A 72,089-nucleotide genomic window follows, 5' to 3' on the forward strand; every position below is an offset into this window, starting at 1 on the left:
TCACATACATGCATTTTGAATGGAATTATAAGAGGATACTTTCGTAACGATTATTATACAGTAGAACCACAAGCTGATGAATCGACAGCGTAAAATGTCTCAAGACCTCAACTGCTTGGTTGGATTATGGTAGTGAAACTACAGGGAAACCCATTTTTCAGATTTTCACCACCCTGAAACCCACAGACAAAAATCTTCACGCGCGCACCCATTTTTTGGGATAAAATTTCTATGAAACCCATATTTTATAAAATTCCGATTTCGCTTTTTTTTCCTTCATAAATACTCTCAGTTCTTCGTTCTGTCTCAGAGAGGCGATAATATCGTCTTCCTCGTAAGTTTTTTTCTCTTTCTCTAGGGTTCGATATGAAATCAAGACAGAGGAGACGCGTATACAGCCTTTTAGTGGATATTATTGTAGAGTATGAAAACATCAGTCAGCTGGGAAGCAGTCAGCGAAGATTTTGGGTTGTTTTTGATCTGAAAGTTGTTGCGGTGAAACTAGCAGGAAGAAGGGCAATTGCCGTTGAAGTTTTTGTATGTATAGCTTGTATTGGAGTGTGTTTAGTCTCTTTGATTTGCTGGGACACTTGGGTTCTGGCTGGTGTTGAAATTGCAGGTGCAATATAACTATGGAAGGAAGCCATAAATCAGCGAGGATACATCTCCTCATACAAGGAAAACTTCCTGCAACCTGCTTGTAAGAAGGCCGAGATTAAGAATTGGTGTTGTTTACGGTGGCTGTAGGAATGGCTTGTATAGATTGTCTGCAGTGAGTTGGTCAAAGAAGTTGCAGTCGCTGGTGTTGGCTGAAGTGATGGTATTTTCATTACCTCGAAGTGGTTTTGATGTGGATGGTGATCCAATTGACTTGGAGAAATTACATGGGGCGGTGGTTGTGAGCTAATGGATGAAATGCAATCTGAAATTGGAGTTAAATCTAAATTCTCAATGATGTTCAACAGCGAAGAAGAAATGTGTTGGTTTGGTTTTAAATGGTGTTGTTGCCATTGCATGGCTGCCGTAATTAGTGACTACTATTGCGTGTGAAATGAAGAAGAACATGAGTGACGTTGGTGCCAACCTGAGAAAGGGACAAAAAATGATGTTGGTGTTGGTGTGGGCATAATGGTTTGTTAGATAACTTTTTATGCAGTTAGGAAAATGGTAGCGTAACCTATAATGTGTCTGTAAGAGAGATTATGAAGAGTTTCCATGCTCCTCAATAATATCTGTATAACCTGTCATCCAGTCGAGAAAATGTGCATTACTTGTTATGCAGTCGTGCAAATGAATGCATAACCTATTATGCATGTACAAAATTTGTTGCATAACTTGTTATGCAGTCCACAAAACGGTTGCTTAGCATGTTATGCATCAACTTTTTTGTCACTATCGAAACCAACAAAAACAAAGACTGCATAATTGTAGATGATGGTATAAATACATGAAAGAAGATGATGGTGTAAATACATGATTTTGACCAAGAGCCCCCGAATAACTGAAAGATAATGGTTTGCGTGGGAGTTAATGAAACATGAAAGAAGATGATGATGTGGTTATGACTGCATAACATGTCATTCAGTCGAGAAACTGTCTGCATAACATGTTGTGCATTCGTGAAAATGGATGCATAACCTATTATGCATCTACAAAATTTGTTGCATAACTTGTTATGCAGTCCAGAAAACCTGCATAACCTGTTATGCGTCCGAAAATATGGTTACATAATGCATTATGCATCGAGAAAATAGATACATAACCTGATATGCATCCGTAAATATGGATGCATACACTGCATTATGCATCAATTTTTTATATGTAGGGCTAAAATCAACCAAAACAATGGTTACATAACTTGTTATAGATGCATAATTTTGTTATGCAGATACATAACTTGTTATTCAGTCGAAAAAATGGTTGCATAATTCGTTATGCGTCTGCAGAATGTGTTATGCATCGTTTTTGGTGACTGCATAATGGTTAAGTATCAAGTTTTCAAAAAAATTCCCTAAAATGAGGATCACCTCCGATTTTTTCGTTAAAAACAAAAATTTGATATTCTTGTTTGTACTCGTTGCGTAGCTCTTTTAAAAACATTTCCGACGATATAAAATTTGTAAAATTCTAAGGCGCGGATTTTTAGATATGTTATGTCCAAGTTGCGCTGTCAATTATACTCCTGAAAAAGATAGTATGCATAACGAGTTATGCCTGAAAAGATAGTATGCATAACCAATTATGTATTGATTCATATAATAATTTCATATAATTATGGGTGTCATGGTATACAAAATTAATTGTGGGCCTGGGAACGAGAATATTTTTTTTTGGTCTCCCCCTAATTTCCTCATTATGGTATGGGACCATTTCTAGTCTAGCTACAACACTGGGCTGTCTCCCAAACCTGATAATTTAATAAAATTGGGCTCCAAATTAAGCCCATTTATACTCACTCTAGATATTTCTTTTGCCTCGAGGGTCGAGGCAATATTTGTTTTCTCTGTGATCGGTAAAACATTATATGTTTCGAATTTCCTACTCAGGTCGATGGTATAATCACCCAATAACTTTATCAATGTATTATAGTGACATGGGCTTTCACTTCTCATAATAAGTTTCTTGTTCCGATCTTAGTGAAAGAGTTTGTTTATACAATCCATAAAATAGACGAAAGCCCGTTAATTAGGCCCGTCTAGCCAGTGAAAGTTTCCAGAAATCTTGTTGTCCAAGTAGCTTGCACATGTAGTTTATATCAAAATTAGGGTATACATAAACTGTATAAATACATGTATCCTAAACCCTATTATGACATGGAATTTTAGGTTAGCTAACTCGAAGAAATACCATTGTACTATGATCATCAATAAAATCTCTCCCTATTAGATTCCATTTGTGGATGTAAGCATCACTCTCCGAACCACGTTAAATTCGTGTCTTGTATATTTATCTTTAATCCGCTTTCTAATCCTAATTTTGCATCATAATCATTAAATTAATCGTGTTTTCTGGTACAAACAGGGTTACTCGTATCGGCATTTTTCTAGTTGACGTCGCTACCTCCTTCCTTCTATATAATTTTAAATTGTAGATTTTATCCCAAAGTTTGATAGAAAATATGCCACTTAATAGTGACTCTGGTTTAGTGATATGCTTTTATTTGCATACCTATTCACATTCAATTAAAATAAATAAATTGTGCTCACTCTTATACAGTGATAAAGTCTTTGGATGATAAAATAAATAAATTATGCTCACTCTTATACAGTGATAAATAAATTATGCTCACTCTTATACTTAAGTTGGAACCCAACACCAAATTTTTTATCGATCAATTTCTTTTTCAAATTAATGTACACATTGAGTATGTTATGACATCTCCTCAAGAAGGAATAAGACTCGACAAATTTGTTTTATGCTATACAATACCGATAGGATATCTAATGGTCATTGATCATGACTATTAGTGAAGGTGTTATTGTATACGTAATTGCCCATCTATTTTTTTTCCTTCCCAGATCCCAAAATAAGATTTCTGACTCCACCCTTCAGTTATTGGTGAGGAGCAATGTGCAATTTTAGCTTGGATATCCAGTGTTGGTCTTTTTCTAGTTATTGTCAATCCAATTACAAATTGAAGGATTTACTCCATAAACAATATCCCAACATCACTTTTCCTGGGATGATAATAGTACAAGACACCCAACTTATCAACATATCACGTTTTTAATAATTTTGTGACTGCACAAGAATATTAATATATAATAGTTCTATTATATACCTAATTGCGCACCTTAGGCTTTTTCTATTTATTGTCAATACCTTTCCTTTTTGTCCATCCAATTTAAATTGAATGTTCTCCTCTATAAAAGATAGAAAATAGGTCACCTAATACTCACTTGTACTTAATTAGATGACATGCTTCGAACTATTTATTTGCCTATTTCATTTTTAATCAAAAAACTATACCTTATTAGGGTTCATCGATAAAATTTTGGTTGATAACACCAATGACTTAAGTTGGATTTCAACATCAAATTCGTTATAAACCAATTTTTCTTTTATCAAAACGTACATATACATAGAGGAGAGTATAGTATCACATCTCCTCAAAGTGGAGTCAGACTCAATAAGTTTGTTTTAACATCAATTTTATATAGATATCATTGTGAGAAATATCAAGGGAATCCAATGGCTTCGGGCCAGGCCTTTTAGCATTGCGAATTTGGGATATGTGCCTGGCAGAGTGGGTTCCCATTCTCTCCCTTGGTATTTTTGTTGGATTAATCTTCACAGAACTAATATTCATGTTGTCATAATGTGAAAACATCAAATGAAGGCGATAGGAAAGGAGTACAATCTCGAGGTCCAAGGAAGATTCAATCTGGGATACCATCAAATGAAGGATCGAAGTATTAAAATAATTTCTTTTATCTTGGGAAAGATGATCAAAATCACTAAGGATAAAAACACTACGATCAACTTAGCTAGCTTACATTATTGCACTAGGCACTTTCAATTGGAAATGCCCAACTTAACAACACTATTACATTATATTAGCTCCATCTCAATCGAAGACTGATGCATGATGTTGGAGACAACTCTGCAGGTTATGTTCGTAACGCTTGAGGTTCTACTACCTCTCCGATAGAATGCTCGAAATTCATTGGTATGACCAATGTAGTCAATATCGCCCATATCGGCCGGTATATCGACGAAATTACCGGTATCAGTGGTAGAGCGAAATGGAAAGAGCAGTATCGCGATACCATATTTTGCCGATAATATCGGCCGGTACGGGCGAAAAAGATACAACCGATTTTCCCGATATTGGATATTTTCGTTGTGAACATCAGGGTACTAAGATTCAATAACAACAGTAAAGCCGATTCTTGTAATCTCGAATCTCCATAACCAACAAAATTCAATACCGTTGAAACAGCACCAGACTCTGTTAGTCTTTGGCGGAAAAAAGTGTTGATTTACATAGACGATTAAGTTGATCAAGTGAGTAAATTTTCGAGTGAAGAGAAGGAGTTAGAAGAACGAAAAGTGAGATTAGATATAAGGGTTTGTGGATCTGGTTCTTGAGGTGATGATTTTGATTGTGAAGATGAACAAGTAAAATAGGAATTAGAAATGAGACTTCTTAAAGCATGATTAGGTAAAAGAGATGGATTTTGAGGCAGAAGTTGTTTAGTTATTGGACAAGTTCTATTTCCAGAATCTAACCATCTCTGTATTGAAGATCAATCAAAAGTATATCCAGATGAAAGGATTACCGGTTCTGTCATTATTTCTAATGAAATTGGACATTTGAAATCTTCTGGAAATTGGAGTCGCCAGTTTCCCAGCTCCTATTTTCTAAGAGAGAAAGAAGATTTTGTGTTTGTATTTCTTTTCTTTTTTTTTTTATACTGAGAGCGTGATAATAGGAGGCTGGGGAACTTGGCGTGTTAGATTAGGAAAATATTTTCTAAAATTATATATATGAATTTAGATATGAATTTATAACTGATATTGCACCGATATTTGAATTATATAATGTTGTACCAGTGTACCGATCCTGGCCGAGACAAACCGGTATCCAATATTAACTACATTCGGTATGACCGTTTCCGGTCAGTGAATAAAACGTTACAAAGCGTTATTTTCGATGCCACCCGATTTCGTGAAAAGGAAACCCTAGAAAACAATAAAGCGGCGTCTCTCAATTTCACTATTACAATTCTCTTCCATGGGGGGATGAAGAAAAATTACAGCTAACTACCATTTTGTTCCCATAGTCACCAATTTCAGTAATTGAGATTTCAGAGTAAAGGTCTCTCCTTTTTTGCTTGATGGAGGAAGGGGCAGCATCATTAGAATCACCAAATGAGCACCTTGGCTTGTTTTCCCATATGGTGAAGGTAAGAAAAATCATGTTCTTTATAATATTTGGGAACCTCATAATACAACTAGTAGAAAATCCATACCTGAGTTGAGTGGAAAAACTTTTTGGCAGAAACCCTCTCATCAAGGTTGGTTAATTGTCTTATGTGATGTTAAAGATGACAATTCAATGTCAAATTTCAAATATGGAGATTGTTTTTTGTGGAACCCTTTAACTTTAGAGACAATTCAATTACCAAGTCTACTGAAATGGATTACTTTTGAGCCTCATGGTGAGGAGTATTTGATTGATTGTGTGTTATCATCACCTCCTAGAACCACTGCTACTAGTGCAAATGTTAATGTGGGTGTTGATTGTAATGATAATGATCCATTAGTGTTAGTTCTTTATCAATCCATGTCAGACTTTAGCGCATACACTTTCTTATTTTGTCACCCTGGAGAAAAACAGTGGAGAACCCAACTTTTTTCCGAAGAAATTGATGGAGAAAAGTGCGAGGTTTCAGACCTCCATTGTCTTAGAAATAAGTTATATGCAGTTGGTGTCAATGGGGATTTCCTAGAGATTGAAAAACAACATCAAGGACCTATTGAGGATAACGTGTCTCTGTCTATTAAGTCGTTCCATGTAGATAATCACACTTCTCTTCAATTGAGTGGAGCAAGTGGCACTTTCCGGGGCTGGACGTATTTTGCGGAAGGCCGTGATGACCTATTCATGATTTATATAGGTTTCAATGATAGAGGATCTGAGAGGGTAATAGTCTCAGTATGTATAACCAGGTTGGATTTCATGTTAAAGGAGTGGAAGTCGGTGAACAGTCTAGGTGATGATGTTTTGTTTGTTGGCAGGAAAAATAGTGTGTGCTGCTCAGCTGCTAAGTTGGGACTTGAAAAGGGTTGTTTGTATTACACTCATCCTTCTCGAAAACTTGAGCAGTTCTGCCTTCCAATGGGATCCCGAATCTCTCCTGCAGATCTGGGTTGGGGTTGTACAAATTTGAAGTTGAAAGTGCTGGGGACTATGACATTTCGCCGTGTTTAAGGCTGCCGGAACCAGTGTTCGCACGTGATTGGATCATGATACCTGACGGACAGATAAGAAAGGGAGGTAAGTTGAGTATTAATGATGAAGACCAATATTACATCTCAAAGGCAGGGGAAGACAGAATAAGTATATCTAGTTATAATGATTCTGAGAATGGGAGTGCCAAGCAGTTTCTAGGATTCAACACACTAGATTTAGAAGAAGAAAGACCTTGGGGTGTTCTTAACCAAGACATGGTGGTGTTGATTGCAAGCTATCTGCACCCATTGGATTATGTGCATTTTCGTTCAGTTTGTAAAGCCAATCGACAGATAATGCCTGTAGTACGGTCTACATTTACTTCTAACCAGGTCTTAGAAACCACATATTTATCCCCATGGCTATTGTTTTGTGCAGATAACAGCTCCACTGTCTACAATTTTGTGAACCCGATGCATAATAACGAGGAATACCTTATGAATTTCTCGGAATTGCTATTAGGTGCCACAATACGTTTTCAAAAAGGGGGTTGGCTACTATTGTCAAGAGAGGATGAATTATTCTTCTACAATCCCTTCACAAAAGAGATCATCATACTTCCAGATTATCCAGGGTGTTATGACACATCTGACATTTCTTTCTCCTCTATTCCGACTTCTTCAAGCTGTATTGTTTTCGCCATCGATGAAAGTGGGTTATATGAAGATGAAGATGATGACAATAAGATCTCCATACACTTGCATTAGAAGGGGGGAACAGGATTGGGATTCTTTTGACTTAAATGAGGAATTGTACTCGCCATTACGTGATACTCCAACTTCGTTTGGTGGGGACTTCTATTCTGTAGGTTACAATGGAGCTGTAGGAAATTTTAATTTAGAGAATGGTAATTTGAGTTGTGAGGTTCTTGAGAAACCCTATCAACAATTTAAGGACTCATATCCAAGTTTTTTGGTGGAGTGGGGAGATGATCTTTTGTCAGTGAAACTAGGATGTTTTGAAATGCCAGTTAGAATCTTCAGAATGGATTTTGCTGAAAAGGAATGGGTTAAAGTTGAGAGTTTGGGGAAGCATATGTTGTTCATCAGCGGCATGCATCACTTGTTTCTCCGAATAGTGGGATGGAGAACAAAGTGTTTTTCCCTAGATTATGTTTGAATGGTGAAGGGGTTTTATTCTACTCGCTTGAATCAGGTAGGTATCACCCTTTTGGCGGGACTCAGCATTTTGCTAAGAACTTTTGTGGCACAAAAGGCTGGCTTAGAAACTGCACTTGGATTGAACCCAATTGGTCAAAGTCTATTCCTCAAGAGCTTGTCTGGTTCAAGCCTTCATCACTAACGTGAAGTTAAGTTTCTTTAACATTTCTGTTATCTTCTTTAAAGGTTTAATTTCTGAAAAATATTTGCTCAAGTTGAGATAATGTGTTGATCCCTGAATGTTTCATGGTAGGTTTCACGTTTGATAATGCTAAACCTTGTTTTGAGATGCATTCCTTGCCATAATGCATGTTCCTACTTGAACTGCCAGTATCATCATTCCTCTATTGCGTGCACCTTCTCAGTGAATTTAATTTCGTGAGACCTATGTCCAACATAAAAATGTTCTATCTTTTAGCAATTGGATTGGTATGTGAATATTAATCTAACTAAGAGTTGCTCAACAGCCGAGTTACTCGACTACAGAGTTTGGAGCTGCAGAGCTCAGATTAGCTTCATCAGATCCAAATTCTGATACATTTTACAATTGGATCATACTTGCCCACTACAATTCAAATTCTGTTTTATGGCCAAAATTCATCTGATCACAGCAAATTCCAAAATACAAAAACTTGATAATTGGATGGTTTGACCACTATGCCAACAAAAACTCGTAGCGGAAATTTGCTATCATGACCTGAAATCTTTCTCATGATTCAAAATTTACACATTTTCTTAAAATCTGGAACCATGGCCCGAAACAAGCGAAAATGTTGCCCAAGTTTTGGAACCCTTTGTAATCATTTATCGTTTGTATCTTTGATCCAGTTCCGAAAAAATCTGGCGTCCTAACTTGAAAATATTTCTAAATTTTTCCAATATACACCCATTTGATAACCTGTTTACAAATCTACACCCTTTTTTTTTTTTTTTTTTTTTTTTTTGGATATTTCTAAAATATATCCATCATTCATAAAAATGTTTGGTACACAGTATACATATATCTAGCCACACGTCTACCATATGAAAGGGACGGTGCAAATTCAATTGACTTAGAAAATTATGAATTTAACTGTTACGAAGAAATTTCTTCTCTTTCTTTTTTCTGCTGTTCCCGTCTCAATAGAAAATTAGGAATTGATTTGGGGTTTTGGTTACGGATGTATTATCAAAGGCTTATAAAACCAAATTTCGACCAAATTTCCTCGGAGTGAATCGTTGGCGTATGAATATACACTAAGAGTTAATCAGTTCAAGTAGTTTTTTCTAGATTCTTTCTCCGTCTCTTCTGTTTAACTTTAAACCCTTTCAAGTAGCTTGGTTGCTTAGTGGTTACTCGTTTGAGTTGGAACAAGACGAAGAGATTGAATTGGCTTACAAACTATCAAGTTGTTACCATTGATGTTTGTGTTTAAGTCGTGGAAATTATGAATGTTTAAAGGAATAGGGAACGATGGGTGGTGAATGAATTTGTAATTGCAGGAAGCAGCTAATCCCCGACTAATACTAGAATAAAAAGGAGTTATCTCTTCATTATCCGTACAAAGTATTTGACAAAAATCCTGACCGACTAAGGTATGCCCTGATTTTCTGTAGTTACTAACTGTGATGTACACCAAGCAAGGCTAAGAAGTGATTTTGGAGCTCAGGATAAGCAAGGAGCTGGTGATCAAAGTTTGAACCGGAAAACAACGTATTTTACCCGTTGATGAGGTGAAACTGGGGAAGGAAGTGGAAACTAGAAGATGATACCACAAAGGGTATTTCTGACCGTTTACAATATAGTCAACTGAGTCAAGTTGACCCGTTTCAATGATTATCCGTTATATTCAAAAAAAAAACAGAGGAAATTATTGTATCGGGTGTATTTTAGAAATATCGTAAAAAAACGGGTGTATATTAGAAAACACATTATTATTAGATGGGTGTATATCAGACAAAGCCCCAAAATATTTTCTCCAACTTGATATCATTATCCAACAAAACTGTTAGGATTCGTATGAATCGTATCAATGATAATTATCTCTCTGTGTTTAAGTTTCCCCACTGCTCCTATGCTGGTTTAGTTGTTTGATGTGTATATTCTTTCATCCCAAGGCAGAGAAAAAAAAGATGAGCAAAGTCGATGGGCGTATTATACTGGTGGTGGTGCTGCTGTTGACCTTTTGCACCATTTCCCTCTGCAATCCTGATGATGCAGAAGATATCATCCTTCAGCAAAGATTTGAGTCAGAAAATGTTGACAATCCTACTCGAGCAATCGACTCCGAAGGTCTAACTTCTGATGCTACAAAGGATGCCGAAGGAGTAATAAAATTATTTGAAAGCCAGCCTGCTGCGCAACGTTCTAACTCAGAAGCGCTTGTTGATTATGTGAAAGCCTTGGTTAAAGTTGAATTGCTCAAGACACTGCAAACAGGTAACTTCTTACTACTTGTTAATTATATTAGTGGTTCACCAGTAACAGTAATTCATGTCTTATAATAGATTTGATCCATTGTTTTAACAAAGGGTTGGTTTCAGGTATGTCCAACGCATCGATGGAGAATGTTGAGAAGTCCACGAAAGATGGTTCCCTTGGAACTGCTAGCGCTCCTATTCACATTGTGACAGAAGAAAAACAAGGGCAATACATCAGAAACGCGTTATTATGGGCTTCTCTGGGAGCTATTGTAGCCTTTGCTGGCTGCAAGGGTCTTGGAGCTGTAGTATCGGGCAATGGTAATTCAGCTCTGAGACATGGTGATCCGGTGGTTAAACCTATTCCTAGGACGATGGCAGGTACAAAATTTAGAGATGTTAGGGGTGTTGATGAGGCCAAAGCGGAGTTGGAAGAAATTGTCCACTATCTTCACAATCCTAAGGTAAATGCAGTATAACATATTAGAGCAAATTGTCATTATATAACTTAGCATCAACAATCATGATCAGTGAATATGAGTCCTGTTTCTCATTTCTGCATGTATGCTGAAACTTGAGTAAGTAGCATATGTACACAGTATACGCCATAATTTCGCCACTATATATTGAAGCATTTCCCCATTGAATCAATGTTTTCTTATAATTAGAAGACATTAGGTTGAGTTTTCTTAGCAATATGCCTTCTTATCATTTCAGCGATTTACGAGTCTAGGAGCTAAGCTTCCTAAGGGGGTTTTGCTTGTCGGTCCACCTGGGACAGGTAAAACCATGTTAGCAAGAGCCATTGCGGGGGAAGCAGGAGTACCATTCTTCTTTAAAAGTGGGAGTGAGTTTGATGAACAGTGGGCTGGTGTGGAAGCAAGGCGAGTGAGGGATCTATTTGCTGCAGCAAAGAAGTGCTCTCCGTGTATAATTTTCATTGATGAGATAGATTCATTTTGAGGGCAGCGTAACCCCGGAGATTTTAAATATGCCAACGCGACCTTGAATCAGTTTCTTGTCGAGCTTGATGGCTTTCAACAAAATGATGGAATTATTGTGATTGCTGCAACCAACTTCCCCGAGTGTTTGGATAAAGCACTTACAAGACCTGGACGTTTCGATCGTAATGTTGTTGTGCCCAACCCAGATGTTGAAGGACGGAGACAGATATTGAAATCTCACATGTCAAAGGTATGTACTATGTAGACTATGAGTTCGATCTCGTATATATTTTCAGTAAAACAAGGTTAACGAAAGACTATCTTGGCGTACAGCTTTCCTAACTTATGGATTCCGAGGGAATCTTTCATATAGTTTCAAATATTCAGCTCTGTTGCAATGTCTAATTGCAGAACAAGTGTGTCCCTAACTCGTCGGTTTTTCTCACCGAATATACCACTTGACAGGTTCTCATAGGCAGAGATGTGGACCTAAGTGTCATTGCTATAGGAACACCTGGGTTCTCAGGTGCAGATCTCGCAAACATGGTGAACGTGGCAGCTCTCAAAGCCGCAAAGGATGGAGCACATGCAGTGAGCATGGGTGACTTGGAATATGCAAAGGATAAGATTATGATGGGGAGTGAACGCAAATCAGCTGTCATTTCTTACGAATCTCGTAAGTTAACAGCTTTCCGTGAAGGCGGTCATGCTTTAGTAGCCATCCACACAGACGGAGCTCATCCAGTTCACAAAGCAACAATAGTTCCCCGAGGAACGTCTCTTGGAATGGTAGCTCAATTACCCGACAAAGATGAGACTAGGGAATCTTGCAAGCAAATGCTAGCTAGGTTAGATGTTTTCATGGGTAGACGAGTAGCGGAGGAACTTATATTTGGAGAAAATGAAGTTACTTCTGGTGCATCTTCAGATCTCCAACAAGCAACATCTTTAGCAAGAGAGATGGTCACAAAATATGGAATGAGCAAACAAGTTGGGCTCGTCACTCACATTTACGAGGATGATGGGAAGAGTATTAGCCCTGAAACTAGACTGCTTATCGAGAATGAGGTGAAATGGTTCTTGGATAGGGCTTATAATAACGCGAAAACAATCCTAACTACCCACAGCAACGAACTCTACGCACTAGCTAATGCTCTACTTGTGAAAGAAACACTGACAGGAGCTCAAATCAATTCGTTACTTGCCCAAGTCGGTAAAAAGCAAATGATGTTTTCTTCCATGACTCAGTTTCAGCCTGTTTTGAATAATTCAACGAAGACAAATGATAACTCAAAAGTGGGGGTTTTCATGAGAGCTCCTACACCGGGTTATTCGTTTTAAACACCTTGATTATTGTTATTTTCCTTAGTTGGTGTTTATTTTCCTGGAGGTTAAGGTTTTATGTATCCTCATTGTTCAGTTTTTCTATATAAATTCATAAGCGAACACACGGATGGCAGAAATATTTAATTTAGTGTAGAATTAAGATTATTCGATAGTATTTAGCAAATTCATCTGATATTTCTCTCTAATGTGCAATGTATCATGCTTTCTCTTTAAGTTATTTCTTTACATATTGAACAAAACATTCTTTGTGTCTTCTAAATTAGAAGATGGTACGTTCGGGATGATTATTATGGAGTAGACCTTAAAGCTGATTGAGATAGTCTATCGTAGAATGTCTCAACTTAGTTGAATTGTTTGCCAGAATATGAAAGATGTCTCAATTTGGCTGACCGCAAATATGCTAAGGAAATTGTTCTCGAGCCTTATGGGTTCTCCGGGTGTTATTTATAGAGATCCTGGGAGATAGTTCATGCTGATCTTGTTGAGGCAATTCCTCATTGTTGGAGACACAAATTTTTCCCCAATCGGCTAAGGGTGCAAAAAAAATAATAATCTGTCATGTCATGTTAAGTTGTTTAATGCACTTGTTTCTAGTCAGCGGGGAGCTTTAATCAAGGGTAGGCGTATCAGTGAAAATATCCTAATGGCCTCTGAACTGATTAGATGACCATCAAACGAAGAGGAACTAATGTTGGGTTAAAGCATTGATGTTACTCAAGCTTATGAGTTATGACACTCTTAGATGGGATTTAAATTTTATAGCTTATCATCTAGAAAAACTATCATGAAAAATTTGAGTCACAAACAGTTTTCCTGTGACTAAATAGGAAGAGATAAAACAAATCAAAATTTGAGTTACAAACAGTTTTCCTGTGACTAAATAGGTAGAGATAAAACAAATCTACACGTAATAAATATCTTTCTTAACTAAAAAAATACATAATCATATATAAAATACAAAACTAGTGACAAAACCCCTAGGTGACCAACTTAAAGGAACAAAAAAACCACCCATATTAATTTTAACAAATTAAATCAGTTTCATTAAATAGTGACACAAAATCCCCAGCTCAAATAATAATTAACAAATTTAATTTTTTTTTACTTTGAAAAAACCCAAACGTACCCTTCTTCATCTTCGTCTTCTCTCCTTTCTTTTTTCTTCTTTCTTTCTCTCCTTCTCCCCACCACCATCACCACCAGCAGCGATACCAGATCTCACCAGCAGAAACTTTATGCTTCCCCGACCACACTAGCACCTTTGTATCTCACCACCACCACCACCTTCGTCCTCCTCCTTCAATTCCATCACCACCTTCGTTCCATTAACCCTTAATTGTTGAAATTAGGGTTGCAATTTTAACTTCAGTTGAAGAACAAAGATGGGTTGGTGACAAATTGATGATTGAGATCGATTTTTCAAGGAAGGGATGATGGAGTGGTGACGTTTCTAACAAGGTCTAGGAATTAGATCTAGGAATTGATTCCATGGTGGAAATGAACTACCGATGACGATATGCTCGTGTTGGGAGAAACGGTGGATTTAGAATGATAATTTGAAGTTTTGAAGTATTAAAAAATCTTATCATTTCACTAATTTTTCAATTGAATTGGATACCAGATTTCGTTTAGTTTGACATTTCGTTGGTTTTTATTCTTGAGAATTTGATTTTGATTGTTACTGTAAGGATTTTTTGACTTGGTAAAAATCTTATTTCCTTCTACTTTTGATTGTTACTGTAAGGATTTATTGACTTGGTAAATTTAATTCCATTTACATGTTTGATGATGAATTAGATTTATTCTTGAAAATGTTATACCAAATAGTAGTGAGATTAACTTGCCGGGTGCAAGATTTTGTCCCTTGTTTGCTCTGTGTTGGTGGAAATGGGATATGAATATCACAGTTAGTCTTATGTTACTTGTTGGTGGATTGATTTTTCTAATAGTAGATGAATTTTGAACTGAAGTTTGTCTAAGTACTTTAGTCTAAAATGTTGAGATCAATGAAGTGTGCATTATTGTATCTTAGTGAGGTCCATTTTATGGGCTAACTTTTTAATTGAAGTCCATGCCAGTTAAAAAACTGGTTAAGGAAAGTGTACAAGTTGTTTGGTTGTGCAATTATTGAAAACTTAAGTTGCGTTTCCACAGTTAACTTAGCAGTTGACATTATGTGGTTTGTTAATGTTGAGCTGCCATGCATACATTTCAAAGTCATATTTTGCAGTTCAATCTGATAGTTATCATCTATGGATAGAGTGGTTAGACTAGGTGTCCCTGTTGAACTTGAAAACTCGTATAAGTACCACAGTGTGGCCCTCTTTTGACTCCTGCACCGACACTTGTGTGCAACGTAAGTGAAGGAGGCATCTCCCTAAAACATGCTCTTTTTAATTTCCGAGTACCTACTTGAAATAATTTGAGCATATGGAAAGAGAAAAGTAACTATTCTATTCTTGTTGGCCAATATTCTTATATCTTATTACTGATATGTTGGAACTGCTTGTGTTTGATTCAGGGTGTCAGGTACTCAGTCAGACCCATCAAATTGATGCTAGAAAGGAGAGAAAGATGGAGACATTAAGGACTGCTCTTGGGATGAATAAAGTTGATGAAACTTCTTTACTACAGGAAGAAGGGAAACAGGAAACTGTTCTGGAAACAGTGGAATCTGATTCTGAAATTAGGTGAAGGAGAGGGTCCAAAAGAAGGTTTAATAGAGAAAAATGATGGATAGAATTGAAATGGGAAGCAATTGCAGGTGGTGAATTGGATTGTGGAGCTAAGTAGAGTCAGCTAGGAGATGTTGCTGCCGCTGCTTTCAGATTGGCAGTGTGCAAGTGTAGCTGCTGGTATTGTTGATATGGTTATTGCAGTGACAGGGTCTTGTGACGAGTTTCATTTGATGCTGCTAGTAAGCTCCGGTTGCAGCTGAAGATAATATTGTAGAGAAGGTGGTACTGGTGTTGGCTTTGAGTTGGTTCTCTATGAAGAATGGTTTGAGATGATGCTTGAGAATGGTTTTTAAGTACAGTTGCAGGTTGAGAGTGTAGAGAAGAACTGAGATGCCTATGTTGGTGGTGATTATGAACTGCAGCTGGTGATAATCAGAATCCATGGAGGAACTGGTGTTGCTCTGGTTGAATTAATATGGATATTGCAGGTCCAGTTGAAGATCAAACTGAGCCTGAGATGGAGCATTTGTGGTGTTCAATGAAGTGAATTTGAAGTGAATTTGTAGTTGCAGGTGCAATGAAGTGCTGCAATAAAATGAGGAATTTCCTGTAAACCTAGATGGAAAGATATACCAGGTGAAGCTGAGTAATGGGTCTTGAGACATAACTGGTGGTATTGCTGTTGAAGCGCGGAAACCAATTATGGTTTCATCTTATTTATGATGAAACCAAAATCGGTTTCATCGTATTTCAACAATGTATTTCTATCCATGAAGATGTATAATACCTCTTAAAAAATTTCTTGCAGGTGATTTCTCACGACACCAAGATGAAACCAAAATCGGTTTCATCGTATTTATGATGAAACCAAAATTGGTTTCATCGTATTTTTGGGAGGTGGTGGTGGTGGGAGGTCGTGGTGCTGGTTTTGGTCTGCGGTGGTCGACAGTGGTGGTGCTGGATGGTAGGGTGGATGGTATTGGTGGTGCAATTACGTAGTATCGGTGGTGGTGGTGGTGGTCGGAGGTGGTGGCGGTGGTGGTCGACAATGGTGATGCTGGATGGTAGGGTGGATGGCAGTGGTGGTGCAATTGCGCAGTATCGGTGGTGGCGGCGGGAGGCGACGAAGCGACGGAGCGGTGGTGGTCGGTGGCGGAGGGTGGTGGTGGTCGGTGGCGGCGATGGTGGTCGGTGCTGGCGGTGGTGGTGGTCGGTGGTGGCGGCGGTGGTCAGTGGCGGGGTGGTGGTCAGTGGCGGCGACGGGCGGCGGTGGTGGTCGGTGGTGGCGGCGGTGGTGGTCGGTGGTGGCGGCAGCGGGCGGCGGCAGCGGAGCAGTGGTGGTCGGTGGCGGCGGCGGCGGTGGTGGTCAGTTGCGGTGACGGAGGTGGTGGTCGGAGGTGGCGACGGTGGACGGTGGCGATGGTCGGTGGCGGCGGTGGCGGAAGGTGGCGTTGGCGGTGGTCGGAGGTGGTAGCGGTGGTTATCGGTGGCGGCGGTGCTTATTGGTGGTTGTTTATTTCTTGTTGGGGGTGACAATATAATAAGAATTAAAGTGTGGTTGATTTTTGTTTTTGTTGGGGTGATTTAAATTAGAAGGGTAATATAGACAGTTTATATTAAATGGGGTTTTTGTGAACAATTTCTTTTGTTGGAGTTTTTGTATATGGATAGTGACACCTTTGGGGTTATAACTCGCGGACCGAATACAATATGCATAATAAATACATATCTACGAATAAATGCATGTACTATATACAAGGCCTCGTATTTTTTATAACCAATTTAAATTTTAGCTTAGCTTGTTAGGCTTCCAACTAGTTTCATGTAATAATATCCATCCAATAATTCAGATTTTTATTCTTTTTGATATCTTGAGATAATTAATAGAGTTAATTAGTGCTTGGGTCCAAGATATTGGTATGGTAGAGGATTTGGGTCCTAAATTTGTCCAATTTTGAGTTTGGGTCCTTAAAAACGTTTTGTGCAACCTCTGCAACCTTAAAATCGCACCTCCAAAATTGAAAACTCATATGTTGTTAAATCAACACACAAACAAGTAATCGATTTCATCAAATCACTAAACAGAAACTCAAAATTCCAAAATCATTAAACAACACTATTATATATTAGGGGTTATACTAGGGGAAAATAAAATATAAAACCTATCATGATTTTGGAGGGATCTAGAAACTTAGAAGAACTAGTAACCCGTTTTTTAATGACCCAAACTCAAAATTAGACAAATTTAGGACCCAAATCCTCTATCATACCAAAATACAGGACCCAAACACTAATTAACTCTAATTAATATGCTGATAAATCTTTGATTATATTACGCCATTGATGAGCAGTGGCGTGAATGATAATTTTGAAATGAACTAGGGTCACAAGAATTAATGACATAAGCATGCAGCGAAAAGTTTCTTGTGGTACTAATTTTACACACAAAGTTCTGTTGGGTGCTTTGACTTGACTGATCTTGGATCAGTACCGAAGACAGGAAGGAAAATAAACGAAGGGGTGTTGGCCAAAACTCTCGTCTAAACCTAGATAAAAGAGAGACGGATCATCACAATTATGCTTCAGTTCTGAACACAGTAATATTACATTTATTCCTTTGAGAAGATGAATTCTAATGATACGTAACCTTCAAAACTTATTGTCGAAAAAAAAAAAAAAAACCATTCAAAGAGTTTCTTAGGAAAGATAGTTAGATTTGGAAATAGGTAATTATCTCTGTGTTTTTAGGTTTAGCAGGTGTAAAAATAATGAACATAGTCAATAAGCATATTATGTTGGTGGTGCTGCTGCTGATCACCTTTTACACCACTGCCCTTTGCATTCCTGATGATGCAGCAGAAAATATAATCCATCAAAATCTTGAGCAAAGGTTTGAGTCGGATAATATTGGCGACTCTACCCGAGTAAGTAATTCAGAATGTCTAACTGATGTTACAAATGATGCTGAAGGAGTCATAAGATTATTTGAAAGTCATCCTGCACTACATTCCAACATATTAGCCCTGGTTGATTATGTGAAAGCCTTGGTCAAAGTTGATAGGCTTGAGGAAAGTGAATTGCTCAAGACACTGCAAAGAGGTAATTGTTAGTTGTTGCGTATTAGTGGTTTACCGGTAACAGTAATTTCAGTGTTCTTAATTATGTACGAAGTACAATATGTTTGATTCATTGTGTTAACAAAAGGATGTTTTCAGGTATGTCCAATGCTTCGATGGAGAATGTTGGGAAGTCCACGAAAGGAACTGATAGTGCTCCCATTGTCGAAGAAGAACGAGGGCAATCGATCAAAAACAAGTTAAAATGGGCTTCTGTGGGTTTTATTATAGGATTCGTTGGCGTCCTGTGTCTGGGAGCTGGTAATTTCTTTTTGATATATTCTAACAGTTTACAAAGAATACAACTGAACGAAAACAAGTACTTTTTAAGATGTTCATAAAAAATCTGAAGCTTTCTTTTGATTTGTTGTTCTTTCAGCTGTGGGATCAAGTAATCGACCTACTCCTAGCACGAAGTCCGGTAAAAAAAAATAGTGATCAAGTGGTGAAACCTGCTCCTAGCACAAAGTCCGGTACCAGAGTCAGTGATCAAGTGGTGAAACCTGCTCCTAACACGAAGTTCGGTACCATAGTTAGTGATCAAGTGGTGAAACCTGCTCCTAGCACGAATTCCGGTACAATAGTTAGTGATCAAGTGCTAAAACCTGCTTCTAGCACGAATTCCGGTACCATAGTTAGTGATCAAGTGGTGAAACCTGCTCCTAGCACGAATTCCGGGACCATAGTTAGTGATCAAGTGGTGAAAACTAATCCTAGCACGAATTACAGTACAATATTTATAGGTAATGACCAAGAAGTGGTTGAACCGATTCCTAGCACGGAGTCAAGTACAAAATTTAGTGATGTTCAGGGTGTTGATGAGGCCAAAGCCGAGCTGGAAGAAATTGCACAATATCTTCGCAATCCTGAGGTAAATTCATATTTGTCATTTAGATCCCAGTATTCACAATTGCGCTCCAATTATGATTTGTGAACATGCATCCAGTATTGAAGCTTTTCGCAGTAAATCAAAAGTGTTTATCCAGACATTGTGTTGATTTTTCTTAGCATTGTCTTCTTATTGTTTCAGCGGTTCACAAGTCTAGGAGCTAAGCTCCCCAAGGGGGTTTTGCTTGTTGGTCCACCTGGGACAGGTAAAACCATGTTAGCAAGAGCCATTGCGGGAGAAGCTGGAGTACCATTCTTCTTCAAAAGCGGAAGTGAATTTGATGAACAGTGGGTCGGTGTAGGAGCAAGGAGAGTTAGGGATCTATTTGCTGCAGCAAAGAAGTGCTCTCCTTGTATAATTTTCATTGATGAAATAGATTCATTTGGAGGGTGCCGTAACCCCAGAGATAATAAATCCGCCAACATGACCTTGAATCAGTTTCTTGTCGAGCTTGATGGCTTTAAGCAAAATAATGGAATTATTGTGATTGCTGCAACCAACTTCCTCGAGTTTCTGGATAAAGCACTTGTAAGACCTGGACGTTTCGATCGGAATGTTGTTTTACCCAATCCAGATGTTGAAGGACGGAGACATATTATGGAATCTCACATGTCAAAGGTTAATAATCTTGTCTTTAAAAATCTTCTACTGCTTTGGAAACTTATAAATTTCAAGGATACAGTGATAATCAAACCCCTTCAGTTTGTTTTGCTGTTTAGTGTTTAAATGCATGACACATTAGTACACCAACTAATACCATGACATTTGTTAAGTTCCCAAAGGAGAAGATGTTGATCTAAGTATCATTGCCAGAGGTACACCAGGGTTCTCAGGTGCAGATCTTGCAAATATGGTGAACGTTGCAGCCCTCAAAGCCGCAAAGGATGGTGCTAATGCAGTGAGCATGACTGACTTGAAATATGCAAAGGATAAGATTATAATGGGAAGTGAACGAAGATCAGCTGTACTTTCTGACGAAACTCGAAAATTAACAGCTTTTCGTGAAGGTGGTCATGCTCTAGTAGCCATCCGCACAGACGGAGCTCATCCAGTTCACAAAGTGACAATAGTTCCACGAGGAATGTCTCTAGGAATGGTAGCACAATTGCCCGACAAAGATGAGGCTAGTGTTTCTCGCAAGCAAATGCTTGCTAAGTTAGATGTTTGCATGGGTAGACGAGCAGCGGAGGAACTTATATTTGGAGAAAATGAAGTTACATCCTGCGCATCTTCAGATCTCCAAGAAGCAACATCTTTAGCTAGAGCAATGGTCACAAAATATGGAATGAGCAAAGTAGTTGGGCTCGTAGCTGATGAACACGATGATAGTGGGAGGTTTATGAGCAATGAAACTAAAAAAGAGGTGAGATAAATCTTGGACAGGTCTTATAATAACGCGAAGACAATTCTAACTACACACAGCAACGAACTCCACGCATTAGCTAATGCTCTACTTGAGAAAGAAACACTCACAGGAAGTTAAATCAATGCTTTACTTGCCCAAGTTGAGAAAAATTACCTGACCTAAATGTAATCACCTATTCCTGGCTGTTATCCTGGTGAAGACAAGCTATAACAACCATTTGATGAATTATTGAGTTCAGGGTTCAGGGTTAGACTGTGAAGATGTTTATTCTTTCAAATTTACGTTTCCATTATAAAACCCGTCAACAGGTTCAAATCTTAACATTGACATTTCTACGATTCTCAAACTTTTAGAGTTTTGTCATTCTACAATTGATTAAATTACACGCAGTTTCAGTTGCTGCTATTGTTTTGTCATTCTATAATCTGATAATGGTAGCCTGCTGCTATTGTTTAAGTTGGTTTCTTGTAGGCTGTTGCCTTTGTATTCTGTTTTCATTTTGAGGTGTGGTTTTGTTTGCATGGGGTCAGCAAAAAGTCCGGAACAGCGGATTTCAACCGTATCCGTCCGCAAAATTACAGGTGAAATCCAGTCCGCAATATCTATGGACCGGACACGGATGGAATTTTCAAATCCGCACTTTTAACGGTTTGGTTGCGGTTTGATTTTGAAATTCGCGGATTCACCCGCAATTTAGGGCAGTAAGGAAAATTAATACTTTAGGAAGAATAGGTACATCAAAACTTCTTATTGCGATGCTCGGGACAAGAGGAGCTTCGAAACTGAACTGGATTGCATCTCTTGTTAGCATTGCTTCGAAACTGAACTGCAATGGGCAGCTGGTGCTCTAAAAGGAATGACTACTGGATTAATTGTAGGTGGGTTAGGGAAAGCACGTTATACCACAGAGATTGCTCGATCTCATATGATCCCATTTTGCTTTGCGTTAGTGCATCCAAAACGACGAACACCCATATATGCAGTCTTATTAGTAGTAGTAACCATACGTTCCGCATGTGTGGCTTTGTTTTCAAGTTTGGATATACTATCTACTAGTGTTTCACCTCAACCGTAGGGCTTGTTATTGCAACGGCGTAACCATACGTTCCGTAATAGCGTGAGAAATCCGTTAGAGTGGTAACGGCGTGAGCATATTCTGTTATGGTTGTAATGACGTCAACATATTCCGCAACGTCGTCTGCATATTCCGTTACAGTTGCAATGGCGTCAGCATATTCTGTAACAATGTCATCGTTTGTTACGCCGTCAGCATATGTCATCCCCTGCATCGGCATGTCGTCGGCAACAACAACACTGCAAGATATTTCCACCCCGATGTGTTCTATTGCAAGATGTTTACGCTCAAGCCGATCCGAACCGAGCCAAGCAATGCCGGTTCAAGCCGAGCCGAGTCTAACTTATGGGTTTTTTCTGCCCCAAACGTTAAGGCTTGAGGATATTTCTGCTCTATCTATTTACACCCACTTTCTTTACTCTATGGGTTATCTACACCCCATAGTTTGGGATTGGTCATTACGCATTTGGCTTAGTCTTTTGCATCCATTGGGCTTAGTCTTTTGCACCCATTTGTTTGTGTTTAATAATTGGGGAAATTAGGCTCAGGACCAATCCATGGATAACCCATAATATGAGGCCCTTAATTAAAAAAAGTTTAAATCTAGGCCCCGAGTTTTTAAAAGACCTTGATATCCTTATGCATATTGTCAAGCCCATAATTAAATAAAATTTAAATCTAGGCCCAAAATTATTAAACCTAGGCCCGAAATTATTAAAATACAGTGCGAAGGTGTAAACAGAAGTTACACATGCATATGGCATGTGTAACCAGAAGTTACACATCCTTATGATATGTGTAATGCAAAGTTACACTTGTATATATATGCAAATAAATAGACATCAAAAAAAAAACACAAAAAAAAAAGTTATTACTTTAATATTCATTTACAATAATTTCTTAGCATGTGTAACTAGAAGTTACACACGCATCTGTTTAGTGTAATTGAGAGTTACATATGTGTCTATCTAGTGTAACTGAGAGTTACACATGCATCTGACTTGTGTATTCAGCGTCAACTCCAGTTCCAGCGAGACCATTACCACGTTTAAGCAATTAGCTTTTATGAAGTTATCTAAAACCTGAAATATAACAACAAGCAATCAGTATTTATACGATTAAAATGAATAGTACATAAAACAATGTATATTTCAGTTTCACAAGCATCTGACTAGTGTAGCTAGCGGTTACACATGCATCTGAATTGTGTAACTGAGAGTTACACATGCATATAACATGTGTAACTAGGAGATACACATTCATATGGATAGTGTAGCTAGCAGTTACACATGCATATGACTAGTGTAACTAGGAGTTACACATACATATTGATATGTGTACCCAAAATCAGTATGTGTAAGTAAAAGTTACACATCTAAGTAGAAACTACACATCTAATTTGCATGTGTAACTGGTATCTACACATCTAATTAGCATGTGTAACTATTAGTTACACATGCATCTCACTTGTGTAACTAAGAGTTACACATGTATCTAATCAGTCTAATAATCAGTATTATCCTACCATTCTGTAATCTGGAGATAATGCATCATTATTATACATTGTTTGAGGCATGTAATTGAGATCTAAAATGTGGTTTTCAAGAATTATCATCTCATATGAAGGACAAATGATTAAGTCAACAGGGTTGAGCTTTTACCTCTGAGGTGGCAACGACACACTATTCCCAGATATATGAATCCCATGCTTCTTATGAAACAATTCATCACCCTGAAAATTGCAGCACAGTAGTCAGTACCAGACAATACAAGATCCCTAAAATTTTCAAAGTGAAAACCAAAACCAAAGTGACAATACAGGGTTTATCAGTTGACTTCTACTTCTCAGCACTGCTTTCTTTCATATATGTCAACACATATGAGCCTGGTGATAAGGATGAATCATAGCTTTCTAATTTCTCAGAAAAGTACAACAATTGAGCAATCAAACTCTTTTGTGATTCAAGAGTGTTTTCTGTTGTTTCATCTATAGCCACTTGGATAAACAAACTAACCAATGAAGCAGTTCTCATTCAATTTATCAATTCTGATATCACCAGTGTAATTTATCGACAATTACACGCATCTGTTTAGTGTAATTGAGAGTTACATGTGTCTATCTAGTGTAACTGAGAGTTACACATGCATCTGACTTGTGTATTCAGCGTCAACTCCAGTTCCAGCGAGACCATTACCACGTTTAAGCAATTATATTTTATGAAGTTATCTGAAACCTGAAATATAACAACAAGCAATCAATATTTATACGATTAAAATGAACAGTACATACAACAATGTATATTTCAGTTTCACAAGCATCTGACTAGTGTAGCTAGCAGTTACACATGCATCTGAATTGTGTAACTGAGAGTTACACATGCATATAACATGTGTAACTAGGAGATACACATGCATCTGGCTTGTGTAACTTTCAGTTACACATGCATATAACTAGTGTAACTAAGAGTTACACTTGCATATGGAATATGCCATTTAAAGTGGAACGTTATTCCTACTAACCTTGTTTTTCAGATTGACCAAGACTCGCAGATGGTTCTCAGTACCACTGGAAACAAGGTCATATCCCAATGCGTTCAAGGTCTTCAAGAGTTAACATGTCATAACATAAGAAAATAAACGTTAAGAGAGAGCATGGTACGATTTAGTTTTTAATTTTAAAGGAATATAACCATGTAAAAGCCTTACTTCCACAAACCGTGAGCAATTTTTGAGAACATGTTCTTGATATTAGTTCAACCTAATCGACCATCAATTGATCTAAAAAAAGGCTAGTGTCTTGTCAGTGCGCACAAAAAACGTCGAGACCTGCATAGACATCAATTGATCCAAAAAAGGCTACAACTATTCAGAAATTATTGTCATAAAAATATTAAGATGCCATAGTCTAAACATTCCAAAAAAAAAAACATGTGTATTCAGCATTAGAGCATTACGAAATTTCACTTTTATTACCTGGTGAGGCTTGAAACCAGTGTTTGCAGTTGTTGGTTTTGAGTACGTACTTCCTAAGTTATGAGGCTTACTCGAAATATAAGATCCCTGTACAAAATTCGAACATACCTAAGATAATGTGCAAAATTTCCTTAACATATATAAGAACGTAAACAATTCGCCACAAAAGCTCACCTCTGGGGCGCCATGAGTGATAAATGGACAGGGTTCCATCCCAAGACCACTGGACCCCTGTGTTATGAACAGGATCAATTCCTAGAGTTAGAAAGCCTAATCTCACAGTGCCTTGAAATAAACAACATAAGAGCTCATTAACTCGTACCTGTGTGTACGGACTTGAGATATACTGTAAATTAGGACGTATAATTGGATAGATAAATTGTGTCGATTCTGAGAAGCTAACTGGAGTATACGGAAGGTGAGCGGAATTTGGTGTGGAAACTATCTGCAGACTTGGATGAATAGGTGGGTCATTTCTCTTCAGTCCATCTGGTAGCCTATGATTTTGTCCTTCGATCAACAAAAAACAATGTACATCAGACAACAGTGTTCGAAAAAATAAAGGCTAAGACAGTAATATTATTTATTTTTACCTTGTTGATGGTGCAGATTATCCATGCTGAGCTCATGGCTTAAATCAACAAAACTATTTCGTGTTTTTCTCCTTTTTTGTCCAATATCTAGATCACCAATAATTTGCCTAGCGGTGAACATTATACTTTTGTCACCTCCTTCTCCCACAAAAACTCTCTCTCCAGAGTGGGACTGAGTTGCTAGAGATGTGTGGAAATCATCGCTGCTGCCTCCTTGAGTTGCTTTTGTAGCAGATTCAACTTCTAATAGGGCATTGTCCAGTGCACGACTGGCCACTAAATGAGACTCTTCATTAAGTGAACCCTTAGTCGCAATATTAATAGCCTTCTGAAGATGCTCATTGTAACGTAAAGATATTAGTGAGCTAGAATCAGCTTGCATTTGGTTTCCCTCTCGATCCCTCACGGTTCCACTCTTGGCATCTTTTGACCACCTCTTTAGAATGTACTGTGGAGGAAGATCATGGATATTTCTGTGATACAGTATCTTAATGGCATGGCGGCATAAGATTCCTACAAACTCAAATTTCTTACAGCTGCACAAAACTTGACATGTTGAAGGGTCAAGTTTAAATTTCGATCAAATATATTAAATCTTGAAATCGTAATACATCATGATGTTTAAATTTGAACAACCAAATCATATAGATTGAACTAAAAATAATCTTTTAAGAATATGTAACATTGGAGATGAGCAAAACTCATTTCGAAAATCAAAGTATATAAAATTCGTATCAAATAGATGGGTAAAAGAGATAATGATTCACTGATTTCAAATCTTAAAACCGATTTTTGATCGAGATAAAAAATTAAAAGATCTATCGAATTTTGTTCAAGAACCCTAGAATTTTTTTTGAATTTTATTTTCAAAATTTTCTTCTCAATAGTAAGATTAAGGTGAGATGATGACAGATCTGACTCCAATTATAAGTTCAATAAGATATTTATGATGAAATCAAGCTTTTAAAAGTTCTCAAAATCATAAAACGATCTTGCAGAAATAAAAATTTGAAAATCGAAGAATTAAATCTAGCTATAGAACTGAAATGTTAATGAAACTTACATGTTCGATTTCATTTTGTATGTGAATCTTCTGATTCATTTGCTGTTGATGATTATCATTTCTTTTCCATTGATTTTCACTGTATCTCCCAGGAACAAGTGATGTTGATGTTGAATTTAGGTGTAATCACTATCTTTGTTTGTAAATCTTAGATCTAAATTTTGAAAAAACATTTTACTGAAAATCTCGATTAGAAGTTGTTTCTCTTCTTCCTATTTTCTAGCCGAGAGAGAGTAAAAGCAAATGAGAGAGAGAATGAAAAAAAATGAACTGAAAAACGGAATCTATAGCTAATTTTATTAGTATAAATACAAAAGGGCAGGTTTGGTATTATTAGAAAAATTATTTATTAACAAGCCCTGAATTCTAAAGTTTTGGGCCTAGAAATATCAAAATGTGAAAGAATGGAGTTGATAGATAAGGATCCATTTTATGGGGCTTCTCTATATTCAACCCATATAGTAGGGGGTTATAGTATTTTTCACTTAACAATTTACTCTCTTTTGGTTAGCTAATTCCATAACCCGAGAGAAATGTTTCAGAAATGGCTGGCGTACTTGTCAGGCAAGTCGCGCATGATATATTATGGAATGTTGTGAATGGTTTACAGAGAAAGATAACATAAGAGATGCTTATTTCGAAATTATGGTTACTGCTCTAATTTGAAACATATAAATGCAGAGGTTCACAACCCTAAAATCTATACAATATACTCTACACATCTCTGTGAAAAAATCCAGCTAACTTAAGCATCCGAGGATTTTTTGTAGGTAACATTTGTTCACGTGGAAAGGAAGGTTGTAGTTCGATCGAAAATCACACAGTGATTGAAAAAGATGAGGTTCCGTCAGCACCCTTTGTGCCTACGGGAAACAGAGGGAGTCGAGATCGTTTAATAGAACCCAAGATTCAAAAAATCGGAGAAGCGGAAAATGGCCAATGAACGAGAACGAAGAAATGATCGGTGATTCCATACCTGATGGAGAGAACCCGCGAGTTCGAGTAAACATAAAACTTGTATTTGTCATTCCTGGGGAGTTTTGAGACGACGGTGGTTCTGGTCGTAATCTGTTGACCTGCAGCTAGCCACGCTCGGGCGCATGCTCCTGAGGACTTTTGTTCCTTCACCTTGTATTCGTCATGCGAGATCGGTACGATGAGATAGAATTTTCGCATGATTTCTACGCTTGTTCGCAGCGAAGAAAAATCAAAAGTGAGTCTACTGATCCTCGAGAAAAAAAAAGATCTGAAATTGATATTCATGAGTACCAGGACTATGAGTAGGAAGACAGTTCCTTTAATGGAGACATAAATGCAATAACTGACGCTCGTCTCCGCAAGATGATCGATAGAGTAACATCAAAGAATCACTTGCGATAGGACAAGCTAGACATGCTTCATCGAGCCGCGGGAGCTCCCTTCAAGGAAAATAAATGTCGGAGTTCGATGAGAAAACAGATGTTCCAGATCAGCACGTTTTGCATTATGAAACTTCCTCGACCCTATGGAAGTACATCGATGAATTATTGTGCCAGATATTCCCACAATTATTGAGCGGCGGAGCAATTAGGTGGTTCAATCATCTACATGCATAGTCGATCGGGACATACAGCAATCTGATTGATAAGTTCTACTAACACTAGAAATATAACATACGAAATCGCAAGGGATTTCATTCGTTATTCCTTATCCAAGAGTTGGTTGCTGAAGTGGATGGTACCAACGATCAAGTCATTATCAAGGCTTACAAATAGGCATGCCAGTATGATCAGAGGGGTGTATACAATTCCTTATCCAAGAGATCACCAAAGACTCTGGAAGAGTTGTATGATAGAGCAGGAGAGTACGCTCAGGACGAGGATGATTCTAGAGATCGAGAAACTAGAGAAGTTAACAGATTATCCAGTCATCTGAACGTTGATAATAAAGACAAGTCAATGATCGTGGTGAAGTACGAGAGAAAGTTCATGGAGGACGAATGGAAACTGGATATCAGAAGCATCATGATATGAAACTGACACCATTTAACATGCGACTAACAGAGTTGTATGGAAAAGTTATCAAGGACTTGATCCCTCCTCGTCCTTCACCAGCAGAGACACGTGATAAACGCGACAAGAACAAATACTGTGATTTTCATAAAGACATGGTCACAAGACCGAGAATTGTCGATCTTTACAGATCAAACTCCAGCGATTCATAGACGCTGGAAAGCTGCAACAATATTTGAAGAGAGATTTTGGGAAAGGATCAGGACAACAAGGAACAACACATGTGATTAACGCCAGTCACGTACGGATCCATTATATGTCCAGGAGAGCATCTGAAGATGAGACCAGGAGAAAGCTCAGGAAATTAAAGGAGTGGTATATTTTTGTTTTTATAGTGGTAAATAGTGTTGTCGTTCACTCGGACTTGTGAACATTATAGTTTAGAATAAAAAATAGAAAACTAAAAACAAAGATGATATATACAAAAAATTGTCACAATATCAAGATATACTGCGACTCAGGATTCCACCAATTCTCATAATCATGTGGTTCAACTAATAATACTAGATATTTATATCTCAAATAATAAAAATTTATTGACTCTAATTTATTGCCGAAAGTAGATTTTGAAAGTAATGACTGTAAATCTAAAGCATGAGACATCAATACACTTAAGAAACCATGACCCATCAATTGAAATCACAATCATTCAATAAAAAACATACGTCGATTAAAAATCAATGCAATAAGTCATAAAAGAATTAATAGAATTACCACGATGATGAGAAAATGACTTCCTCAATTGTCCCAGTGACGGGGTGTAGCTCATCATTCTCAAAACATGGTCAAAAATATAACTTGTGGCTCAAATGGTGTTTTTATTAAAGAAATATGAGGGAAAAATATGAAAGAAGATCAATTGCAAGTTTATAATTGTTGCAGCTAAGCTGTCACAAAAGAGTAATCGCAGACAGATAAATTTCAGTCACTGATAGTCTTTAGCAACCAATTCTGGAATGGACGGTTTCTGCGACTCTTCTGCAACTACTTTTTCTCCTTCACCAGTAGGGAAATTCTCTGCAAATCCACCTGTAGCCTCCTATCACCTCTGTCAGATGCCCAAACTCTCGATAACTCTCTCTCTCTCTCTCAGTTTTAGGTATTCTCGACTCTTATTTATACACAACAACCAACTCTATATTTCCAAAAAAAAAATTGTTTTGAAGCTTTCCGCTGGGTTAAGGAGACCCAAACCTCACAAACAAAAACGAAAAGAGACTAAAACAAAAAGGAACGAAAGGCAACAAAAAACAAACAAAAGTAAAATCTAATGTCTATAGTAAATCTTGTTGCTTCTATCCTCCTCAATAATCCGACAAAGATCGGGGATGAAATTCTTAACGTCAATCTCTGAAAAAACGGGGGTCTAACAACACCACCCAATATTTCGATTAGCAATCGGTATGGACTAATTCTGAAATACTTTGCTAGATAATCAACTAGACAGTCAAACTCAATCTAGATAAAAAGTATCTCAAGGAGTTATTATCCCAATCTCTCGATTTGATCTTTACTCAAACAAATAGAAATATGCGAGTCTTTATCAAAGAGAGATAACTTGGACGGTACCAAAGACCAATGTACAAGGATCAATCAACTACAATCAACAACCAAAGGTTGGATTAGAGAAGTCCATGATGTTAACACACAACCTGTATTATTTCAATTATATAAAATATAATGCGGAAAAGAAATAATACAGACACCAGAAATTTTGTTAACGAGGAAACCGCAAATGCAGAAAAACCTCGGGACCTAGTCCAGATTGAATACACACTGTATTAAGCCGCTACAGACACTAGCCTACTGCAAACTAACTTCGGACTGGACTATAGTTATACCCCAATCAGTCTCCCACCGATCCAAGGTATAGTTATACTCCTACGCCTCTGATACCAACAAGATACTGCGCACTTGATTCCCTTAGCTGATCTCACCCACAACCAAGAGTTGTTGTAACCCAAAATCACAGACTTGATAATAAACATATATGTCTCACATAGAAAAGTCTATAAAAGGATAAATCTGTCTCCCACAGATAAACCCTAGGTTTTGTTCCGTTTTAAGATATAAAATCAAGGTGAACAAGAACCAATTGATAATCCGGTCTTATATTCCCGAAGAAAAACCTAGATTAATCAATCACCTATATACAATCCTACCTGTCTACACAAGCGGATTGTCGAGGAATCACAAATAGTGAGACGAAGATGTTTGTGAATTCTTTATCTTGTATATCGGAGAACTCTCACGATCTCAAGCCAATCAATCGATTGTAGTCGTACGATAGAATATGCAAGATCAGATCACACAACTACGATAAAGTACTATCGGTCTGACTTCACAATCCCAATGAAGTCTTTAAGTCGTTAACCTGATTTTAGAGAAGAAAATCAAAGGTTAATGAAGATCGACTCTAGCGGGCGCACTAGTAGCACACAGACGTGTGGGGATTAGTTTTGCATAATGCTAGATGTCTCCTGTATATAGCCTTCAAATCAGGGTTTTGCCTTAGTTACAAAGAAATCCTTATTCACCTTTAGATGAAAACCTGATTTAGATTCAAGCTAATATTTCTCAACCGTTAGATCTAAAACTTAGCTTGTCACACACACTTGGGTAGACGTTTACTGGGTTCGTGAAAACCATGCCCAAACGTGTACGTGTATGTTGGTTCAACATAGTAACCCAAAAGCTTAACCATATCAACATTTCATATTAACCTTGTCCTTCTTCACCATAACTAGTTCAATTGACTCAAATGAACTAGCTAAAGAGTTCTTCAATTGCTATGAGATCTTATGGAACTACACAAGACACAATTGAAACAAAGATGATTCGATTCGATTGAATCGGCTCATGAACATTATATCCACGGTTTGCATAAAGCATTCCTTAGTAATTTAATGTTTCATGTTCAGAGCACATCTTTAGAACATAACCTCTTAAGTTCACAAATAAGTTCGCGGACTTAAGTTAATCAATCAAGTTTTCCAAACTCAGCAGAAATTCTCGGAAAGAGAACTTCCGCCAGTTCGCGGACTGGGTTTGCGGACTAAGCACACAAACGAGTTTCGGAAAATCCCAGCAGAAATTCTCGGTCGAGAACTTCCGAAAGTTCGCGGACTTGGAAAGAAAATTCCACAATCCTCCCGATTTCTCTTGATTAACAAAGTTCGAAAATTTTGGTTCAAGGAATACATGGTTATGTAATCTAAACTCTTATTTCAATCATTGAGACATTCTCAGAGGACGCTATGTCGCCGTTATTCACAGACCGATTCACGTCAGAGCAATTCTCAAAGTGATTGAAACTTTTCATGACTTTCGTCACTAGGTGAAGATAAACTTGACCAAAGCGAAACGATTTACCAACACACGATTTCGAGATAAAAGATAAGCAATGAATGCTCAGCTCGAAATATCAAATGTGTATGATCTAGTCTATATAGCATACGGCTTTTGTCTCATAAGAAGTAGGATATAGAAGAGATAGACTTTTCAGTGATAGATAAGTTCAAGTCTCCACATAACTTTGTTTTGATGAAGTTCCACGGTTCCTTGTATAGATCTTCGTCGTTGTATGATGAATCGCCATGAAGTCCTTGAGCTCAACTACACTTTTCTATCCTAGTCCGAGACTTAGCTATGTAGGCTAGAAATCAAGACTTATAGTTTTGATCACTAACATTGACAAACATGCTTGAGATAGCAACGCATGCGAGGTTGACCGAGCTATGCTCTAACAATCTCCATAAACTCAGCCGAAGGGTGAATAACGTCTAACGAATCAGCTTCTCGATTGGTTTCTCTATAGCCATTCCCAATTATGAACCTTCTAAACTTCTGTCTCAGCTGACACACTTTCCTCCAAATTCTCAGAATCTCCCAGGAGTAGGAGTTTTACTAGTTAACAGTTTATAAACTGTCGTGGAATTGGTGCAGAGATGAATCATCAATTGATTTTTCTGGATGGCTAACTTCATAGCAATTTCAGCACCTTTTAATTCTAAAGAAAAACAGAATCTGGACTAGACCCACCAATTGCAGCAACTAGAGGATTACCAGTGCAATCACGCATGATAGCAGCAAAACCACCAGAGTTATCCCTTCTGGATCTATCAAAGTTAACCATAACTTCATCAGGAGAAGGAAATTTCCAAGAGCAAGAAACCCTCTTCTTCTGTATTAAAGTACAAGAAACACCCCATCTACTTAAAAAACCTTTTGTGGAAGGAGAGTCAACATCATAAAACTTACCATCTGAGACTTTCAATCTGACATCAGCAACTATAAGGAAACTAATAGTGGGAGTGGAACTAATAGAATCACAATGAAACCGTTTATCCCTCTCCTTCCAAATGTGGTAGATAAAGCTATTTAGAGCAAGCTTTTAAATAGAAGCGACAACACCCTCTCCAATAAAGTTCTCAGCATACCATTTAAGCTCAATCTCCCAATTCATCGAGCAAAACCTGGTATACCCTATTTTGTAAATAATAACTTGCCATATAACAGAGGAAAAAGAACAACTAGCAAAAATGTGATTTTCATCCTCCGGCACTTCTTTACAAAGCAAACATAAAGAATTAGAATTCACTCCCCATTGAACAAGTTTGCTTCTGGTCTTGAGTTTTTTATGCATTACCAGCCATCCCATAAAAGAGTCCTTAGGAATGAGACCCTTAAACCATATCAACTTGTGCCATTCCATATCAGGCCTAGTAAGAGTGATAGAAGCGTAAGTATGCTTCATGGAGAACTCACCGAAACTAATAGCTTTCCAAATATTTTTATCTTCTTCAAGCAAATCAAATTCCATAAAATTGATTTGGGAACAGACAGTAGAGTCAAAACCATCCCTCGTAGGAAAATGCCATCCATCTTTTGTTAAAAAATCTGAAACACTATACAACCCAAATTGATGAACAACATTTATAACAGAGATAGGGATCCAATCACAAAGCCTACCATTAGGGTGCTAGAAATCAAATAAGAAACTAGTTGCTTTGCCATTACCAAAAATAGTACCCATAAAAGGCCTTGCAATGTCTCTACAATCTAAGATTCTTCTCCAACTCCAGGAACAACCCTGTGGAACATTCATACTCCAAAAATCTTTGTTTTTAACTAGATTGGCCTTAACCCAACTTGTCCAACATTATCTTTGCCTAAAGTAAGGTCCCAAATGTGTCTCAAATTAACAACAATATTGGTACTCTCAAGATTCTTCACTCCTAAACCCCCTTCATAAACTGGCAAAAAAATTTGAAACCAGCTAATAGGATTGTCTCTCTTGTCTACATCAAGGCCAGTCCACAATAATCTTTTGGAAACGGTGTTGAGCTCTTTTATTGGGAAGGACAAAGAAAGAGAACCATAAGTAAACCATGCTACATAAAACAACTTTAATAAGTAAAAGCCTACCAGCATACGTCAAAAACCTAGCCTTCAATGACTTAACTCTTTTGGTGACCTTAGCTAACAAAGGAAAGCAATTAGAATATGAAAGCCTAGTTGAAATTAAGGGAACCCCTAAATATCTAACAAGAAGGGTTCCTTCAGCACATCCAAAGCAATGAAGAATATCAATGAGAGTATCAGCTGAAATACCAGAATGAAATAAAGAGGATTTCTGAATACTAACCTCAAGGCCAGAAAAAGAACCGAACTTTTGTAGAGCAAGTTGGACAACAGAGGCAACTTCCAATGAACCGTTGAAAAAAACATAACATCGTCTGCAAAGCAGAGATGAGTGAGGCTAGTAACTTTAAGCTTGGGATGAAAACCAAACTTATTGATCTGAACCTGTTGCTGAAGAATGAGACTAAAAACCTCCATAACAATAACAAAAAGATAAGAGGAAAAGGGAAGCCTTGCCTCAATCCTCTGCTTGCGCCAAAAAACCCATAAGTAGAGCCATTGATCATGATGGAGAACTTAGAAGAATAAATACATAAATAAATCCAATTCACAAGCTTATCGGGAAATCCAAGTTTCTTCATAGCAAGAGTGACAGCCTCCCAACTGACAGAGTCATACGCATTCTTGAGAGAAATCTTTAAGGCACATCTAGCTGGACTATTATTTCTATGACAGTTTCTCACAAGCTCATGAGCTAACATAACATTATCTTGGATAGCTCTACCGGATATGAAGGCAGACTGATTGGAACTAATTAAATGACACATAATTCTCTTCATTCTAGAATCTAAAATTTTAGCAATGCATTTATAGATGACGTTGCAATAAGAAATAGGCCTAAAGTCAGTGATTCCTGAAGGGTTATTACAATTGGCGACTAAAGTGATGAAAGTACTGTTAACCTCTTTTAATAACTTACTTTTTTCAAAAAAATTGATGATAGTTGCCACGTAATTGTCACCAATAATATCCCAAGCAGCTTTGAAAAACTGACTGGTGAATCCGTCTGGTCCCGGGGATTTGCAAGAGTCAATAGAAACAAGAGCAAGGATAACTTCATCTCTAGTAATGGGAGACACTAACTCCGTAGCGTCGGAATCAAAAAGCACTTTATCAAAATGAATATCATCTAACAAATTAGGAGAATCAAAAGCAACTGAAGTGTTATTAAATAAAGTTTCATAAAACTGAACACATTCGGCTGCAATAGTTCTATCATCGTCTAACTTCACGCCAGAACTAGATAAGAGAGTAATAATATTATTTCTATCTTATTCATATACTAACCTCCTTGTGAGCTATATGACTCACCAAAGTTCCCTCCACACCCAACACGTCCAGCTTGAGAAAAGAAGAAGATAACTTCTTCAATATTTTACATTTAAGGGAATTATACAAACTATAACATGAATTATATATATATATATAAACCAATCACGAAATCTCCTCAACATACTAGTATCAGTTATGAATACTTAAACTACTTTTACACCCGTACTAAAACCAACTTGACCTAATTATTAAGGGATAGTCATTTACTAAAAAAAGGTCCACATATGTCAAACTCAATGGTCAAGGTCCGGTCAAGGTTTACTAATTTTAACTTTAATTTTCAAAATGCGATATCTTCTTCGTCCGGTATCCGATTTGCGTGTTCTTATTGTCCATTTCTCCTAACTTTTCGAGATTTATCCAATGGTGATAATTTCGTATCTAGATCGTTGTTATATTAATCTCTATTAATTAACGTTCGTGTTAAACTAATCGAATCACTAGCGGCAAATTCATCTCTTGACCGGTCTAATAGCGTTGACGAGCTTCAGGGTCCTTACATTCTCCCCACCTTGTATCATTTTCGTCCTCGAAAATCGAACCATCCTTCTGATCTTCAAAACTCCGAACCTTGAAGAAAATTATTATCTCTCGTATAACTGCAATTACTTATACTAACAAACGCACGAGAGCTAACTCATTTCAGATGAACTCAAAACAACATGAAATGTAGCACAAACCGATATGGTTTTTCTACAACTAAATTCTATAATTTGTAGCTTTACTATGTTCAATAGGCTAATTTCTATTTCAAAAAGATAATTGTTACTAATTTCAAGGAAGAATCCTACAAATATTTCTAAATGAAATTATATCTATCGGTTCTAAAAGAATTTATTTTCCTTCTATGAATGATCATCTCTGAATGCAGTTGAACTTTCAAGGTTGTCCAGGACCAACAATTTGTTCATACGAACCGAGAAAACACAACCTCATTATTCCCCAGTGCCGGATTTACTAACATTAACTTATCAAGGATAATTATCTCCTTCATAATTGGTTTAACCTACAATTTTTACTTGATAAAAATATAAACACGGAACAAGCAATCAACATGTTATGCAAGACAATCAATCAATTCATTCATAAATATTTTAGTTATCGATTATTTTAATGATTAAGATTTATCTCACAACCCAATCCAGTTCCAAATTAACTAACTGGCATTGGCTATTGCTATTTTTGCCCATGTAAGATCATATAGTGAGCTCTGATACCAACTTGTGATGCCCCTAAATCCATCTACTTACAAATGTAATTTAACATTCTACAATCTGAGGCATAATGAATCTAAAACATCTACTTAAGCAATAATTAACAAACTCTAACAAAAGATTTACCCATAATCTATACCCTCTATGAAAAATGAAGTCTGCCTCTCCAATGATACATATATAATAATGTGTTGGTTTTCAAAACAATGTACATATACAAAAGTAATATAGCAGAATCATCAAAACTTGATCATCTTCGCAAGCGGCACCGAAACTGTGATCTGAAACTGGAGTGGAAAACGAATGAGCACATCATCCCCAAAGGGGTGCTCATAGGAAATATATAACAAACTTTAAACTATTCATCAAAAACTATAATGCATGTCGGGTGAAAACACGGAAAACGCATTCATCTCGCATGTTAAAGGTTCCTCTAGATAATAAAAGTAATAAATACTACCAGGAAAACCCGGGCCTCGGCACCATTCCATACCGGCAAACATGGGGAAGTCCCCAAAGCATATAGGGCATATATATCGGGTTGACATACCCGTAATATGATGAACCATCAACATAAAAGCTAATGACCATGAAAAAACAGTAATGAACACAAGAGAGTTCGTTATCGATTCCCACCTCATTTGATGAGCCTCGCCTACCTCGAGATCTACAATCCACTGGTTCATCCTTTAGATCGATCGTTGTTAATAAAGATTAAATGTTAATCACGCAATCACTCTAAGCGATTAGCCAAAAGGATCACACAAGGCTCATAAAATAATCTCATACAAGTCTCTAGTTATAGGCTAAGTGGAATAACTAATGGTTCTAGTTTTATTCATGGTTTTATCACTTAGTAATAAGTAATTTTGGGATAACATAATATCTGCTTATCCAAATATGGTCAAATTGGGTATCATCGGAAATCTCACGAAAAAACCTAAAACTTTTCAGAAGGAACCGAAAACTAATTCGGAGCAGAACTGATCCAAAAACTCAATATACTAATTTTGGATCTAAACCTAGCCCATGGGCCAGATCCGGCACGACCCACTACCCATTTCCTGACCCATCGGGTCGACCCACGACCCGACCTAATTACCCAGTCCATGACCTGATTGGTCTGACTCACTATCTTGCTCTGACACGGATCGAGTCAGCTATCTGACTCGGTCATCTTCTTCCACAAAACCTCACCAATATTTCAAAGTGTTGGAACACAATAATAAGTTCAAGTAGTCATCTTCCAAGGTCTCTATGTGAGTCACTATACATCCAAAAGTATCAAACTTAGGCTTTTTAGGATCATAGGATAACCCTCTACAAGTTTAGCGTACTGAATATTTTCTAGTTCTTGCTACAACCTATCTAATAAAGCTCATACTTATCGACCATTGTGACTGTTTGCCCTGGTTTCAACTGCGTCAGCTCGATTTCTAACACTTATAACTAATTCTATACTCAACCGATTTGGACAGTCTATATATTTACATAAACTACATCCGACATACTACAAATCATGTTTATAGAGCTACGGCCAGTTATTATTCTAAGGTACCTAGAAAAGTCTCTAAATATTGTCCAGCAAACATAATACCATACATAAAATCATAAAATATGAAACATGTGATTCATTGATTAAAATCTATTTTAAGTATCTAAAAGCTACCCAAAATATAAATAACTCATACAAATAAATACATAACGTTACCTTGATCAATTGAATATGTTCTTTTATCACCATCAACTTTCCATCACGATTACTATCCTTTGCAAACTTTATCATCAAAACTCCTTATAGTCTCAATACATATCCCCTAAATACTCTTCCTCTGATAAATCGTACCACTACTACTGTTTTATTTTCAAATCTTCATCTCATAATCACTCTTTCATGAACACCATCTAATGTCTTTTTCTCTAATTATCGAAATATCTTTCAAAACGAACACCAAAACTTATTATTCTATCTTATTCATATACTAACCTCCTTGTGAGCTATATGACTCACCAAAGTTCCATCCACACCCAACACGTCCAACTTGAGAAAGAAGAAGATAACTTCTATCCTAGTCCGAGACTTATCTATAGTAGACTAGAAATCAAGACTTATAGTTTTGATCACTAACATTGACAAACATGCTTGAGATAGCAACGCATGCGAGTTCAACCGAGCAATGCTCTAACACAAATGAAACTAGTTAAAGAGCTTTTCAATTGCTATATTCTCACAAAAGTAAACAAGAACACAAATGAAGCAAAATCGGTTTGGTTTACTCGAACCAATTCATGAACATTATAGCCACAGTTTGCAAAGATTGCATTCCTTATTATATAAATGTTTAAGTTCATGTACATAACCGATTTTAGAACTTTAACCTTCAAGTATGCAAACGGGTACGCATAATTGAAATACCCGGACCAAAATTTTATTTCGCCAGTACGCAAACTGGTATGCGTACTTCCAATCCCTGCAGAAATATTCGGACATGAACCTTACGCCAGTACTCGAATGGGTACACATACTTAGGTTCCCGGATTTCTAAGCCAACAGGTACGCGTACGGGTACGCATATTATGGTTCCCGGACATGGATTACATATGTGCAATAATACACAACATGTGATATACAATAATGGTTAAGTGTTCTAAAATCTTATTTCAACCATTGAAACTTTCTTAGAGGATGACAATAGACGTTTTCACACACCATTAGCATCAAGGAATTTTCAAGTTATTGAAATAATCATAAGGAAACATTACAAGTCTATACCAAATGATTGTATCACACAAACCATGTAAGATGTTACTCGGCAATTTTCACATGATCATCTTTTGACTTGCTCAAGAATATAAGATGAACTTGGTCGAAGCGAAATCTTGCCAACACATGTTCCGAGAAATATGTAACCGAGTTAAACTCAGCTCGAAATCTCAAATGTGTATAATAGAAAACTATATCGTAATATGACTTATGTCTCAGTTAGGATATATAGTAGAAATAGACTTTCCAAGTGATAGATGAGTTTCAGTCTCCACATACCTTTTGTTGATGAAGTTCCACAAGATCCCCTTAGTAGTTCTTCGTCTTCAAATGATGAACGCCGTGAAGTATAAGGATCAACTACACAATCTATGTCCTAGTCCGAGACATCTATAAGTAGACTAGAAATCAAGACTTATAGTTTTGATCACTAATATTGACAAACATGCTTGAGATAGCAATGCATGCGAGTTCAACCGAGCAGTGCTCTAAAAATCTCCCCCTTTGTCAATTTTAGTGACAAAACTATCAATACACATGGATTACAAAATAAATAAAACTTTGTAGCTTCTCATCTAAATGCTTGATCTCCTTGCATAAGAATTTCTGAGGTGAAGCAATGAATACTGCTGTGTACTTGATCAATCGATCTCTTTCAAGACAGCTATATGGCGAAGTAGCGGAGAAGGTATGGAGAGACAATGATCCTACTTATGATCACTTGAGAATGTTTGGTTGTAGGGCATTTGTTCACATCCCAAAAGATCAGAGGTCAAAGCTTGATGACAAAGCTAAGCAGTGTGTGTTCCTAGGCTATGGAACAAATAAGTTTGGTTACAGATTTTGGGATCCAGTTGACAAGAAGGTTATCAGAAATAGGGATGCAGTATTCCTTGAAGACAAAACTATTGAAGACTTTGAGAAGATCGAAATGCCAAATCTTCAAGAATACATGTTCTTGAATCCAAATCCAGTTGTTCCCTATCCCGAACAACATGATGATAATGTTGATGGTAATGGTAACGAATAAAAAGAACACAATCATGAGGATAAATCTCATGAAGACGTTTTGGTGGGTGGTGTTGAGCAAGAAGTGCAACAACAATCATAAGCTGAATTGAGAAGATCCAAAAGGCCTAGATTATCTTCAACGAAGTATACACCACATGAGTATGTGATGCTCACAGATGCAGGTGAAACAAAGTCTTATGTAGAAGCTCTTCGTGTTCCTGAAATCCAAAAGTGGTTAAAATACATGAAATAATAGGTGATCTCTTTAGACGAGAATGACACTTTTGAGTTGGTTGACAAGCCAAAGAACCAGAAGATTCTGAAGATCAAGTGGGTGTATATAATCAAGACTGAATATCGTAACTCACAACCAAGGTATAAAACACGCTTAGTTGTGAAGGGTTATGAGCAGAGAGAGGGTGTTGAATTTGACGAGATCTTTTCACCAGTGGTAAGATTTCCTTCTATTCGGGTTGTCTTGGCATTAGCAGCTAGTTTGGATCTTGAGATAAAACAACTAGATGTCAAGACAACATTTCTTCACGGTGAGTTGGAGGAAGATTTATATATGGCACAACCCGAGGGTTTTGAAGTCAAAGGAAAATAACACATGGTGTGCAAGCTAAAAAAGAGTTTATATGGTTTGAAGCAATCTCCTAGAAGATGGTACACGAAGTATGAATCGTTCATGAAAGAACATGGGTACAAGAGGAAAGCTTCGGATCGTTGTGTATTCATTCAAAAATTTGCTGATGGTGATTTTCTTATTCTTTTGCTATATGTCGATGACATGCTGACTGTTGGCAAAGACAAGAAAAAGATTGACAGGTTGAAGCCAGATTTGAGCAAGTCTTTTGCTATTAAAGACTTGGGTGAAGCAAAGCGTATTCTTGGCATGCAAATCTCTCGTGATAGGAAAGCAAGGAAGTTGTGGCTATCAAAAGAAATCTATATTGAGAAGGTGTTGAAAAGATTCAACTTGGACAAGGCTGAGCCGGTAAGTTTTCCACTTCCAAACCATTTCAAGTTAACTCATGGTCAATGTCCCGTGAATGATGTTGAGAAACGGAAGATAGAGAAAGTTCCTTATGCATCCGCAATTGGTAGTTTGATGTATGAAATGGTGTGTACAAGGTCGGATATAGCTTATGCAGTTGGAGTGGTAAGCAGATTTCTAGCAAATCCTGGTATGGAGCATTGGGAAGTGGTGAAATAGATAATACGATATCTAAGGGGGTACTTCTAATATGTGTTTGTGCTATGGTGGTGATAAGCTAGAGTTAGTGGGTTACAAAAATTCAGATTAGGCAGGTGCTCAAGACAGTCTCAAGTCTACATCAGGTTACTTATTCACCTATGCAAAGGGAGCTCTGTCTTGGCAGTCCAAGTTACAAAGATATGTGGCATTGTCTGCTACAGAGGCAGAGTACATTGCAGCTACAGAGAGTTGCAAGGAGATGATATGGATGAATAGGATTGTTAGATAACTCGGTGTGAAGAAACAAAGGTTCATCGTTTACCGTGATAACCAGAGTGCCATTTATCTCAGTAAGAATTCGAGTTTTCACTCGAGAACCAAGCACATCAATATTAGGTACAGTGGATACAATAAGTTCTCGATGAGAAGGTCTTGAAGATTGAGAAGATCCATACAGATGACAATGATTATGATATGATGACAAAGCAGGTTTGGTAGTGATGGGAACCTCGTCATAAGTCGTGGGGGGAGATTGTTGGGCCTATCCCTATTTATGGGTCCAGCAAGGTTTCCCCTTATCCTTTGGGGGGAGCTAAGTAGCAGATGTCCTTGTTAGGTTATAACAAGGCATCAAGAGATGTTTTGATCTCACGGTTTATCTTCTCAAGTTTTAAGAAAAGAAATGAGGTAGAGTGAGAGTGAGTGGGAGAGAAAGAAAAGCCACCATTAGAGTTGATTTCTTGGTGACATATTTTGGTTAATCATGAAGAGGAAGATGAAGGGTTCTTAGATAAGGATCTATTGGTTAGTGTGGTGAAGATTGGTCGGTCAATTTCCACATCTCTTCAAAAGGGGGAAATCTAGGGTTTGTTCAAATTCTAGTAGTAAGTATCTCTTACTCTTGCTATTTCTCAAATTGACAGTGAATCTCATTTTATTGGTGAATGAATTGTTGATCCATCCTTAGGGGTGAGTGTAATTTAGGCAAATTGTTATCCAAGTGTTATATGCACCTTGAAGTTGTTGTTGTCCCCAAATTATGAGATTTGTGTGTAACCTATTGTTTGATTATAGTGAAAGATTTGCCCGTGGTTTTTTACCCTTCACCTTGGAGGAGTTTTTCCACGTAATTTCTGGTGTTGTGTGACTGCTTCTCATATCGTTGTAGTTGTGTTATTTCCGCATTTGTGTTTCGTTGCTTGTGTGATTTCCGTATTGCGCATAGCGGCTCGGATTTTATAAGTCTTCCCCAATAGCCTTTGCTTGAGATGGTGCTCTGATACCTGATGGGTTCTCCCGGTGTTATTATAGAGCTTCCTGAGAGATAGTTCATGATGATCTTGTTGACGCAATTTCTCATTATTGGAGACACAAATTATCCCCGATCGGCTAAATTCTAATTTTTTTGGTTCTCCTTCCAAAAGTCAAGGATGAAAAAAAGAAAAAAAAACACGTCATGGCATGTTAAGTTGTTTAATGCACAAGCTTGTTAAGCTTGTTTCTAGTCGGCAGGGAGCTTTTATTAAGGGTAGGCGTATGGGTGAAAATATATATCCCAATGGCCTCTGAACTGATTAATAAAAATGAACATCAAACGAAGAGGAACTGATGTTCCGGGTTAAAGCATTGATGTTACATGTTACTCAAGCTTATGAGTATGGTTATGAGTATGTCACTCTTAAGCATTGAAGAAGTAAGAATTATTAGTTCATTACAATCAAAACAGAAATTAAAAATAACATGGAGATACAACTTCCGATTGGAAGAGTAACATATAAAATGAGATAGCCCAATAAAATCTCTTATACAGACTGTAAGAATACGAAGCACACGAGACACAACCTCTTCAAAGCCTAAAACCCATTAAATGACATAGGGGAGTTTCCCTAGATATCCCATATGAAACCCTAATTAGAAACCATTCTTTTCAAACCTTACTGCTCAGTTGTGCCGCCACCAGTGCAAACCCTCCGGTTGATTTTGTGACTAAGTACCATCAGAAATCGGCACCTTTCTGGCGTTGGTCAAAACTCTAGTCTGGACGTAGATAAAAGACAGAGAGATCATCACGATTCTCTTGAATAAGACTTTATGTTTCTGTTCTTAACACAGTAATATTACTAGTTTTATTCCTTTGAGAAGATGAATTTTAATGATACGTAATCTTTAAGATTTATTAATCCAGAAAAAGAGAAAAAAAAAAAAAACCTTCAAAGAGTTTATATGATTAGGAAATATAGTTTATAACGGTTTGCAAAGTACTTTTTAAGATGTTTGTAGGATCAGAAACTCGCAACAATAATATTTCAGTGAAATTGTCAACAAAACAACACAACAGCGTCGCAGAACAATTTTAGAAACTATATAATAAACGACATCAGCTAAAATCATGAGAAAGATGTGATGATCCTACGAAAATTAAAGAGTTTGCGAGATTAACATTTGTAAGGTTTGCAAGAATGTCGCAAGCCATATCCGAAAATAAAGGACAGATTAGCTGTCATCCGCTATGTATTTCCCTATAAATAGTCGTTCAACTGTGATGAAAGGGGGAGAGAGATATTTTTGAGTAAGAAACAAGTAAATAGGAGAGAGAAAATCTAGAGCATTGGTTATTCTTGATTCCTTTATCTTTTCTTGTAAGATTGTTTAAAGATTCATCAATAAAATTAAGATTGTTAATCTACAATGAGTTGAGTGTTAATGAAATCATATGAGGGGTGTAGTGCAGTATTTCCTGCAACTACATAATGGAGCTAGGAATTTGTAAGGTTGCGAGAATACCGCAAGCCATATCCGAAGATAAAGGACAGATTAGCTGTCATCCGCTATGTATTTCCCTATAAATAGTCGTTCAACTGTGAAGAAAAAGGGAGATAGATCTTTTTGAGTAAGAAACAAGTAAATAGGAGAGAGAAAATCTAGAACAATGGTTATTCTTGATTCCTTTATCTTTTCTTGTAATATTTTTTAAAGATTCATCAATAAAATTAAGATTGTTAATCTAAAATGAGTTAAGTGTTAATGAAATCATATGAGGGGTGTAGTGTAGGATTTCCTGCAACTACATAATGACGCTAGAAACAGGGACGCATCGAAGATTATTCTAGAAAAAATTGAAGATTAATATTGAGATTTGTAAAGATTTGGAGTGATTTATTAAGAATTTTACATAATTTCTTGCAATTCGTTAACATTGAAGAAATGGCTAGGAGAAGAAATACATCAACCAACTACTGTTAGAAGAAGCAAGAGAATTGCTGGAAGAGAAAGAAGTGAAATGGGAGAATCTACTAGAATGAGAAATAATGGAGAAAATAAAATTCAACCACCAATTCAACAAACACAAGTACAAGAAAGGAATATAGATTATGATAGGGTGAGTATACACACTTGGCAATCAAATTCCGCAGAAGAAGTAGAAGAAGAGCAGCAAACCAGAAACCATAGACAGGTAGAGAGAAATCAAGAAGCAGATGAAGGAATAATTCATGGAGATGAGGAAATTGGAGCATTAGAAACGTTGAGACGAAGAATACATGAAGAAAGAAGAGATGAGGCAGAAGAACGTGCAAATCTAACAAGGAAAAATCACGAATTGAGGATGGAAAATATGAGACTACAGAGTAGAAGATCGAGAAGTATTACGAAATCATATTCAAGATCGACTACAAGAGAGACGAGGAGAAACTCACCCACAATTAATGCTGGAAACAATATTCAAGAAGAAATATCAAATCCTAATGAAGAATATCGCGAAAATAGAGAAAGAGTTGATGATCGTTATGTTCCACAAAATGAAACTTTTGATGATAGGCAAAACGGTAGAAATCAAGAGAATGGACAACGTCAGGGAGGAAATGATCAAGATGGCGAAGGAAATCGAGAGGAAGGAATGAGAATTTTACATGAAAGAGAAACTCAAAGAAATCAACAGACGATTGAAGAAGAAATTGAAAGACATTATGTTGAACAAGCACGTTTAATTGCGAACGTGATAGATTGAGAGCGGAAATGGAAGAACAAGAGCTTCAAGATAAAATTCGCCAAAACAATCACGAAAATCGAGAAATAAGGCATACACAAAACCGGAATAATGGTAATATCAATAAAGAATATGATAGAATACATAGGATGGCTGAAAGACAGCGAATGGAGTTAATAAGAAATGAACAAAATCATGAAGGGTAAAATGAGAGACATAATCATATGCGAGTTCAAGATAGAGATGAAGAAGAGACTCGCCGAAGAAGACGAGATGAGGATAATGAAGAAGAAATGCAAAATTTCGCGAGAGAAGAAAGACATGAACGCAGAAGGAGAGAGGCGAAATTAAAAAGACCAATGGATCAAAATTCAGGTGTAAATAAACAAATATTGAAAGAATTAGAAGAATGAGAGGAATGCTAAATAACCGAGGAGAAGTAGGCAGAAGACAATTGGATGAAGCTATAGAAGAAGCTGCGAAAACTCCATTTACTAGGGAAGTACAATTAGGAGGAATACCACCGAAATGCAATTTTCCCGCATTAACCAGCATTTTTGATGAAACAACTTGTGCAATTCAACACATTATAGCCTACGTGAGGTGCATGTTGCAATGGGAAAATCATGATGTTGTACTATACAAGTATTTCGCATTCTGCTTAACAGGGGAGGCGTTAAAATGGTTCGAAGGTCTACCAAAGAATACAATAACATACTTCAATCATTTGCAGACTACATTCTTAGGGGCATATATAAGTAATAATTCTTCGCTTCCTGGAATTGAAGACATGTTTGGATTAAAACAAAGGATTGGTGAAAGTTTGGATGGAGGACTATGCGTAGCGAAATGGCTGGACGTGTAGATGAGAGATATCTTATATTATCATTTATCAATGCTATGTTTGCAACCAACCTATTGTATGTCCAAATTTTCAGAGTCAAGAATACGATCACAATGACTGAATTGCGAGAACTTCAAGAAGAATATATTGCTCTGGAGGAAAGGAAAAATGAAATGGAATCATACCCAGTTGGGAACACCAGTTCACAAACAGCGAATGCAAGCTTATTACCCAAGATAATAAACACAGTAGCGAATACTTCGCAAGTACAACAAGAGAAGGTGACAGGTAACAACCAACAGAAACTGGTGGCTTTGGGAAACCGAGATCAAGAGGAGTATGAAAGAAAAAGAAATTTCTACAATCGTGGTGGAAATAACAAGATTCAAAGACTCGATCAACCACAAGAAACTTATGGAGGTCAAAGACAAAACTATAATAGGGGACAAGGAGGTCACAAGGTAGTATGGGAAGAAATCAAGATGCCACCTCTAAATGCAAGTGTGGAGAAAATATGGGAAGCTATAATTTTAATGGAGAATATACCAACACCATGGAACATGGGAACGGAACCACCTCCAAACCACAAAAGTCATGAGTTTTGTTCTTATCGTCATTTTCATGGACACACAACAAATGATTGCAAAAATGTAAAAAGAATTATTCTGAGAATGATAGATTAAGGAAAACTAAACCACTTTTTGGTAGGACACCCACAATATCAACCATTGTCACCACCACCAGAGCATCACAAAGTAAACACGATGAAAAAGAAGGAAACATTCGTACATTCGTACCCACAATATCAATTTCGGGGATTTCTTATGTCACTCTATCGTACATTCGTACAAGACAATTGAAGATTTTCATGACAATGTTTTAAGTAGAATGTTCGCAAGAGATAATGATGGAAGATAAGTTATGAATATTGCGAAAATATCGCCACTAGAGGAATGGCGGAAACAGATCATTTCTTTTACCGCAGAAGAAATCCCCGAAATTGAAGAGGCACGTGATAATCCATTGGTAGTAAAATTAGAAATTAATCCAAAACCGAAATAAGATGAGGATGATGAAGCTGAAGATTCATGGGCAATTAATAGAATTCTAATCGATACTGGAAGCTCTGTGAACATCTTATTTTATCATACTTATAAAACTATGGGAGGAAGAGATGATGATCTTATACCATCAACATATAAGATATATGGTTTTAACAGTACTGCTAACAAGCCTAAAGGGGAGGTTACTATGCGAATTACATTGAAGGGAATATCTTCTGAAATCTTATTCCGTGACCTTGGCTACATGGGATTCTAGGTGTAGCTTCAACTTTCCACCAGTGCATCAAATTCCCTCATCCTAGCGGTGTAGGAATCATAAAGGGAGATTGGGTTGAAAGAAAGAGGTGTTACGAAACTGAGATAAAATCTTGCGAAGGAAGAGCAAACAAGAAGGAAAATTGGCGACACAAAATCAAAGAGACACAAAGAAGTGAGAGGTTGATGGTGGATGCAATCGAAATAAAGGAAAAAGATAGGTTGCAAAATTAATGCTAGCTCCGACTAAAAATGATGAACATACCACTACCAAGGAAACAGTAGTAGAAAATAATAAAGAAGCAGAGGATGGCAAAGGTAATAAAAACAAGAAATGTATGAATGATTAATTTGTTGCGACACTCTCGCAATAAGTAAAATTCTCAAAAATGCATTTTATTGAGTGACAAAATTAAGATTGCGAAATGAAAATACAATATGATGTTGTGCGAGACTCTCGCAAAGATAATAAATTTTACCGAAGACAATCAGAGAAAAATGACAAAAGAGAAAGGGGCGAACCTTTATGGCGTACACTCTAGTTCGCGAATACAATTTCGCAAGAGGCCAATGTAAGACATAAAGTACGTCATATAAGGGGGTACCTGTTGCATGGCTCAGGGAAAGGCTACACCGCCACCGGAACCTGAGTCATGGAGATTTGGGGTCAATAAAGCCCATCCGGGAGAGGCACCTTGGATTCTCAGCTTAAGCATATGACTTAGGTTGGGCGACTAAGGTAATAAGGACTCTCCCTAGGAGTGCAGATCTGATCAAGGCGCCGAGGTACACGGTTGAGTCAAGAGTTCCAGGGGCGTTTGAAGCGTACCTTGCCATTCTTGACAAGTATTGGCTTATACTGCACTCGGCCTGAAGAAAACCCCACTTAGGGTGCAGTCTCGTAACCATAATCCCTATAGGTAAAAGGGATAAGAGGCTGCGATAACAACTGGTTGTTGTTAAGACTGGATGGGAGGAGCTAATCTTGTATGGTAGAAGTACGCCTCCTTGAAGGAGCAACCAGGGGGGAGATAAGGGCGGCACCCTCCATTAGGGAGATGATAAGTGTCTTAAGACACAAACGTCATGAGGCTTTTTATTCGCAAGGGTATTAAGGCTTTTCATATTTGTGCAACAATCCTGAAGAGGTAATAATACGAAAGAAAAAGATAAGACGAGATCAATGGGTTTTCGCATGAAAGTGCGAGGACGTCCTGCGATTTCGTCGCACGACGGCAATGTCACGGGGCTTTATTTTCGCAAGAATATTTAGGCCTGTCATATTGTCACAACATTCCTGAAGAGGCAACAATACAAAAGAAAAAGTTAAGACAAGATCAATGGGTTTTTGCATGAAAGTGCAAGGACGTCCTGCGATTTTGTCGCAACGACAAGAGGTGGCATAATAAGACCTTTAATTAGGAAGGAAAAATAAGACCACACAGTAATGATATTTTGAAGAGAATCAAAATTCACTTCGCATAAGATTGCGAAATTATACATAATTAACTGCGAAATTGAGGCACAAAATAAGAAAAATTTATAAAATCTCTCATTTGGATACAAATAACAGAGGCAAGACTGGGAATGAAATTAGAAAATGTTATTTGTCTCCATATGATAGATTTACACAAAAATTCAAAAATTAATGATTATATTGATTAACTGTATTGCAAGGAAGAATTGTTTTAATGAATGCAGGTCAAAATGAAAGAAACACAAACATACAGAAAGAAGGAATAAATGTACAAGTATTACAAAGGATCAAAGAAAGAAGCAAAGACTACTTCTTAGTTGATTCTTCATCATCTTCATCAGACTTGTTCCCTTCTTCGTCTGCGTCAGAGTCTTCATCACCATCAGAACTTTCATCACCATCAGATTCTTCATCATCAGCTTCGCTATCAGAAATAATCAGACTGGGAGTATTCTGTGGGATCTCCTCCAAGAGACAAGGATAATCAGAATGAGGGATACTATGGTCGTCACAAACCATTTGGATAGTTTGATTGCGAAAATGCATAGCATCATTCTTAAAGTTCGCAACAGTGATCTTGATTTGATTCTTTAATATAGAATACTTGTCGTTGCGAAAAGAAAGATTCTTTGCAAGTTACTCTTTCTCAGCTTCAAGTTCCTCAATCTTTTCACGATATCTACTTTCAAAATCTGCGAACAAAAGACAATCAATTAATAACTTGATGAAAATTCATAAGAAACAAAAGATTAGTAAAGAAGAACAGTTAATAACCTTCTCTGTCAGAAATCATATCTCTAATCAAGGCTGTATGCTCAACTTGGAGACTAACATTTACACCTAAATTTTTTCTGGCGTCATCTAAGATTTTCGCATCCCAAGCAAATTCATCCTCATTACTTATAAGAAGACGATAACGAATTTGGTTTTCTCTTTCGCAGAGCTCGATGTTGTTGCGGCTAGCTTCATCTCGTTCAAGTTGAACTTCAAGAAGAGTCTCTTGGAATTTCGCCAAAGACTTAGCACCTTGATTAGAGATGCGATCCTTATCATCTATGAGACCGTTAATTTTGGTTCTTAACTCATTGACTTTTTCTTTAGAATCAAGAAGGAGACGTTTAAATCGGTTGGCTAAGCCTAAACTAGATCTGTGGTCAATTTCTAAGAGGTGAAATTTAGATCTAAGCTCATTCAGAGAAAGAGATGAAATTCTATCATTTGAGAAAATACTTAAAGAATTATTAAGACGCTCAAGAAGTGTATCATTATCCAAGGCATTAGGAAATGAACGAAGAAGGGTAGCTTCATCACAAAGACCACAAATGTCTGCAAAAAAGGATCAATTAAATAAGATATAACAACAAGATGAATGAATGAAGGGAAAGGAGATAAGTAACATACCATAGAGCTGATTATTAGCTTGCTGAAGACTAGAGATTTTGTTCTTATATGAAGAAGAATCAATTTCTAGTTGTCTGTTTTTCTCGTGAAGACATTTGACTTCAGCTTCCAATTCTTCATTCTTTGTGCAAAATTGAAGATTTTTCTTTTCAAGATTTTCGCGTCTTCTCTCTAGATCTGAGGAAACAACGAAATAAGATAAAATATAAAAAGTGTTAATATAGAAAGAGATTTTGAGTTACAACAATGAAGAAGTAAAAGGATGAAAGTATACCAGACTATTAAGAGAATGCAGGAAATCGGGAGTCGATGATCTTGAAACTCCACGAAGAAAACTATCACCATCTAGTAAAGGGACATCGCAAATTGTAGCGAGAGCTTTGAAGGTGTTAGCAAATTGTCTATCTCCCATTCCTTGCAAAGAATCAGAAAAGAGGCCAGAAAGCTTAGTCATAGAAGATTCAGGTGGAGAATCTTCAATTGCGGCAAGATCATCATTATCCTCATCATCCTTGTCACTTTCGGAATTTTCATGAGAAGGAATAACTGAAGGAGAAGAATAATGGATTTTTCTCTTCTTTGAAGGAGGAGCAGTTGATTGTTTCCCTGCGAAGAACACCCTTTCCTTTATCACCAGTCTTCGCAACATTGGCAGGCTCTTCTATTTCAGCAATAATCTTCACACACAAATAGAAGTAAGAAATGGAGGCAACAGTATACTGTTTAAAATCATAAAGGGATATTTCTTACCTCATCTGTGTATGAACGAAGAGCTAATAAGGTACTAGCCTTCCCAGTCCTGTTATAACTATCTTTCAGTTTTCGGATCTGTAAAATGTCGCAAGGGTCAGCGAACAAAAGAATAAAGACAAATAAAGAAATAAAAAGTAAGCGAAACTGGAAGAAACATACATCTTTCTCCTTCTCGGTCCAAGAGAATACCCAAGGTTGATAGGTAGCGAGATTCTCAGGAAGAATATTTGATCCAGCGATATAAGGCCCTTTTAGCATCAAGGGAAAAACACATCATTTATCATCTTTGGATTGGCGAGGAGTTGTGTTCTTACCAGAATGCCAATCAATATCTTGCATAAGTATTTTCGCTTCATCAATGTTATCTTTCCTTTTCAAACGAATACCCCAGCGAGTATTCTCTTTCTTCATAAAGATCAATTCATAATTTTCAAAAAAGCTCTCTACTGTATATATTTCTCAGCAATTATCTCCAAGTATGCGAATTTAGGATCCCTAAGTTCTTTGGAGTACAGAGATCCTTTACAAGCAGCACGGTTAGCGAACTCTAACATCAGACGGATGCAATACCCACTCAATTGAAAGATAGCTCGCGAAAATCCCGAGTGAGCGAGAATTTGACCAAGCGAAATTATGATTGATTGATCATCACAATATTGATCAGAAAAAAGTTTGATAGAAAGAATTGACTTGGCACTTTCACCAGGAATGGTAGAAAGTGTGAAACCTTTCTCTGCAAGATCTTTTTGGACGTCTTTTAAGTTTTTCTCATGTCTATGGCCAGTTGGAGGCATATTTGAATATAGAATGTGGGAATGAATGAAAAGTAAGAAGATTGAAGAAGGAAGGGTTACAGTAGCAGAACTTACAGAAGAACAATAGAGTTGCAAAGATGAGAAAATAAAAAGAGAAGAGAAAGTAAAAAGAAAGTGGAAAAAAGAATATCTAAAGAATATTTTTTACTCGAAGAAATAAACACCATTAAGACGAAAATACATGAGTGGTTGAAAAGCAGCGGTTACAGAAGACGTGTCAAGAAATAGATGGAAGGAAGAACATGTGTGATAAATGCAGAATATGAAGAGATAAACAGTTGCGGCATTTATCACATCATTCTATACTTTGCAGAGAAGATATGAGAAGAGGAAAGATGTAGGATCAGAATTTTGCAACAATAGTATTTCAGCGAAATTGTCAACAAAACAACACAACAGCGTCGCAGAACAATTTCAGAAACTATATAATAAACGACGTCAGCTAAAATCATGAGAAAGATGTGATGATCTTGCGAAAATTAGAGAGTTTGCGAGATTAATATTTATAAGGTTGCGAGAATGTCGCAAGCCATATCTGAAAATAAAGGACAGATTAGCTGTCATCCGCTATGTATTTCCCTATAAATAGTCGTTCAACTGTGAAGAAAAGGGAAGAGAGATCTTTTTGAGTAAGAAATAAGTAAATAAGAGAGAGAAAATCTAGAGCATTAGTTATTCTTGATTCCTTTATCTTTTCTTGTAAGATTGTTTAAATATTCATCAATAAAATTAAGATTGTTAATCTAAAATGAATTGAGTGTTAATGAAATCATATGAGGGATATAGTGTAGGATTTCCTGCAACTACAATGTTCGGACAAAATCTGAAGTTTTCTTTTGATTTGTTTTTCCTTCAGTCGTGGGATCAACTGATCAGGTGGTTGAGCCTACCAAGATGACCGATACAAAATTTAGTTTTGTTCAGGGTGTTGATGAGTCCAAAGCTGAGCTGGAAGAAATTGTTCAGTATCTTCGCGATCCTGAGGTAAATGCAACATAACATATTTTTCATTATAGATCCCGGATTCCTAGTATCTGAATCGAGGTTCTTATCCTGTCATTATATGTGTTGATTTTTCTTAGCAATATATTGGACGTGTATATGTAAGTCACCACCATCCATCAGTCTTGCCACAGTTGAACAGTCAGCAGTCACCACCAGGCGCAAGTATTTAGCTTATGTCCGAGTCTTATGTACTCATTCTTGTTGTAACTAGTTGTAACTATCCAGTATTCACGCTATTATTGTTTAGCTTAGGCTTTGAATCTTTCGTCAAATTTCAGTACTTTGTATTCATATAAATACACAATGAAATATAATCAGTCTCAATAATTGTGAGATTAATGCATATTATTCTTGTAAATCTAAGACAATAGCTTCTTATTGTTTCAGTAGTTCACAAGTTTAGGAGCTAAGCTCCCTAAGGGGGTTTTGCTTTCTGGTGCACCTGGGACAGGTAAAACCATGTTAGCAAGAGCTGTTGCGGGATAAGCTGGTGTACCGTTCTTCTTCAAAAGCGGGAGTGAATTTGAGGAACAGTGGGTTGGTGTTGGAGGAAGGAGAGTGAGGGATTTATTTTCTGCATCAAAGAAGTGCTCTCCATGTATAATTTTCATTGATGAGATAGATTCATTTGGAGGGCAGCGTAACCCCAGAGATTATAAAGGCGCCAATGGCGTTCAACAAAATGATGGAATTATTCTGATTGCTGCAACCAACTTCCCCGAGTGTTTGGATAAAGCACTTGTAAGACCTGGACGTTTCGATCAGAATGTTGTTTTGCCCAATCCAGATGTTGAAGGACGGAGACATATAATGGAATCTCACATGTCAAAGGTAAATTAGCTCGTCTTTGAAAATCTTCTACTGCTTTGGTAACTTATAAAACCTCGGTTAATGTTTCAGATTGTTTAGCTGTTTAATGTTTAAATGCATGGAACATTAATACACCAGCTATGCCATTTGATAGGTTCACAAAGGACAAGATGTTGATCTAAGTATCATTGCTAAAGGAACACCTGGGTTCTCAGGTGCAGATCTTGCAAATATGGTGAACATTGCTGCCCTCAGAGCCGCAAAGGATGGTGCTAATGCAGTTAGCATGACTGATTTAGAATATGCAATGGATAAGATTATAATGGGAAGTGAACGCAAATCAGCTGTAATTTCTGACGAGACCAGAAAATTAATAGCTTTTCGTGAAGGTGGTTACGCTTTAGTAGCCATCCACACAGATGGAGATCATCCAGTTCACAAGGCAACAATAGTTCCACGAGGACTGTCTCCAGGAGTGGTAGCACAATTTCCCGACAAAGATAAAACTAGTGCTTCCCGCAAGCAAATGCTTGCTAGGTTAGATGTTTGCATGGGTAGACGAGCTGCAGAGGAAGTTATATTTGGAGAAAATGAAGTTACCTCTGCTGCATCTTCAGACCTCCAAGAAGCAACATCTTTAGCAAGAGAAATGGTCACAAAATATGGAATGAGCAAAGTAGTTGGGCTCGTAGCTGGCAACTACGATGATAATTGGAGGGGTATGGACACTGAAACTAAAAAAGAGGTGAGAGAACTCTGGGACAGGGCTTACAATAACGCAAAGACAATTTTAACTACACACAGTAACGAACTCCACGCACTAGCTAATGCTCTACTTGAGAAAGAAACACTCACAGGAAGTCAAATCAATGCTTTACTTGAAAAAAAGCAAAGGAGGTTTAAGCAGCCTGTTTTGGATAACCCGAAACTGGGGAAGGAAGTAAGAAGTGGATATCAGGGAAAGAAGTGGGCTATAGTCTAATACATGTAGTCTGTTGCCATTGTTTGAGTTTGATTCTTATAGGTTGTTGTTGCCTTTGTTTTATCTTTTTTTTTTTCTTCATTTTGTGGTGTGTCTTATATTTCACCTCCTTTGCAGCACTTTATAGTGAGAAACTGTAATTTTAAATTTAGTTTCACCCAGCCAACTCAAAAATAAAATGGGATCCGTGGCGTGAATATTAATTTTGAGACGAACCGGGGTCACAATATTACTAGTATTTTCCCAAGGAAAGTAAAGATCCTACTTTAACATGTGTTAGCTTTCAGGCCTAGTTTATGACATCCCACTTGCTCATCCAGTTCACAAAGCAACAATAGTTCCACGAGAAATGTCTCTTGGAATGGTAGCTCAATTGCCCTAGATAGATGAGACTAGGGAATCTTGCAAGCAAATGCTTGCTAGGTTAGATGTTTTCACGGGTAGACGAGTAGTGGAAAAAATGATGTTACTTCTGGTGCATCTTCAGATCTCCAACAAGCAACATCTTTAGCAAGAGCGACGGTCACAAAATATGGAATGAGCAAACAGGTTGGGCTCGTCACTCACATTTGACCGCGCCTTTACTCCGCGTCACTCGATATATCGTTGGGTCTAACACGTGAGGGGGCGTGTTGAGATTATTAGTCCCACATTGTTGGGAAATCTAAGATCCTGCGGCTTATAATCCCTTAGGGCCTCTCCACTCATTGCCAATTGGTTTTGAGTTGGATGCCCGTATTCTAACATGGTATCAGAGCAGACTATTTGCGTCGAGTCATTTGACCGCGCCTTTACTCCGCGTCACCCGATCTATATATTGTCCATGTGTTAGACCCAACGAGGCTACACGTGAGGGGGCGTGTTGAGATTATTAGTCCCACATTGTTGGGCAATCTAAGATCATGCGATTTATAATCCCTAAGGGCCTCTCCACTCATTTCCAATTGGTTTTGAGTTGGATACCCGTATTCTAACATGGTATCAGAGCAAGGTTATTTGCGAGCGACGAGTCATTTGACCGCGCCTTTACTCCACGTCACCCGATTTATTGTCCACGTGTTAGACCCAATGAGGCTACACGTGAGGGGACGTGTTGAGACTATTAATCCCACATTGTTGGGTTATCTAAGATCCTGCGGTTTACAATCTTTAGGGCCTCTCCACTCATTGCCAATTGGTTTTGAGTTGGATGCCTGTATTCTAACATGGTATCAGAGCAGGCTATTTGCGTCGAGTCATTTGACCGCGCCTTTACTACGCGTCACCCGAGTTATTGTCCACGTGTTAGACCCAACGAGGCTACACGTGAGGGGGCGTGTTGAGATTATTAGTCCCACATTGTTGGGCAATCTAAGATCCTGCGATTTATAATCCCTAAGGGCCTCTCCACCCATTACCAATTGGTTTTGAGTTGGATGCCCGTATTCTAACATACAAGCTTGTTTCCAGTCAGCAGGGAGCTTTTGTCAAGGGTAGCTGAATTAGGCCTTTAAATTAATTAATAATGAGATGAACATCAAAAAAAAGGGTCATCAAAATAGATTATGAGTTATGACACTCTAGCTGGGACTTATATCATGGTATGGAAAATGTTGCATTCATCCTTCTACTGCTAGAACTATCGTATATAGGCCTCATCTTTTTATTGGTTCCCTTGAGATTATAGTTGCAGGAAATCCTATAACTAACACCCCTTTAACAATTTCTATATCTAAACTTATTTAACATGAAAATGAAGATAAAAATGATGGAATGTAAAATAAGACACAAGATTTACGTGGTTCGATCAATGTGATCTACATCCACGGGGTTAGGGTTCACTATGATTGTTGAAATTACATTTGGATTACATTGAGACTCCATTAATGAGTATTTGGAGCTCTAGGTTGATGAAGGAAGAAGAAGGAGATCATAATAATACAAATTCTGTTCTCTCTCTGTACCAATGTGTCCTCCCTTTTGTGATCATCCTTTCTCTCTCCTGCTTTTCTCTTTATATAGGTTTTTACATAGTGGATGACAGCTAATATGTAGTGGGGTACAGCTAAGAAAGCCTTTTATTTCGGATATAGTGTGCGATATTCTCGCTCCAATATAATATGATAACTACGCATAGACGTAATAGGTGCGATATTTCGCCCGTACATTTTGCCTCTTTTTTCTTGAATATTGCTTGAAGAGCGATCTATAAGAAAAAATCTGTTGTTGTAGTTGTTGGAGCGAGATGCGTGATGTTGGAGTAGTCTTTGATCTTTGTTGATGAAGGAACTACGCGAAAGAATACTTTTCTTGAAAAATACGTACTTGCCTCTATTCTTTTGTGAAGTTACGAAGCATTGAGAAGTAATTAGAAGTATCATCCCGAAGTATACGAGGTATGAAGTATCCTTGAAGAAGTATAAGAATTACAAAGTATCCTTTGAGAATTATAAGAAGTATTAATACTCAAAATATAAGAAGTATTGTGAATCAATCATACGAATTTTTATTGAAGTTATTCTTATTACATGTCTTCTATTTCTCTTACTCCATTATTGGTGAGAATTCTTATTATTCATGAATGAGCGTTTCTTTGGAAATGATTCTGACCGAGAATCCATAGTTGCCTCAGTTTTTTATCTATGAGGGAAGAACTCTTGAGAAAGTGTTGGATGAGCGAATTGATCTTCACGTCTTTCTTCTGTGAGTATAATGTCTTCAAATTGCTTATGCGAAATGATTGAGCGAAAACACTTATGCGATGAAATGTGTATGCGATGTTTATGCCATGTAATGCTTATGTGATGCTTATGCCATGTAATGCTTATACGATGCTTTCATGTAATGTATAGATAATGTTGAGTTACTTACCTTTGTTCTTTATACATCTTTAATTCATCGTATCTCATTGTATTATTGCTTCGTTTTCCTTATTCCTGCAGTATTAGAATTGCATAATAATAATATAATCATTATAATATATAGGTATATGTGTGTTTAGTGTGGTCTTATCTCGCCTCCCTATGTAGAGGTCTTATTTTTACCTCTATTTTATCGGGCGGCATAATCGCAGGTGGTCTTTACATTTTCATGTAATGACCCATTGATCTTGCCTTATCATCTCTTGTATTTTTGCCTCTTCAGGATATATTTGTGCGACAATGCGACAGGCCTAAGTACTCCCGCGAGTAGAATCCCCATGATATTGTCGTCTTTTGACACAATTCAGCTCCCTAATGGAGGGTGCCATCCTTATCTTCCCCTCGGTTGCCCCTTCAAGGAATCTTACCTCTACCGGGTTAAGGTTATGGCTCTTCACATCCGGTAATTCAACAACCAATTGATTTCGCAGTCTCTTATCCCACTACCGATGAGGTTTATGGTTACAAGACCGCACCCTAAGTGGGGTATCTTCGGCCCGATTGCATCATAGTCAGGACTTGTCAAAAGTGCCAAGGTACGCTCCAGACGCCCCGGGAACTCTTGACTCAACCGTGTACCTCGGCGCCCTGATCGACTTTATGCACTCCTTAGGAGAGACTTTCTCACCTTGGTCTTCCAATCTAAGGTTAAGAACTTAGACTGAAAATTTAAGACACCTCTCCCGGATAGGCATCATCATTTTTCTCACCCCAAATATCCATGACTCAAGTTCCGGGGTCGGTGTAGCCTTTCCTTGAGTCATGATTTCTAGGTTTCTCCGACTATGACGTGCGATAGGTCTTACTTTTTGCCTCTTGCATGTATCCGAACTAGGTTGCACGCCACATTCGGATTCCTAGTCTATCTGATTAAAATCATTTATGTTTCCTTTTATTAAGGTCTTATTATAAGGTCTTATTTTTTGCCTTTTATCCTTTGATTTTCTTTCTTATCGTTGTGCCAAAAATTTCTCTTGATGTGAATTTCTCTTGGTGCGTTGATATCGTCTTTGATTCCCGGATAGGCATCATCATTTTTCTCACCCCAAATATCCATGACTCAAGTTCCGGGGTCGGTGTAGCCTTTCCTTGAGTCATGGTTTCTAGGTTTCTCCGACTATGACGTGCGATAGGTCTTACTTTTTGCCTCTTGCATGTATGCGAACTAGGTTGCACGCCACATTCGGATTCCTAGTCTATCTGATTAAAATCATTTATGTTTCCTTTTATTAAGGTCTTATTATAAGGTCTTATTTTTTGCCTTTTATCCTTTGATTTTCTTTCTTATCGTTGTGCCAAAAATTTCTCTTGATGTGAATTTCTCTTGGTGCGTTGATATCGTCTTTGATTCCCGGATAGGCATCATCATTTTTCTCACCCCAAATATCCATGACTCAAGTTCCGGGGTCGGTGTAGCCTTTCCTTGAGTCATGGTTTCTAGGTTTCTCCGACTATGACGTGCGATAGGTCTTACTTTTTGCCTCTTGCATGTATGCGAACTAGGTTGCACGCCACATTCGGATTCCTAGTCTATCTGATTAAAATCATTTATGTTTCCTTTTATTAAGGTCTTATTATAAGGTCTTATTTTTTGCCTTTTATCCTTTGATTTTCTTTCTTATCGTTGTGCCAAAAATTTCTCTTGATGCGTTGATATCGTCTTTGATTAAGATAGTTGTAGCCTTGGCCTCTTATCTTCTTAGTATGCTCCATGCAATGGTAATCCTTGTTGGTTTAATTGGATGATCTTTGAGAAAAAATATACGCTGGAGGCGGGATTCGAACTCTGGACTTGTGGTTTGCATATTCCTTGATTTACCATCTGTGCGTCTTCTTTTGTGTGAAATAAATGCACGCTGTTGAAATTTGACTTCTATATGTGCAAACTGTTGAACTTCTACACATGCGGACCGTTGAATTGAAGTTTGACTTTATCCTCGTTCTTGTTATATTTCTTGTGTGTGAATGCGAATTTAGTGACATTTTCATTCTTTACCATGCGAATGGAATAAACCATCCAACTCTGCGAGCTCTGGAACTACCAATACGTAGTGACATTTTCATTATTTACTATGCGAATGGAATAAACCAGCCAACTCTGCGAGTTCTGGAACTACCAATACGTCCCTCCTTTGCTTGTTCAAAAATGTGCGAAAAAAATGCATGGATTCGTGATAGACGCATTTATGTGTCAAATTTGTCCCAATTGTATATATTGTTAGTGCTCGAATTTGTACTTATTTGGTTATTTTATGTCTTTGTAGGTGTTTTTGGAGAAATAAGCTTTTGCGGCGAAATTGACTAAAATATGGCGTTTGGAGCTCCGTTGACAGTATACCGTAAGTACCCCAAAAATACCCCGGAGGAAGCCCGAAAAAGTCCGGAAAACATCCCAGAAAAATTACTAAAGGCACCCAAGATTTGGTAATTTCCACTCCAGGAATTATATTTCAGCCCAACTTACTATTCGTACCCCTGAACTGGATAGGGGGAGATCATCTTCAAAATTCAAAACAGAAATTGGCGGGAAGAATTGGTTGCAGCAACAACATTTTTGGAGTTGAATTCTTAACGAGTTATGAGGAGATTAAACGGGTGTATTTGGTACCTACGGACTCTAGAAGACATAACAGGCCTAATGCAATCGTCTAGACCCATCCAATTGGGCTGGATAAGTCGGAATAATTGATCAAAGTCCCAACAGGATACAGCTTCTCTGTTTAGGGTTTGGGATTGGTCAGAGAGATTTATGGGATATTCTTGCGTGGATATATACCAATTCAGTTCATTCCAAGTCAGAGAATAGTTTGGATACGAGAGAATAGCCAACAGAACCACGTGAATCAACAGGAAAGTGATTTCTCTCCAAACTTCCCGAGAAGAATAATGAGATTATTCTCGGATTTGATCGAGTTTATAGGGAGTTGGATAGCTTAAATAGCTGTGTTTTCATCATAGAAGGGTTAGAAAACCTTAGGAGAGAGTTTAGAGTCCAGGAGAGCCGAGGAGAAGCGATTACAGAGAAGACAGTGCTGCTGCTGCTGCCATTGAAGAGCTTCAAGAACACGAAAAACAGACTCACATAGTCAGTCGTTCTTCAACAGTCTTAAATAACAATACCAGTGTCGTTCTTTTACAACAATAAAGGATTATCGTTTACAGCAGTCTTCAATAGCGCTTACCCCTTTGTAACAGTGACGCTGTAACACTTCTACAGCGTTGCTAATTCCTGTTTCATCTTATATACATCAATAAAAACACCTATTTTAGCCATGAATTCATCTTGTGAGTGTGTTTTTGGGATGAGGAGCTAAACCCAATCCCAGGGATGATGGAGGAAGCCATTCTTCCAAAAGTTATGTGGTAAAATTCATTTAAATTTATTTATGCAATCCTTTTATGATTAATTGCACCGAATGAAAATTGAATAAATGATTTTTATTAATTAATTGTGTTTTCTGTTGATGAAATATGCTTGGTTTATTGCTTTTGATATTTCATGCTTGCGATTAACAATGGATGTTTTGAAAATCTTATTTAGGCAATGATTAGAATCACAATTACTTTTGATTGGAATTATAATGTCTAGAATTGCATGATAAGAATTATCATTGAATCACATGAATTTTGGTGTATGGTGAAATCCTGAACCCTGGTCTTTCCATAATATTTACATCACCTTTGAATTTAATTTGTTTTATCTTTATTTTTATTAAGTCTAAAAATTATTTCCTTCACAAGTCTGAAAAGAACCCAGTTTTTACCACAACTACAACAACTTTTGGAAAACCATCAAATTTTTGGCGCCGCCGACGCGGATTTGTGTTTAGGTAGTATTTTTTAGATTTATTTTTTATTTATTTTTTTATTATTATTTTTATTTGTTCCTCTTTATGTTTCTTTGGGTGTGTCTTTGATTTGCAGGTTTGAAGTTGGATACTAAGGACTTGGAACAAAGCTTAAAGCTAAAAGAGAAGAAGAAAAAAAAGACATAATTTTTTTTTTAGGATTTAATTTTTTTATTATTATTTTTTTTGTATATAGCTTTTATTTATTTTTTTTAGAATTTGTAAATAGGCTTTATTTTTCATAATTTTTGGACTTTTTATTTGGACTTTATTCTGGACTTTTGGACATTTTTTTTTATTTTTTTTAACCCTACGGAAGGGTCTTATTATTAATTAAAAAAATATATTATTAAATTGTGTGCAGTGAAGGACGACGATTACGATATCGTCTCGGCCCCTCGGGTTCGTACATGACATAGGAGTCGTGGCCCGAGTCGACTTCAACGGTTCATCCCCCGTCTGGTACGGGAGGTAAGTCCATCGAAACACTCGCGAATCTCCTGTCAGCGGGTTTACTGTACTCCTTAAAGTGATTCATTGATTGAGGACGAATTTGGACTGTTTTTAAATTCCTAGTAAAGGGCAAGGCCTGGCCAATACAAGATAAGGGTTCGGATTTCATCACCGTTCCCTTCTTGCCCGCCTTAGGTAAACGAAACCTAACCCGAACCCAAGCTTTAAAGTCTGATTGAACGAGACCGATAGGGTAACGAGCTTAATAGGAAACTCGTTCGAAAAATATTGGTTGCTCTTTAAGCACACTTCAAAGTTCATGATGGTTTCTGTGAGTTGAATGCGTGACTGCGCCGCCTTGTGATAGCGGTGAGGCCTTGGGTATCAAAACTCCACTGAGCTTCCCTCGCCTCGATTCAACTTACATTATCTCGGATTGATTTCACAGGTGTGTGCTCAAATTGTAACGAATTCCTTTTCGAAGGAATAGAAGCTGGTCTAGAAAACAATCTAAGTGGAGTCATCATGCTTTTTGTTTGCTAGATTCTATAAGTTTGATTTGGTCGAGTCAGCCTTGTCTATGATTGTGTAGAATTCCCTTGCAATTAAGAATGTCGAACTGGTATGATAGAAGCCAATACAATGAGTATCTACCTGAATTTGAATATGGACATCATCATTTTTATGACCATGGTGAGCCCAAATACTATCCACACGCGAATTGGTCTTACGAGCAAGAAAATCAGGAACACTGTAGTACTGGTTACTCGGTTTTGGAAACTAGTCCTGATTATGATATTTCTGAACCTGTTCCATCTCTAGAAGAGACCCAACAACGGATTGAAAGGACGTATAAACGTTTAGTTGCAATGAATAGTTCAAAAGAAGAGTGTACACGATATTCTGAGATAATAAACGAGAGTGGTGAACGTATAAGTGTTATGCTCAATGAAATTCAGGCACGTCTAGAGGCAGAAAATGAACAGTTCGCTAATGCTGCTCGAAAGAATCTAAATTTCCAAAATAGGGTTTCTAATTCTACCCTTGATATCAATAGTGAATATTTGCCTAATTTAGAGGACGAGGCTAGAATAAAAGACACTACTTATTTAGATAAGGTTCAATCATCTTCGTACTATTATGATGATGAGGATAGTAGTGATGAAGAATCTGAAATATGTAGGCATAGTGATCAGGAATCTAGTAATCCAATTGAGATTTATAATGATTATATTATTTCTACTTCAAATCCAAATAATTTTTTGATTATTCACCTATTCAAAAGGGAGGATTTGATTAGGGATACCATTTTAGACGATGTAGTTTTCCTTTGATTACGAAGCCGATAGTGGTTTAGAGGAACGGGTTTATTCCGAAAATGTTGTAGAAACAATTATTAGATGAAGAAGATATACCCGTAGAGATGAGTAAAGATGCACTACCTGATAATAAATTAGAAGAATCAATTGACCATTTTCAAGAATCTAATGATCCAGAAATTAGGGAGATTGTAACTAGTCTATCTAGAGACACTGAAAACTCTAAGTTTGGGGGTGATTATCACCTTCCTAGTGCTTACCTTTAACTCTCAGAAAGTCCCTTCACTTAGGACTTGATATCTCTGCCTCGACAATTTTACAAGATTACCTTCATACTCGTTTTCCCGAACCTAATGATGTCCAGGAAGAAGTTCAGTCGTTAGAAACCCATCCTCTGGTTGATGTGGTTTGCCCAGGATGATCCCAGATTGACTTTGTTTTCCCACCAAATAGTTTTCTTCCAACTGTGGGAACGTTTATATTCCAAATGTGTCGAATATTAAGTTGTGAGACTAAACCTAAATGCTTTAGGAAATTAGAATCGACACATTTGCTTAAGAATGACCACTACTCTCATTTGGTCAATTTGTAAGTCAAATCTTATTGACTTAGAGGATCCTCAGTTATTTAGGTTATTATTGTGCTTCTAAGATCATATTTGAGTTTTACAGACTCTAGACCTAATGATTCGGATCCATTTGAGAGCAGCCAATGAAATATATTTAGACCCTTTCATAGAACCTGAACCTGACCACAATTAGATAGTTTATCAGGAAACTAGGTAAGGGTGCTATCTTGTCCATTTTCTTGGTTCATGCAGTTTCCTTTGTCATCTCTTTTGGTTTTAAGACCCACAGTTATTTCGTGTTACTTATGGTTCGAGTTGACTAATCTTTCCTAAGTCTGGCTGAAGACTTTAAACTTAGCACTTCTTGGGAGGTAACCCAATCTCATGCAACGGTAATATCTTTCCTTATCTCTTTTGCTTCAAATGGTAACAGTTTCTCCTTGTTCATGCTTTTAATTTCATCTTTAAACATTGAGGACAATGTTAGATTTAAGTTTGGGGGTATGGGAGAAACTTTTTAGTTGCAGTATGAATAAATAAACTCCAGCCTAGAAATTTATGCCTATTAGGATGGCACTAACCAATCTAAGTGGATGGAAGCATTTTGATTGTAGGAGTTGAGGAACCAATCTGATTAGATGGCCATCTAAAGAGTCTATTCATAAAAGCACAGAGCTCAGTGTTAGAAATAACATGATAGTTTCACCATATCTCGTTGAGTCCTTTTCACTTCTATTTTTATTTTTTTTTTAAACTATTTTTCTAAGTGATTAGGTGGGGCTCACGATTCAAGTTGTTACCAATGCTAGGGTGAATTAGAGTGATTGAGATACAAAAAAAAAAAAAAAAAAAGTTGAAAAAAAAATTGAGACCAACCATTTGACCAAAAGGAATAAATTCAATAAAGTCGACCACTGGTACCCTTGTATATGCCAGTTGTGTTGACCTAGAGTTAGGTTATCGACCACTGGTTCCCTTGTATATGCCAGTGTGTTGATATTAGTCAGACTAGTATCTCAATCCATTAGGATAGGTTCATTTTGGCGGAGGCCTTCAGACAGATATGGGAAACGCCGTTCACTTAGTAAACATCAAAACCATCTACGTTTTTCTATATCCATCTCTTAATCTTCCATGTGATTAGTTTGACTCCGGATATTGATGTCCATAGTGCGACTATCTGAGTAGAGCTCTGTCACTTTATATGAATTTTAGTATGCTTGAGTGCAAACTCGTGTACATCAATTGGAATTTCGCATCAGGGTACTTCCTCTGTAGTCAATAAGTATGCCAACCAAGGAGATTCTTTAGTGCTTCCAAGGTTCTGTAGATAGCTAGGGTCTGGAGTATAAGGTTTTGTGGGTATATCTCTAGTAAGCCCTCCCGAGACTATAACTCGGCCACTAGGGACACCTAGGGGTTTAAAGGCTTATTGCATACGCTAAATGCAATCGACGATGCCTGCGACAGTGAGTTAGGATTTTATTTTGTAGTTTTGATTTGCTCGGGACTAGCAAATAATAAGTTTGGGGGTATTTGATAGACACATTTATTGTCTAATTTGTCATTTGTATATATTTTAGTGCTCGATTTTGTACTTATTGGTCTTTTATGCTTTGTAGGTGTTTTTGGATAAATAAGGCTTTGCGGCAAAATTGGCTAAAAATGGCCCTTGGAGCCCGTTGACAGTATAGTACCGAAATACCCCGGAGGAACCCGAAAAAGTGCAGAAAACATCCCAGAAAATTGCTAAAGGCACCCAATTTGGATACACCCCATTTATATTCATCCCATTACTAGTACCCGAACTGGATAGGGGGGGTCATCTTCAAAATTCAAAACAGAAATTGGCGGGAAGAATTGGCTGCAGCGACAACAGTTTTGGAGTTGAATTCTTAGCGAGTTCTGAGGAGATTAAACGGGTGTTTGGTACCTACGGACTCTAGAAGACATAACAGGCCTAATGCAATCGTCTAGACCCATCCAATTGGGCTGGATAAGTCGGAATAATTGATCAAAGTCCCAACAGGATACGGCTTCTCTGTTTAGGGTTTGGGATTGGTCAGAGAGATTTATGGGATATTCTTGCGTGGATATATACCAATTCAGTTCATTCCAAGTCAGAGAATAGTTTGGATACGAGAGAATAGCCAACAGAACCACGTGAATCAACAGGAAAGTGATTTTTCTCCAAACTGCCCGAGAAGAATAATGAGATTATTCTCGGATTTGATCGAGTTTCTAGGGAGTTGGATAGCTATAAATAGCTGTGTTTTCATCATAGAAGGGTTAGAAAACCTTAGGAGAGAGTTTAGAGTCCAGGAGAGCCGAGGAGAAGCGATTACAGAGAAGACAGTGCTGCTGCTGCTGCCATTGAAGAGCTTCAAGAACACGAAGAACAGACTCACATAGTCAGTCGTTCTTTAGCAGTCTTAAATAACAATACCAGTGTCGTTCTTTTACAGCAGTAAAGGCTTATCGTTTACAACAGTCTTCAATAGCACTTACCCCTTTGTAACAGTGACGCTGTAACACTTCTACAGCGTTGCTAATTCCTGTTTCATCTTATATACATCAATAAAAACACCTATTTTAGCCATGAATTTATCTTGTGAGTGTGTTTTTGGGATGAGGAGCTAAACCCAATCCCAGGGGTGATGGAGGAAGCCATTCTTCCAAAAGTTATGTGGTAAAATTCATTTAAATTTATTTATGCAATCCTTTTATGATTAATTGCACCGAATGAAAATTGAATAAATGATTTTTATTAATTAATTGTGTTTTCTCTTGATGAAATATGCTTGGTTTATTGCTTTTGATATTTCATGCTTGCGATTAACAATGGATGTTTTGAAAATATGATTTAGGTAATGATTAGAATCCCAATTACTTTTGATTGGAATTATAATGTCTAGAATTGCATGATAAGAATTATCATTGAATCACATGAATGTTGGTGTATGGTGAAATCCTGAACATGGTCTTTCCATAATATTTACATCACCTTTGAATTTAATTTGTTTTATTTTTATTAAGTCTAAAAATTATTTCATTCACAAGTCCAGTTTTTACCACAACTACAACAACTTTTGGAAAACCATCAATTCGAACCCATGATATTGAACTCAATAACTTCGCTCATGGCCATCCATTCCAACTCCTATTTGTGAAATAAAGTCCTATATTCGCACACTTACTCTAATCTTCTTCCTGGCAGTTGTACCCAATGCGTGAAAAAATATTAATGAGGTGATGAAGAATCGATCTCTTGACCTCAATCTCGCACTCCTCTCTGTGGACCATCTTGTTTATGTTGGTGCGAAACTATTTTCATTACATATTACTTTGTTGTCGTGCTTTGTATAAGCTTTTCTCCACGTCCTTCTGTTTTTCTTCTCATGTTTCTTCGTGTTCGTTCTTTCTTCAAAGAGGGTGCCTGGCTGATTATTTCTCCTTGGATTCTGACTTTTCACCTTGATTTCCTATATTTAATGTTATGACGTGGGTTCATCTTTTCTCGAGATCATTACTACTGCCTTGTTTTATTCCTTTCTCCGTTGGGGTTTGCAGGCTTTTTCTTCGTATCTACTTGTTAGGTTGATTTCCTTCCTGACTTTGTATAGAATTCCTTACTACTGTTTCTAGCGTCAAAAATGTAGTTGTAGAAAATCCTATAACTAACACCCCTTTAACAACTTCTAGATCTAAACTTATTTAACATGAAAATGAAGATAAAAATGATGGAAATGTAAAATAAGACACAAAATTTACGTGGTTCGATCAATGTGATCTACATCCACGGGGTTAGGGTTCACTATATTTGTTGAAATTACATTTGGATTACATTGAAACTCCATTAATGAGTATTTAGAGCTCTAGGTTGATGAAGGAAGAAGAATAAGATAATAATAATACAAATTTTGTTCTCTCTACCAATGTGTCCTCCCTTTTGTGATCATCCTTTCTCTCTCCTGCCTTTCTCTTTATATAGGTGTTTACACACTGGATGACAGCTAATATGTAGTGTGGTACAGCTAAGAAAGTCTTTTATTTCGGATCTAGTGTGCGATGTTCTCGCTCCCATATAAAATGATAACTTCACATAAAATTAAGAGGTGTGATATTTTGCCCCTACAGAGATAATTAATATGCTAAAAATCCTGGATTACACCATGGATTAGCAGTGGCATGAATAATACTTTTTCAGGATGATGTAGCATTACTCTGGTGGGTGCATGCTTAACAGTTTAGGTAAGTTTTGTAGCGCTTGACTGATCTTGAGAATAATGTAACATTTTACAATTAAAGACAGGTAGGAAAAATAATAAAAGGAAGGGGTGTTGGCTAATACTCTAGTCTAGACCTAGATAAAAGTCAGATAATGTTAGCGTTTCTACCCAAGTAAGTAATTCAGAATGTCTAACTGATGTTACAAAGGATGCTGACATATCAGCACTTGTTGATTATATGAAAGCCTTGGTCAAAGTTCCTAGGCTTGAGGAAAGTGAATTGCTCGAGACACTGCAAAGAGGTAATTTTTACTTGTTGCCTATTAGTTCAGTACATGCAAGAAAAATTCAATGGGGAAAGTTTCAATTAATATAGTTCAGTGCATGCAAGAAAAATTCAAAAATATATACTATCATACAATAAAAGTTAGGCCAAGTCTCCAAATTTTGTTTACTGCGAATGAAGTGTGAACACGTAAATCACGAAGGCATCTATATGTTGACAAACAATGTTCGTACTCTAGGTACAGACTCGCACTGATGATACATTTGCATTGATTCCTTGGCTCAAAACCCTCGGGTTTATCACAGCCTCGTCTAATAACATCGCGAGAGGCGTCTACGCAGGGGAAGATAAAGAAAAAGAAGTATAAAAGTAAGACTCATGGAGCGTTAAGAGAATATAAAGTGCTGAAATGTAAATAAGACTGGGATTTACGTGGTTCAGCACTAAGGCCTACATCCACAGGGTTGTTGTTTCACTATGTAATTGGTGATTACAAAGATAGTCGAGTGACTTTGGAGTTTACATAGGTCTGTATATTGTAAAGGACAAACTTACACTCACAATCTTTCTCTCTCCCCTTCTCTCCCTGTTTTTTCCGATCCCCTCACTGTTGGTGGAGAGGGGGTATTTATAGGGTTAGAGTGTGGGACCCATTTCTGAGGGCCGTTGGAACCTTATCATCTTGTGTTTTGTGTCCATCACGCGGAGGTATTCGTTCTTTACTTGATCACGCAGAGCCATCCTCCTTCGTTCCACGGGTTGATCGACACGTATACTGCTCGGAGTGTTTAATGCGGGTAGTTGAGGCGTCTGCTCGTGTCAGACAAGTGTCTTCTGCCCCTGTCATGTCCATGTCAGTTAACCTTCTCTTCACCGTTGATCCTGGATTCTTTTGGGGATGAGGTAAAGTAACTCTTCGGGAGTTATTTGGTGCTCCGCGGTACATCGTGTTTTCGGTACATCTTTTAACTTCTGCCCTTAGATTGGTTCGGGAAAAGATCCGACGTCGCCGGGATAGGCTTCTTGGCTATGGGTGTGTGTCATCGTGTTCTGATGACTTTGTCTGCATGCTCTCCACGTATCTTCCTATATACACGTGTTTGATGATGGAATATGTACACACAATTTGCCCCTTTTCTTCGGGCTTGTGTGTTTAGTGGGAGCATTGAAGAAAACAGACGTTACATATTCTTCCTCTCTCCTAATAACTTCTCCTAGATACTTGGGCATGTTTCTTATTCGTACATTAACTTCTCATTTAATGGGCACATTTCCCATTCCTCCATTAACTTCCTTCTCTTTCTTTCGAGTATATTAAGGAGAGAAGAATAATTAATTTCATTCTCCCTGTCGGTCTTCATTCTTTGTTCTTCAACCATTTAATTCTCTCTTCCTTAGCATTAATCACGCTCTCTTCTTTCTTGTTTATGGTTTGTTGTCTTCTTTCTGTTGCTGTTTGTGGTGGTAAGGTTTCTTTTCTTTGTTTCTGTTGTTTTAAGCTGTGTTGATTGTAAATTTTCTGTTGTTGATCGTATCGGAGCCTCCCATTTCTGCTGCTGTCGTCCCTTGTTTGTGATGAAGAACATCTTTTAATGCATGTATGCTAGTTTGCCCTTGTTCTTCGTCTCAAGTCGAGGAGGCCACTGTTTTACTTGTATTGATTGGAATTTTAAGTTTAGGGTTTTGGGGAATTCAAGCATGTATGCTAGGTTTAGGGTTTCTGTGCTGTGTTGAGATGGACTGCTAATTTTGTGGTTTTTTGATCTTTGGTGATGTCCTCGTGTTTGGTTCTAACTTTTTTATGTTGTACCTCTTCGCAGCCATGTCTGACCGTCCGCGGCTTCCTTATCAAACTCCGGATTCCAGTCTACCGAGATCCCCTCCGCGCAGAGAGTCTGATACATATCCACCTGGGGGAGATCTCTCTAGGCCGTCTCAAATGGATCCCCGTGGTATTAAAGTTTCTTCTTCTGGGACGAAGGCCTCTCCTCCTAGGAGAGGGGATCCCTCGAAAAATCATCCGGGTCTCGATACGTTGTCGATCGTGCGGTTTCTTGTCCTCGTGATGACTCTAGGTGTACGCAGACACCTCCTCGTGGTGGCGCCTTCGATGTTCCTCCTCTTCGTTCTGTGGTGCCCGTGCAGCATCCTCTGCCGCCGCCTCCAGTACTTTGTTTCAAAGGGAATAACTTCAAAGGTGGTGTCCCAGGAGCTGAATCGTCTAAGAATCCTTCTTTGAAAAGAAGAGCTTCCGAGGCTTTTGTTGGTTCGTCCGATCCCGCGGAAGAGGATGAGGCTGCCCCGATGATACGCAGCGTTTCGGTCAGCAAGAAGAAAGTTACGTTCAAGCATATTGACCTTGAAGTTTTAAAGGAAAAGCATGAGCTTCAAGCCTTCGAGGTTCGTTTCTATGCCCCTGAGGATGATATTACTTACGAGCTCATCTCGAAGTATCAGTTTGATGAGTTTCACCTGTTGACTACGGTTGGAGCCTTCGAGGCGGGTCTTATGCTGCCGTTGTACAAGTTTGGTGATTCCTTCTATTACGATGTGCTGGCTAGTCGTGAAGGCTCTTCCACCAATACTCACAGTCGTTCCGTGTCGCAATTATCGGGGAATTATCTCCGTGCACTAAGGGAATGTTATCTGCGGAGTAAGGGGGAGACGACGATGACGTGTTACGTTCCAAATCCCGCTGAGAGGGAATGGTATACTCCTGAAAACTTCAACAACTCCTTTGGTGATTATGTCAATAGTAGGAACCGTAAACCGTGGAGTGTTAGCCTTCGGAACCTCGTTGATCCTCGCGGCGAAATTCGTCTGTTAAGTGAGGTGAGCGATGCCAAACTGAAGTATGTTCCAGGCACCGAGGGGTCTAGTCAGCGAAAACTTTTTCCCGCGCGTGACCATGATTATGAGTGTCACGCCACTGTTATTGAAATTGTTGGTCCTTGGGCCTACGGTTTGATTCCCGGTCCGCGCGGTTGGCATCCTTCCGAGAGTAGCAGGCCACGTGAATCTCCTCCTGCTCGTTATGGAGATTTCTGTCCCTGGCGTTTAAATTTTGAAGGAATGAACTTTCCTTATGCCCTCGACGTCGTTGAAGGAGACGAGGAGGAAGGTTTTGGTGCTATACTTCCACCGAAGGGTGTCACTACTGCCAAGGTATGGTTATTGCAGATTCTGGCCGCGCCCCTCCTTGTTTGAAAATCAAACTTATGAAAAAATAACTCTTTTTGTGGAACGTGTGTTGGTTTGCAGGTGTCGAAGAAGAAAAAGATTGGGCCGAAGCAGTCTTCTACCATTGTGACGGGTGAGGCTGAGGTTCATGAAGAAGTTACCAGTCCGGTGAACGAAGAGTTTGCCGAGGATGAGGAAATGTCTGATGGGGAAGAACGCACTGATACTTCCCCTCCTAATATAGAGGAAGAGATTGGTGCGGGTTGTGATGGTGTTGAAGGGAGAAATAATACCGCGGTGGCTGACGGCAGTGTTATCGCTGATATGTCTGCTCCTGCTGGTGAGGCTGCGGAAACTCT

General features: G+C 37.7%; 2 protein-coding genes and 2 pseudogenes across 2 annotated transcripts; 3 read left to right on the forward strand and 1 right to left on the reverse strand.

Moving 5' to 3' along the window:
- Positions 1 to 10,230: 10,230 nt before the first annotated feature.
- Positions 10,231 to 15,503, forward strand: LOC113352896 (annotated as a pseudogene).
- A 2,752-nt stretch (positions 15,504 to 18,255) lies between these two features.
- On the forward strand, positions 18,256 to 20,218 carry LOC113352897 (ATP-dependent zinc metalloprotease FTSH 5, mitochondrial-like). Its single transcript, XM_026596650.1, has 4 exons — positions 18,256 to 18,586; positions 18,703 to 18,818; positions 18,983 to 19,474; positions 19,634 to 20,218. Exons 1-4 carry the CDS (start codon positions 18,256 to 18,258, stop codon positions 20,216 to 20,218), a joined length of 1,524 nt encoding a protein of 507 aa, XP_026452435.1.
- A 4,208-nt stretch (positions 20,219 to 24,426) lies between these two features.
- On the reverse strand, positions 24,427 to 26,576 carry LOC113352898 (protein FAR1-RELATED SEQUENCE 1-like). The gene is made up of 6 exons (XM_026596651.1): positions 26,563 to 26,576; positions 25,500 to 26,035; positions 25,229 to 25,416; positions 25,081 to 25,137; positions 24,907 to 24,993; positions 24,427 to 24,534 (listed from the first exon to the last, which is right to left on the reverse strand). The coding sequence occupies exons 1-6, from the start codon at positions 26,574 to 26,576 to the stop codon at positions 24,427 to 24,429; spliced, it is 990 nt and encodes a 329-aa protein (XP_026452436.1).
- A 14,392-nt stretch (positions 26,577 to 40,968) lies between these two features.
- LOC113352899 lies at positions 40,969 to 55,000 on the forward strand (annotated as a pseudogene).
- Positions 55,001 to 72,089: the final 17,089 nt, after the last annotated feature.

The sequence above is a fragment of the Papaver somniferum genome, chromosome 2, assembly GCF_003573695.1.
Source record: "Papaver somniferum cultivar HN1 chromosome 2, ASM357369v1, whole genome shotgun sequence".
In the NCBI taxonomy this organism is placed as follows: domain Eukaryota; kingdom Viridiplantae; phylum Streptophyta; class Magnoliopsida; order Ranunculales; family Papaveraceae; genus Papaver; species Papaver somniferum.

Excerpts from the sequence above, each read along its gene's own strand:
- LOC113352897 (XM_026596650.1), top strand. The coding sequence starts at position 18,256 with ATGAACATAGTCAATAAGCATATTATGTTGGTGGTGCTGCTGCTGATC. Across the intron at positions 18,587-18,702 it reads GCTCAAGACACTGCAAAGAG|GTATGTCCAATGCTTCGATG; the intron begins GTAATTGTTAGT and ends GGATGTTTTCAG. Across the intron at positions 18,819-18,982 it reads ACAAGTTAAAATGGGCTTCT|CTGTGGGATCAAGTAATCGA; the intron begins GTGGGTTTTATT and ends TTGTTCTTTCAG.
- LOC113352898 (XM_026596651.1), bottom strand. Across the intron at positions 25,138-25,228 it reads TCTCAAGTCCGTACACACAG|GGGTCCAGTGGTCTTGGGAT; the intron begins GTACGAGTTAAT and ends TTCATAACACAG. Across the intron at positions 24,994-25,080 it reads TCACTCATGGCGCCCCAGAG|GGATCTTATATTTCGAGTAA; the intron begins GTGAGCTTTTGT and ends AATTTTGTACAG.